Source organism: Diabrotica virgifera, chromosome 2 (genome assembly GCF_917563875.1).
Source record: "Diabrotica virgifera virgifera chromosome 2, PGI_DIABVI_V3a".
Classification (NCBI taxonomy): Eukaryota; Metazoa; Arthropoda; class Insecta; order Coleoptera; family Chrysomelidae; genus Diabrotica; species Diabrotica virgifera.
In genome coordinates, this window is record NC_065444.1 from 240013767 (window position 1) to 240073106 (window position 59340).

Consider the following 59340-nt stretch of genomic DNA (forward strand, 5'->3'; position numbering starts at 1 on the left):
ATATAATAAAGAATGGCGGCACAGAGCCCAATTTGAGAAATATGTTAGTATGTGGAAATTACTCTATAACTACATAAAATATTGCAAAAATGAGCCTGGGCCTAGATTCCGTGCACTGTAGATATCTACATGTCGCTTTCTATCGATATTTGAATATCAAAATATTTGAATTTTTAGCTTTAATTGAATTATTTTCTAGTTTTGCTAGTTTAAACTCTAATTGATAAACTAGAGCAAAACTAGAAAATAATTCAAATAAAGCTAAAAATTCATATATTTTGGTATTCAAATATCGATAGAAAGCGACATGTAGGTATCTACAGTGCACGGAATCTAGGTCATGTACCGCCATTAAGAAGAACAAAAAAATACACTTTCTTCACATAAATTTTTTATCTTGTGCCTAGATTTTGTGTCACATTGGATCTACTAAAAATCGATTTTCTGTAACAAGAAATCGAACGTGATTGACTCGGCAACAACTCGATTATAAATTTAGAAAACATTACAAGAATAGAACCAAATTTAAAGAAACTGAATATTCGCATTCGCATCCGCATTCGCGAATGTCAGTAGCAGACATTCGTATTCGCATTCGTATTCGCGAATGTTCAAAAAATGACATTCGTTACATCACTGATTTGTACTGTACACACATTTGGCTTTATACAAGTAATCAATGTGAAACTTCTTGAAAAACTGAAGTCAAAAAATATGGGGCGGAGGAAACTCACAAAGGAACAAAAAGTTCGTGCTTCAATGTTACTTGAGAAAGGGGACTCAGTAATTACCATAGCACGTGATATTGGTGTTTCAAGATATTCAATTTATCAATTGACACGGTAGAATGCGTTATAGCCTTCTGAGACTGTTCCGGGAAAGAAAACCTGGTTGTCGAGCTCTTAAAAAACATCATCTAAGTCTGATACCATCATCAGGCATGTACTAACGTTGAACACTTCCATAACTGCTACAGAACCCAACATTAAATATCCTTATAAAGTACTAATTGGTAAAATTAAAATAATAATTATCCTGATTTATGCGTTTTATTCACATTGTAAAGATTTTTATTGCTGGCACTGTATTTTGAAGAAGCTGAAAGTGAAGGAATAATATATTGTTCTGAAGGAATATTCATTAATGGAAGATCTATTAACAACCTATATGATATGCAGATAACACCGTGAATAGGTACGGCAAGCTCTGCTGAATAACTCCAATTACTACTAAACAAGACAAGCAGTTTCTGTGAAAACTGAAAAATATGGACTAAAAATGAATTTAAAAAAGACTAAATATATAATAATAACAAGGAAAAAAATATACAAACAAATATAGATTGCTGATATGTGTTGATAGAAAGGGTTGATAAATACAAATCCTTGGGAACCTGGATTTCAGAAAATAATGATCAAGGATAGAAGTATCAAACAGCGTTTTGGACTAGCAAAACTAGCAAACTAGCAAAGAATGCGTTTGTAAAAATGATAACAATTCAATGCAATAAAGACCTTAGATTAGAACTGAGAGTAAGAACTCTGAGATGTTACGTGTTTTCAATACTTAATAAACTTGAAAGCTGAACACTGAAACAAAAACACAAAAATAAGCTACATTTATTTGAAATGTGGTGTTACAGAAGGGTACTTAAAATAGTATGGACATAGAAGAAAACGAACACGGAAGTATTGCGACAAATGGGCAAAGAATACGAAATAGTAAACACCATTTCACTTATACAACGCACCTGGCGGATCGTAAGGGCCTTCACATTTTACTCATTTTCAACTAGTCTTCAGTGAAATGCCTTTAATCTTCCCTATCAGCCTATCTTGGCTAACTGTTGTTTCTTCCGACCCCAAATGGCTATTAGGTTTCCGAGGGTAGACGGGTCACTATATTTCTTTTTACTACATACTCTTCACCGAATGATTGCCGGTATAAGCAATCCCCCACTTACTGACCAACGACTTCGGGCGGATGAGCTGGTAAGTAGTAGGGCACTCTTTTGTCCTAGGGTTAAGAAATTGACCCTAAAAGCGGATGAACCAATGAAGCGGTCAACTGCATAAGGATATGGAAGGGAACGGAAAACCACTGTATTAAAAGTCTAAAATGGCATTCCTAGACAATCATAATGGCATTTGAGAAAGCCCAAAGACACCTTATTGATCATGGAAGTCGGAAACCAAGATCCGGCAGGAGAGGTACACTTCAAGAATATGAGGCCTCTCAGGTCATCAGCAAACGAAACCCTCATAATCAGAAGGAAACCAAGAAAACCATTGGGTTAGAAAAAATAGAAAAAGGAAGAACCCTAAGACTGGCCACATGGAGCGTGAAGAGTTTGTATCAACCAGGTAAGCTCGATAACCTAACAGCTGAAATGGATCGCCTTAAGGTATCAGGACGTTCAATGGCCCGATTCAGGAAAACTAACCACAAACAACGGCATGATGTATTATGTTGGTAACAATGATCCAAGACATCGATATGGAGTTACCATACTTGTAGACAAAGAGACAAATAAATCTGTCGTTGGTTTTAACCCCCACTCAGAAAGATTGATGATGATTCAGTTACAAACATTCTCTAAAAAGATAAACGTTTTCCAAATATATGCACCTACTGCCGACAAAGATGAGGCCGAGATAGAAAGGTTCTACACAGTACCGGCGCTAGGGTATGAGGTGCCTGCCTGCAAAAATTAGCACAGGCCTCCCCCCCACACACATACTTATATAACGCTAGCCTCAGGAGACATATGTGTTCTAATGGAACAGTGGGCCCCACATGTCGGAAAATCATACCAGTCACAATCCATAATGGAGGCTGGTATTTAAACAGAGGCTAATGGAGGGTATTAAGGCTGGAATTTAGACACCATTTTAAAACAATAATTTTTATAAAAGATGAAGTTTTCGATCCTAATAGCATTATTAATAATATTTAGAAAATATTAAAATATTACTAAAAGATTTTTAAATCGAAAACTTATTGGTCCATTTCCTTGGTAGCACCTCCAAGGCTTCTAAAATTTGCAAGCCAAATGGATGCTGAAGCGAAGAAGACAAGAGGGAATTCAAAAAACTTACAATTCACGACCCCGTCTGTTCAGCTGGTAAATTCCAACAGAAAATAGACCTAGTTACTCGAAGGAGTAAAGACCAATATAAAAATAAAATAAAAATTTTATTTTTAATTCAGTTGCAATGCGAAGGCAACACAATCTTACTTTTCAATTAGAATACGGAGCGCAGTCCAGTCCCTTGAATTGCAATTTTCGGCTCTTATTGGAGCTTCATCGGAAAGAACGTAGGCTTGTTCTCCATATAAGTAAATATGGAGTATGGAATAAATATGGAGAACAAGCCTATGTTCTTTCCGATGAAGCTCCAATAAGAGCCGAAAATTTCAATTCAAGGGACTGGACTGCGCTCCGTATTCTAATTGAAAAGTAAGATTGTTTTGCTTTTGACAGAAACAAGCTCATTTTGGCGCCCCCATGCAGAGGCGCCCGCCTGCAGTGCATCCCTTGCAGGCCATTTATCGCCGGCCCTGAGTTCTACATGCAATTGAACGAAATCATAAGATCTACAAAAAAAGATGACATATTGTTGGTGATGGGAGATTTCAACGTGAAGATTGGAAAAGGAAAAGTGGATGGATGTGTGGGAGAATTTGGCTTGAAAGAAAGAAATGAAAGGGGGGCAGACTTGTCGAATTCTCTTAACGCGAGGAGCTGGTAGTAATGAATACCTTATTTAAATTACCTAAAAGAAGACTTTATACTTGGATATCACCGGCCGATTCGGAAGATCTCATTGTAAGAAACCAGATATATTACATTTTAATCAAATCCAGATATAAAAACACTATAAAGTCTGTGAGAACATACCCCGGAGCTGACATAAATTCAGATCAAGATAAAACTGAAAAAAGATCCAAAAATAAACAAATATACCACGATTTGATGTCACAATTTTAAAAGAAGAACCTGTACGTCAGAGGCTAAAAGAAGAGAAAAATGATAACTTAAAGAAAATCAAACAAGACGTGATAAAAACAACAGATGTTAATAACAAATGGAACATGATACAAGAAACGTTAGTAGAAGCAGAAAAGAAGATATTACCCACAAAAATAATAATAAAAAAGAGATGGATGACTTCAGAAATCCTAGAGCTAATGGAGGAAAGAAGGAAACATAAAAGCAAGAGTAAGGCAAAATACAAGGAAATCAAGAGATAGGAAATCAATAGGAAAGAAAATAAAAGAGGCCAAATCCACCTGGTTGGCAAATAAATGTAGTGAAATAGAAGGATATTCTAAAAAGTATTATAGCTTTAACATGCACAAGAAAATAAAGGAAATCACAAATACACAGCGAAAAAAGAAAGATGGCCTTCTTAAAGACATAAATGGAAAAATTATTATAGAAGTAAAAGAGAAATTAAAAAAATGGAAGACATACATAACAGATCTGTTTGACGATAATAGACAAGAACCGGAAGAGATCGACAGCGAAACGGGACTAGAGATCATAATGGAGGAAATCGAACAAGCAATACGAAACGCAAAAAACGGAAAAACTGTAGGTTCAGACGAAATACCTGCGGAATTACTGAAATGTCTAGACGATGAAACTCTACCGGTACTACTGGATCTGTTTAATGAAGTATATAAAACCGGAAAAATCCCTCAGGAATGGTTGGTGTCCACCTTTGTAACAATACCAAAAATAATATATGCCAAAGATTGTTCGGACTATAGGACAATATCACTAATAAGCCATACCCTCAAAATATTTCTAAAGGTGATTCATGGAAGATTATACAGAAAGCTAGAAAATGATATGGATGATACCCAATTTGGGTTCCGTAAAGGACTTGGAACAAGAGAGGCATTGTTTGCGTTTAATGTCCTCTCTCAAAGATGCTTAGATATGAACCTGGATATTTATTCCTGTTTCATCGACTTCGAAAAAGCGTTCGACAGGGTCCGACATGAAAAACTAATAGAATTATTGAAAAACAGAGATATAGACAGACGAGATTTACGAATTATCATCAATCTGTATTGGAATCAAAAGGCCAATATAAAGATAGAAGGACAAGAATCCGAGAATATTGATATAAAGAGAGGAGTAAGACAGGGTTGTGTTCTGTCGCCGGTACTGTTTAACCTGTACAGTGAAGCCATATTTCAGGAAGCGATAGCGGAGCTAAGTGATGGAATCTCTATAAACGGAAGAATAGTAAATAACATAAGATTAGCTGATGACACCGTTATAATGGCAGATACCTTGCTAAATAGAATTAACGATTATTGCATTCGATACGGTCTAACAATAAACAAGAAAAAAACTAAATTTATGATTGTCTCAAAAACAGAATATGGAAATGAATGGTTAATGATAGAGCAAACCCAAATAGAAAAAATTAAGACATACAAATACATATATGGGAACCTGGGTTGATGACAAAAATGACCAAAGCAAAGGAATTAAAGTCCGAATTAAAACTGCAAGGCAAGCATTTATAAAAATGAAGACACTGCTTACAAACAAAGACCTTCAGTTGCCTCTCAGATTGAGGGCTCTAAGATGCTACATATTTTCTATATTGCTATACGGAATGGAAGCTTGGACATTGAAGAGACAACACATAAGAAGAATAGAAGCGTTCGAAATGTGGTGTTACAGAAGAATATTGAAAATTCAGTGGGTTCAAAGGATTACCAATGTTGAAGTGCTACGACGTTTAAATAAGGAGTTAGAAATTATGAAAAGTATAAAAACTAAAAAACTGGAATATTTGGCTCACATTACTAGAGGAGAAAAATATGAGTTGCTGAGAATTATTATGCAAGGAAGGATCCAAGGAATAAGAAGCATAGGAAGAAGACGCATCCCCTGGCTGAGGTACCTTAGAGAATGGTTTAACTGTAGTTCATTACAACTATTCAGAGAAGCAGTCAACAAAGTGACCATAGCCATTATGATATCCAACCTCCGATAGGAGAGGGAACTTTAAGAAGAAGAAACACCATGAATATAAGAAAGTTACAATACCTGAGACACGTAATAAGGGGACAGAGATGAAAAGCTATACTTGATAATACAGAGAAAGATAGTAGGAGGAACTAGTGTAGAAAGAAGGAGCCTGTCATTGTTAAAAAATTTAAGGGACTGGTTTAAATGCAGTTCAATAGAACTCTTCAAAGCAATGGTAGATAGAGTAAAGATAGTTATGATGATATCCAACTTTAGATTGGGAGACTGGAGAAGAACTGAAAGGCAAAACAAAAGACATTCAACTGTTCACAAGACTGTAAGAGACCTAGGCTTGTCAGGTTTTCAAGACATATAGGTAATATGAACTTTTTATATCGATTATGAAAAAACTCAAGAAATTGCATATAGTTTACTGTGAAATACCTTTATCTTCAAGTTTTGGGAAGATATAATTGACAAACTAATTTGTTATTGAGTTGAATCTCCTTCTAGAACAGGCAAAAGTTGAGAAGAATGAAGATCTACAATAAACCAAATATTTGTGGAAAAATTTTACTTTTGTAAACAAAAATTTTGTCTTAAAATTTTACCACATTTTAAAACTATTTATTATTGTAAAAAAACAATCTACTTACCGAATTTGTACCAAAACAAACAAGAATAACCAATACTATCAATCCGTTTCGTAGATAAGCATTTTGATACATGTTAAGGAAATGACCCGTGGCAAACTAACCAGATACAGATAGAGATTTGAAAGTCACTGATCTCGTCAAAAACTAAGTAAATATCTTTATACCAACTACCGTTGTGTTAATGTATATTTGGTATATAACTGGCTTATTTATATATACTGAATATTAATCAGCGGCGTCAGATGCAAAAATTTTTTATACTCACGGTTTGTTTATGAATGTTGGGAATTTGGTGACTTCTAACTTGTTATTGTTTTTAATTGGAACGGGGTCAGACAAATATTTTTTTGGTAATTGCTACGGGTTTTGGGTCATTTGTCATTTAATGAAATACCTTCTTTTACTAATTGAAGGCAGGAAACAGTAACAGTAATATAAAGAATCAGTTGGCAAATAGCACTTGGGCAGGTTGGATTTATGAAGGGCAGAATTACTCTAGATCAAATCCTTAATATAAGAAACATAATAGAAAATGTCAGAGAATATAAAATCCCGATATTTATGTTTTGCTGATTATACAAAGGCCTTTGATATTAGATGGACCAATTATGAAACATACTGGCGACAATGGGTGTACCTAAACAGCTGACACAAAATTGGCAAACTATATCAAGATTTTGCAGGGAAAGGTAAACGGTAAAAGAGGCGTCGGAAGAAGAAGACTGTCTTGGCTCAGGAACTTTTTTTTTTATTAACTCCATTGAGTACAACAATCTGCCCACTGGGCATTAAGCAATTGTTATGGTAAAAAATACAGACATGTAGAGAGTTACTCTCTACATGTAGTGAGTAACCTCTTTACAATTAACTCAGGACTTTTCAAGGCAGCAGCTAATAAGATTATCATTGCCAGAATGATTGCCAACATTAATAATGGACAGGCACCAGGAGAAGAAGAAGTATCAAGATAACCTGGCATATACTCGAATGGACGGATGTCTATTTGACGATTGTACTTTAGAGAAACTAACTACATAGTTAATTAATTAAAATCGCGAGCAGTGAAATAAATATAGAATAATAAATATAAAATAATGAATATGAAAGGCACTATTTGGCAATTCATAAATTATCTTTTGTACAAAAAAAAACACTTGCTTATTTTATTGAAATATGTTAATTGGTTGATTGTTGATTGTTAATTGGTTAATTGGCTTATGTCGCCAAAGCCCTTACAATATGGAAAAGAAAATGCAGTGGAATGGGCATCCAAATCGACGACAACACCTGCCTGTACACTTGCAAACGATCAGATAATATTTGCAAGCGATAAAGAAGATTTGGAATATATGACTCGCAAATTGAAGGAAGAATACGAAAAATGGGGACTGCAGATGAATGTAGAAAAACACAATATTTATGCCTAGGTGAGGATTCAACCGGTATGATATTGGACAATAATCAGAAAATAACTAGCTGTGATAAATATAAGTATTTGGGAATTAATTTCAACAAGGAAGGTACTGACGATGACGATGTAGAAATTAAGAGCAGAATAAATAAAGCAAAAACGATAATTAAATCATTGAACGGAGTTTTGTGGAGTACCGAGATAGGGAAACACAGAAAAATGAGAATATACAACACCATGATTAAGAGCACATTGGTGTACGGATCCGAAACATGAAGAATAAAGGAACACCAAAAACGAAAAATAGACGATACTGAGATGGACGCCCTAAGAAGAGCAAGTAGAACATCGAGATTGGACAGGGTTAGAAATGAGGAAGTAAAGCGAAGAATGAATTTACAGGAAACGGTTGTAGAATGCATTGAGAAGAAACAATTAACGTGGTACGGACATGTTCAGGGAATGGTGGAGGAAAGACTGTCAAAGAAAATTAAAAAATGGATACCTACAGAAAACAGGAAAAGAGGAAGGCCAAGAACGACATGGATACAAGGAGTAGGACGATCAATGAGTGTACGAGGATTAGAAGATGAAAACTGCAATGATAGAAGATATTGGCAACAAGGCATCGGACAACGTCGGAGGACGTTTTGAACCCGAATTTATATATATGCGTGTTATATGTTAATTGGCCGGTAGACATTCAACTTCGAAGCTCATTGGTATGACCAAGTATGACAGAACTAGGTGTGGCGTGCGTAGATCGACATCACGCCGGCTAAGGCCATAAGCATCATAAGAATATACTAGGTAAGGTATGGGGCGCTCTGTGAATCGAGGTGAAACGGAAGTATTCACATAGAGTGGTCTAGCTTTAGAAATATGCTGTGGTGTTGCCATCTCTTTCGCGTGATCGCGCGGTAAATAAAGATAGATAAACCTCCGATAGAATGCAACGCGTTTCACTATTTTGCTCACAATGCCTTATTCTCTATTCTTATTTTGTCTATGGCTAAGGCACGATGTGCCCGTCAAGACGTAGAAAAATCTGCTGTCGCGTAACAACTTCTTGCGAAGATGTGCTTTTCTTAGGACAAAACCCCTAATCAATGATCCGGGAATCTGGTCCGAGGTATTTCGAAGCATGGGCGTACATTAATAAATTAAGCCATTGTATTGCGTATGCAATGCTCTTTTGAAATGCAATCATTTAGATATGCTTTCACGAAATTTGAAACTTTAAAAGCATTTTGGGCTTTCTAAATAATTAAAGACATTTATAATTACCTGAACTTGAAGAACATGAACATACCAATTTGTAAGAACTTAAAAATATGAAAAAATTTAATGAATTTAAATAGTTAACATACAGAGTGTCTCAATAATTGGAAATATTTTAACTGTAGATTCCTCGCCTCAAAATATTGAGTTTTAAACCAAACCACATAGTCCCAAATTGCTTTGTGGGGGAACTAAAGCTCTTTGAAGATGGCGTCTTTTAATAAGTTTTTTTAAATATCTCTAGAACGCTTCTATTTAGAAAAACCAAAACTAGTACGTCTATTTATTTTCTAGTGATACATCGATTCCATATATTGCGAATTTCTAGTACCGGTCATAGGCGTTCGTTTTGGGTAGGGCAACCGTTATTTTATCACATAACTTTTTTGTATTTAACTTTTAAGTTTTTTTGATACTGGATTATCAAATTTTGAGGTAAGTATTCTCGTACCAAAAGAAATTCTTTCTTTAAGTCGGTAGCATACACCGTTTTCTAGAAAAATCGATTTGAAAATTTTTCATTTCTTGAATTTGAAAACAATTAAAAAAAATGCTGTATTTTACCGATTAAAGCAAGGGTAACTTTTGGTCCGAGAATATCTCACAATTTAATAATCTAGTGTCAAAAATGCTTCAAAATTAAAGACACAAATAATAATGCGATAAAATAACCGTTGACCTACCCAAAACGGACGCATATGCCAGGTACTAGAAATTCTCAATTTTGATGAAACCAATTCATATCTGGAAGATAAATAAACGTACCAGTTTTCGTATTTCTAAATAGTCTTTTTTTGAAATTTTTTTTTCAAATTTAAAAAACGCAAACTTTTCAAATTGATTTTTCTAGAAAACGATGTATCTTATCGACTTAAAAGAGTATCTTTTAGTAGTAAAATACGTCCTAACTTATTAATCCAGTGTCAAAAATGCTAAAAAGGTATGTGATAAAATAACCGTTGCCCTACCCAAAACGGACACCTATGACCGGTAGGTACTAGAAATTCACAAATGATGGAATAGATTTATCTCTGGAAGATATATAGGCGTAGCAGTTTTTGTTTTTCTAAATAGAAGCGTTCTGGAGGTATTTAAGAAAAACTAATTACAAGACGTCACCTTCAAAGAGCTCTAGCTCACTTAAGAAGCATTTTCGGACTAGGTGACTTAGATTAATCCTTAATATTTTGAGGCCAGGAATCTACAGTTAAAATATTTCCAATTATTAATGAAACACCCTGTATATAAAACAAGATCATGTTAGAAATAAATTTTAAAAATAAAATATTTAAGTATTTATTTTTATTTAGCGTATGGCTTAAGTACATGACAGAATATATTTAGATTTATGCATTATACAATGCATCACAAACAGATGTCCAGTTTTTTTTTATATATTCGATTGGCCCGTCGGTTGCCATTACAAAGTCTATAGGGTCGCCTGTGTATGCTCTGCGTGGGCAGTCCTGAACAATGTGTCTGATCGTCTGTCTTGTAGCTTTAAATTTGTATTTCTAAGTTATTACGAGTTTTTGAAGCGTGAAATTTTGGAAATCTCATTTTTAAACAAAACTGAACATTATTAGGTAATAAAAAAAATGTGCAAGTTCCCTATTTCCCGTGCCCTTGGCTTTTGCCATGACGATAAACAAATCGCATGGACACACTTAAACAAGTTTAAGTGTGTCCATGTTACGGGCATGGAAAATTAATCGAGCGTTGGAAAACCGCCATCGTTGTAAATTTGCCCACCGGAAATAATATTGCTTTTCAGAAAGAACTAAATTAATACTTTTATATTACATATTATTTTTAATATTGTTTTTGTTTCCTTTTAATTTTTATTTATTGAACTTTGATAGAATTTTATATATTTCTAAGGCGGTACGAAGTTCGCCGGGTCAGCTAGTGGGTGATAAAAAAATACAAAAGAGCAAATAAATCAGGCTGTATCGGCAGAAGAAAACCAGCAACGACTGTTATTATTTCTGCCTCGCCTGACTTTGTTATTATTTAAATAATTATTGTTACTTATCTGTGGAAAAATATGAATGATACAACACTGTTTTGGTACATTAAGGAGATTCAACTTTCACAATCGCACGTGACTAGTGCATATGTCGACAATATATATGTAGATCTCCATAGAATGCACGATTTACTTATTTTTATATCCCATATACCAAAACTGATAAAGGTTAATTATTAATGATTTAATAATCATATAATGCACTCGAAAATAATTAAATTTGACGTTTTAACTTGTTTTATACGACTTTTTTTAAATACACAATTAAATCTGAAGCTAAAATCAATATTATTACAAGAATTAAACTGACTAGGCCTCCGTGTTGAACCGCATCGTTTTTCTTCACTCAGAGCTTTCGACATCCCCTCTGATGTCTTCTGCAGTGTTTCCGGGATCTCAGTTTCCTGAGCCTCAGATCTCTTTACTACACTGTTCACTGATAACTGCACTACTGCTGCTGGGAACGGCGAACGGTATAAATATCTATACCGTCGATGATGATGTGGTTTACCGGTGGGGTTGGCGCGAAGATTCTTGACGGAGGGAACTTGATTAAAAGGTGAAGCGGAAGATGTTTTCTTTAGCATGTATTCGGTTTTTTCTAAGATTATTTCCTGTCCGCATTTTCTTGTGTATTCTTCTAGTTTTCGGAACATATATGTATAGGATATATCTTCTTCATTTTGAGTTGTTAGCCATAGCTATATACCATATAGGGGAATGGGGGGCATGACGGGGTCGCGAGGTAAGACGGGGTACCGCACACAAACAAGAAACTACACGTTGGTGAATAGCATGCAATAACTTAATAGGAAGAGTCATTCGATTAACGGTCACTGCAAGAGAAACGGTGAATGAGAGTGCACGCGTTTTTTGTTTACAAACGGAAAACTGTTTTAGCGCTCCGTTGATCTAATTTTGTGCAAGGACAACCATCGTTATTTTAAGGTAATTATGATCACCTCATTAATGTCTTTTTTATCGTTGATTACTAGTATTCTTATTTTGATAATGGCATATTGTTTGTGTGAATACGTTAAACATTTAATTAGTGAAATTTTTTTTTTGTTCAAAGTTACCTTTTGAGGCAAGATGGGGTATTGAGTGCGGGGTATGATGGGACATTGGTGGTAAGTCTGGGTTAATTTAAATTTCTTAATAAATAATATTGGATTAATGTTTTAGATAATACCATGGTACGTACTTACAAGAAAAAAACAAAAAGAGGAGAGTGGTCGAGAGATGCTATGAAAACAGCCATAGATAAAGTGACATCGTCAGAACCCTGGGTAGGCTGCCAGATCTGCGGATGTTGAGCTCACAATGCCTGTGCTAGGGTGGACAATGAAGATCTGGAGCAAAAACACATTTTTGTTTGTTTTGTGAGAATTAATTAGCATCACCATCATGCTCCAATTCCATTACCCCATCATACCCCATAGTATGGGGCAAGATGGTTTTTCATAATGTTCTTATTAATGGCTAATTGTTGAAAAATGTGATAGGTTGATTTTCCAAAGATTGTACCAAATCATAGTTAGATTAATGACGTAACGCGCCATCAATTAGTAATAGTAATAAACGTAGTAATTATGTTCTATTTTTGTTATTTTCCTTAGCTACCCCATCATACCCCCCATTCCCCTACATTTCCTTTTCCATGGCTTTAGTATTTGAAGACCTAAGTGGAAAAAGGGGGTATGTCACATTTTCTAAAATTTTGAGTTTCCTAGTGAATGAAATTGGTATCTAACTTCACTATCATATGACACTTATACTGTACCTCCACAAAGCTTAATAAGAGATATTTTAGTGGATGAAGGTGGTATGTAACATGTAAAATACGATGTGTTTTTTCAGGTTTAAATTGTTTATAACTCGAAAACGATAAACTTTAGAGAAAAATTACAAAAGTCCTTTTTTGTTTCCAATGATCAAAAGAACCTAAAATAATGTCTACCCTGGCCGAAAAAACTGATTTTTATAATTTGTTTAATTTTTTTTTTAATAAATGTGACAATAACTCCGAATTTATGGCATTTAGGTATAGGGAATATAACACAAAAAATAATCAGTATTTCTTAAGGACTTAAAAACGCAAAAATATACAGTGTATTCCATTTAAAATAAGAAAGTTCATTAGATTTACAGAAAAACAGAACATCTGACATCAATGTAATTACCACTATCGTATCGTCCGTATTAGAAAATCCTTACTCACAAAAATCCATAAAAAATCGTGCAAGCCGTTTCCGAAATAATTGAGGCTTTCCATACATAAAACTCACTCTGTATAATATACTTCATTTAATAATACAAGGCAAGGCAGACAGAAGAAAAAGGGCCAGGTCGAAGAAGACCGTCATGGCTTAGAAACCTGTGAGAATGGTTTAACAGATCCTCTGCATCCCTTTTCCGAACTGCCATCAACAAAATTACTATAGCCAGTTTGATAGTCAACACTCGATAATCGAGCACAGCACATAAAGAAGATTATTTTGTGTTCAATTACATAAATTTCTGTAAAACTGATTATAGAGTATTCTTTCATGCAACATACCCCCTTCATCCATTCAGATAAAGGATAGTTATACAAACTAAAATTAATGGAAGGAGGCGGTATGTACAGTTTTTATTAATTTTTAGAAAAAATACTAAAAATAAAAACATAGAAATATAAATAAAAATATAGAAATATAAATAAAGCCAAATAACAGAAACAATATTTACATGATAAAAGTAGAGGAATAAAAACTTCAACTGCCCATATCTCAAAAGTTAGGATTTGTAACATACCCCCTTCCTCCACTTAGGATACGAACATGCCGAAGATACATGGATGTGCGCGGTGTAGGTCGCGATCGCGGTCGCTACATCGATATAAAAACAAACCTTCATTTTCTTATGAGATCGCACATACCAAAGATGTTCCACCCGTTCACCCTCGCGACCTATCATCGCGGTTTACAGCGAACTACGACGTCGATGCCAAAACAAAATAGTTTGTTTTACATCGCGATCGAGCTGCTGATCGCGTGGTAAATTAAAGTTTATTGGTGGTTTTTAAACCACGTGACATTCGCCGGAGATACGGCTGGTGTATTTATTCATTTCTTGTTGTAATCAGGTTGCGACAAGTTTTGGTTGTATGGAAACCTCAAAAGAACATTGAAAGGAAGGTATCTTCGGTATGTTCTGCCCGTCGTCGATGTAAACCTCACCCGTGTTGAGCTGCCCCCCCCCACTTGCAAAAATTAAAAAACAAATAGCCCTGATTTATGAGCTATTTCGTTCCACTGAGCAGGAATTTAATACTTTAGTGGGGGGGGGGCTGAGCCAGCCCCCCCACTACTTAAAAATAGGAATATTGAATCGGTTTTTGCGGCAGAATTACGAGCTATTTATGAGCTCTTGAAATTATATAGTTTCGATTTTTGAGCTCATCCTCTTCACCCCCAAACAACCCTTTAATTGATTTAACTTAAGAGAAAAATGCTGAGAAAACTTAAAATATATCGTATTGCGGATATAATTCCTATAGCGTATATACTCTAAGAATAAACTATTAAATCACGTGCATTTCGATTATTGAGCTACAACCCTTTCGCAAGAAAACCACCCTATCTTCCCGGCTTAAGAGAAAGTTGTACTTAAAATGCATTACATTAATTATTTGGCTACTACATATCATTTAATAATTTATAAGGTTCCAAATTACGCGCATGTAAATCAGTAAATTGCAATTTATTTTGTATAGTGCAGTCACTGAAAGTAAAAATTAATGATTACCTTCAATTTCGGTGAACCTTCATCGATTTTCACGAAAATTGGTTAGTGGTTAGAGGATACGTCGAGAAACAAAGGTGACATGGTACCACCTTGCGCCTTTACCCTGAGGGTGGATACCGCCCCTTCTCGGGGGTGGAAATTATTTTATAAAAAATAACTGCACAAATTTATAAAAGAACAAAAATATTAGCAAAATTTATTATATAAAGTTATTAAAATAAGTCAATGCTTTTTAAGTTATTAAAGATCAAAAATTTTAATTATTCGTGAAAAAAATGCATGTTTTGAAGCGGCTTTTCGTAAATCACTGAAAAACTAAGTTTTTACAAAAAAGTTGATAGTACTTTTATTCGTATAGCTTATATTCTAAGAATAAACTCTTAAATCACGTGCCTTTCGATTATTGAGCTACAACCCCTTCGCAAGAAAACCATCCCATATTCCCGGCTTAAGAGAGAGTTGTACTTAAAACAATTTAAATAAATTATTTGGCGACTAGATATCGTTTAATAATTTATGAGCTCGCAAAATATACGCATCTCAATTATTGAATTGCCATTTTCTTTCTATAGTGCAGTCACTGAAGGTAAAAATCCACCTTCGATTTCGGTAAATCTCCATTCATTTTCACGAAAATTGGTGAGCGGATTTTGATGCTATCAACTTTTTCTGGAGCTCATTTTTGATAGGTATTTCTAAGTACTTTGACAAGTATTTAGTACCTAAGTGTTGCAGAAACAGTATACATTTAATTACCAATAACTTACTTTAAATTAACATTAAAGGGTTTTTCAAGTAAGAAATTTATTATATTTCTTATTAGCTTCAATTTTAGTGATGAACACTTTTTTGTAAAAACTTACAGTTTTTGAGTTATTAATGAAAAATCGCTTTAAAGCATGCATTTTTTTTTCACAAAAAATAAAATATTTGATCTTTAATAACTCAAAAAGTATTGATTTATTTTAATCACATTATATAACAAATTTTGCTTACAATTTGTCTCTCTCTCGATTTGTGGGGTTATTTTTAATAAAGTAATTTTCACCCCCGAGAAGGGGTGACATATACCTCAGGTTAAAAACCCAAGTTGTTATTGTTAATTCGTGAAAATTAATGGAGATTTACCGAAATCGAAGGTCATAGTTGATTTTTACCTTCAGTGACTGCACTATAGAAAGAAAATGGCAATTCAATAATTGAGATGCGTATATTTTGCGAGCTCATAAATTATTAGACGATATGTAGTCGCCAAATATTTAATTCAAATTATTTTAAGTACATGGCCTCTGGGTACATTCTCTCTTAAGCCGGGAATATGGGATGGTTTTCTTACGAAGGGGTTGTAGCTCTATAATCAAAAGCCGCGTGATTTAAGAGTTTATTCTTAGAATATAAGCTATACGAATTAAACTACTATTAACTTTTTTGTAAAAACGGTTTTTCAGTGATTTACGAAAAACCGCTTCATAACATGCATTTTTTTCACGAATAATTAAAATCTTTGATCTTAAATAACTTAAAAAGTATTGACTTATTTTATTAACTTTATATAATAAATTTTGCTTTTAATTTGTTCTTTTATTGATTTGTGCAGTTATTTTTAATAAAACAATTTTCACCCCCGAGAAGGGGAGGTATCCACCCTCAGGGTAAAGGCGCAAGGTGGTACCATGTCAGCTTTGTTTCTTGACGTATCCTCTAACCACTGACCAATTTTCGTGAAAATCGATGAAGGTTCACCGAAATTGAAAGTAATCGTTGATTTTTACCTTCAGTGACTGCACTATACAAAATAAATTTCAATTTACTGATCTAAATTCGCGTAATTTGGAAGCTTATAAATTATTAAGTGATATGTAGTCGCCAAATAATTAGTTTAATGCATTTTAAGTACAACTTTCTCTTAAGCCGGGAAGATAGGGTGGTTTTCTTGCGAAGAGGTTGTAGCTCAATAATCGAAATGCACGTGATTTAATAGTTTATTCTAAGAGTATATAAGCTGTAGGAATTATATCCGCAATACGATATATTGTAAGTTTTCTCAGCATTTTTCTCTTAAGTTAAATCAATTAAAGGGTTGTTTGGGGGTGAAGGGGATGAGCTCAAAAATCTAAACTACATAATTTCAAGAGCTCATAAATAGCTCGTAATTCTGCCGCAAAAACCGATTCAATATTCCTATTTTTAAGTAGTGGGGGGGGGGCTGAGTCAGCCCCCCCCACTAAAGTATCAAATTCCTGCTCAGTGGAACGAGCTCAAAATTTTTAGTTTGCGGAATATGAGAGCTCATAACTCAGGGCTATTTGTTTTTTGATTTTTGCAAGTGGGGGGGGGGGGGGGGGCAGCTCAACACAGGTGTAAACCTCGACCGCGATCGCGACCTACATGGTGCTCATCCATGTATCTTCGGCATGTTCGTACCCTTAGGTCTTTATTTGTTCTAGGGATACCTTGAACATCGTCGGAGATGTAGAGTATCCCAGTATGTAACCCTTTTTGTGGTCCTAAATTTGTTCAAGTATTTATTGCCAATTTTAACTCTAATCCTGTTGTTGTATAGGTATTCTACGGCGTCTATTAATCTCTGCGTTATCTAGATTTCATTCATCGTTTTTCAAAGTTGTTTTCTGGAAACCGTGTCATACGCCGTTTTTAAATCGATGAATTCTATATATACCGGTATATTGTTGCCATTATTTTCTCAATTAATTTTTGACGTGAATACCTCAAGTCTATACAGGACTTTCCTGTAGATATTCTGCCTGATTATCTCCGATTTTATTTGAGATAGATTTTTCCAGTTTTTAGTAGGTATATGTTTTAGTATTTTCCCATAATATAACCTGCCAATACATGCTATCACACTAATGTCTCTGTAGTTTTCGTATTCGTTCCTATCTGCCTTTTTATGTATTAAGATAATAATGTGCTTTGGACCATTCATCTGGTATTTCGTACAGATTTATAGCGTTACTAAACATTTCGTGTACTATTCTGCGTAATTTCTGTGTTATGTACATAAACTAGTTCATTAACGATTCCTACTGGCACCCTGTTTTTGTTTTTTTTAGATTTTTTATTAGACCGGGTTGTATAGTCGCGTCGCCCCCGCTAGCGAAATTATTGCGATTCGATTTTTTTGCAAAAACTTACTCAAAAATAGGTCCCTATAACATATCCACAGGGTACCGGGCGGTGCCGTGGTTGAAAAATTGTTTAAACAATTTTTTTTAGACAAGTTCACAAAAACAATTTTTTCATTTCGGACAATATTTTTTTTAAATAATTTGGGTCATTCTGAGCAAAAAGGGTCTCTTTTTATTTTTCTCTAAAATTGATTTTTGTCGAGTTATATGCGATTAAAAATTTGAAAAATGCGAAAATGGCCATTTTCAAGTCTTAATAACTCAATTAAAAATTATTGTTATGCAATTCAAAAAGTGTCCAAATCAAGTTTCAAACTCCTTCTTCAAGGTCCTAAAGAGATTTTTGTCATTATTTTATTACAAAGCTGACATTTTTACTTATTAACAAATAGCGCTATAGTCCAACTGTATCGTCGCCCTCGTTAGCGAAACTATTTCGATTAGATTTTTTTGCACAAACTTACTCAAAAAGAGGTCCTTATAACATATCCACAGGGTGCCGGGCGGTGCCGTGGTCGAAAAATTGTGTAAACAATTTTTTTTTAAACAAATTCACAAAAATAATTTTTTCATTGCGAACGATTTTTTTTAGATAATTGATAAATGGGCTCCCTGATAACCAACAATGTCGATAGTTCCTCAGCGTAGACTAGCAATGGCTCAAGCAGCAACAGTTCAAGCCGCCCATTAATTAAAATATGGAAAGACCGAACAATAAGGCATTCTGCACACCAAGCGTATCGTCATATAATAGAAATATACGCGTATAAGTTTCGTCATGCAGCGACGATTCCTTTACGCCTTAAAATCCGCAAACGATTCGATTTGCAAGCGGCATGTGATCGTCTTGTTTTAAGGTTTTCCATGCTTTTACAGTAGTTGCAAAGATGTTAAGTGATGAAGAGGACTTACATTTGTTAAATTATCTTCGCCACCGCAAAAAAAAAGAAACAGGAAATTTTGGGTGCATCCTTATATCTACAAAAACTACAACAGAAGGTTATTTATTATGACTCTATATTCCACACATTTCTCTGGAGTACTCTTGTTTGGGTATTATTATATAAACACTGATAATTTTCAATCAGTTTGACAAATTTTAATATTTGATCCGCCATTCTCATAAAATTCCGTCAAAAAAGGTGTTCTAACACTTAAGCGTACTACAAGCGACTGACATCGTTGTACGCCTGGCGGCTTGAAGCTTGTCTGCATTGACGATTCCGCGCCGCTTGCGCTTCGTGTACAGCATGTGTACAGTATTCCACAAAGACACAAGTGAGCAGCACGAAAGCGTATGCTTTTCGTACGTCGCATCCAATACGCGTCTATGACGATACGCTTCGTGTGCATTATGCCTTACAAGGGTATTGCTCGGTCCTACCGAGGTCCTAGCTCAGTTTGGCCAATGCCCTTATTTTTTCCATTGCTATATACTCAGCTGAAACATGGACTCCCGATAAAATCGAAATAAGTAGGATTGAAGCTTCGAGATATGGGTCTAACGAAGAATTCTACGCATGTCCTGAATAGAACACAGAACCAACCAGTCAATTTTGGTAGAGCTTCATACAAAAGATAAACTATTAAACTACTATTATTAAATTATATATATTATATTAAATTACTTCAGCCACTTAGCCAGAAAAATGGAGACTACGGAACTATTGGTGGTACAAGGAAAAGTAGAAGGCCAAGACCTGGAGGAAGATCTCCCATACGATGGGCAGACCAAGTGAAGACTCTGATGGGAAAATCCTTATACGAAGCTGTCCATCTGGCACATGATCACAGCCAATGGAGACAGCAAGCTCACAATGTTTAGAGTATCACAAGCTCTGACAAAGGCACAAAGAATGAGGAGAGAAGCTTGGATATGTTTTAAAGTGGAAATAGTCATCCAATAGGAAGATGACTTGAGTTGCAAGTTAGTAAAAGGTGTAGCAGAGAAACGCCAAACAAGAATTGATAAATAAGTAATAAATAAGTAATAGTGTAGTCACTGAAGGTTTTCACTCCGATTTCGTTGAACCACCATCTATTTTCATGAAAAATGGTGAGTCGTTAGAGGATACCTCAAGGAACAAAGGTAACATAATGCCAACTTGCGTTTTTACCCTGGGGGTGGATGGTACCCCTTCTCGGGGGTGAAAATTATTTTACTAAAAATAATACCATAAATCGATAGAGGGAAAAATTCTAAAGAAAATTTGTTATATAAAGTTATTAATATAAATCAATACTTTTTGAGTTATTAAAGATCAAATATTTTATTTTTTCGTAAAAAAATGCATCTTTTAAAGCTCTTTTTCACGTATAACTCAAAATCTATAAGCTTTTACAAAAAAGTTATTATTACCAAAATTAAAGATAATAAAAAATTGAATACACTCCTCACTTAAAGAACTAAACTAATGTTAATTCAAAGTAAGTTAGGGGTAATTGAATGTATATTTTTTTCGACGAGTACTCAAATCTAAGTATTAAAGCCTCTATAACGGGACAATGATGAATTTTATAAACTATCTGCTAAGCACTTTTCAAAGTACTTTAGAATACCTATCAAATGAGTTCCAGAAGAATTTAATAGCGTCAACATTAAGCAAGTTATGATGAAAACAAGAGAGCCCTCTCGAATTTTTTAGGAAAAAGTGAACAATTAAACATACGCCATTTCCACAAAAATTAAAATTTATAGTAATCCTTTACAATAGTTTCTTTATGTTAGCATCAGTAGTAATTTTAAAAAGTTTGATCGGTTTAGAACGCATATTTTGGAAAAAAAAGGTATAATTTAAAAAAATCAGAATTTTTAATATTATCCTAATTTTCATTTTCTTTTGATAATAACTTAAAAAATACTCAATATACGCAAAAAATAATACATGAGCAAATTTTAGGTTTTCCTGAATCAAATATTTTACCTGTTTTACTATTTCTGCAGGGTAAAAAATAACCGACATATAAATGTTTAAAGCTTAAATTTTGCTGCGAGAACCATGTAACCGGGGCCATTTAACCTTTTATTTTTTAAAAAGTAATGGGTCCAAAACACTAAGTTTAACGTGATTTAATAGAACTTGAAACTATCTTTGAAATGGTTTTTAAGAGAACCTGATATTTTAAAAATTAACGCAGTTATTAAAAAAAAACAATAATATTTTTTGGAAAAATTAAGAAAAAAAATAAATTTTGAAACATTTTTGGAGCATAAATTTTAATGCTATTAACTTGTTCGGGGGCTCGTTTGACAGATATTTCTAAGTAATTTGACAAATGTTTTATAAGTTTATATGTTACAAAATGCATCATTTTCCCGTTATTTAAGCTTGATAGCCCATTCTTTCACGGTTTTTGCTCTAAATTTTAAAGAACCGCTTGTATTGACATGAAATTTGGCATACTTATAGCTTACATGTCAAAGAAAAAAAGTGATATTGTGCCGATGTGTGCTTTTGCCTTGGGGGTGAATGTCACCCCCTCTTGTGGGTGAAAAAATATATGTCCAAAATAAGTCCGGAAATGGGTAAACTGACTAATTTTAAGTAACTTTTTTCCTATAGAGCTTTTTCGCCAAGTCAACACTTTTCAAGTTATTTGCGAGTGAATATGTTTATTTTTCAACAAAATAACCACATTTTTAGACGGTTTTTCGCAAATAACTCAAAAACTAAGTGTTTTGTTGAAAAAAATGTTCCCAGCAAAAATATAGCTTATAAAACAGTAAAAGAAATGGTGTACGAGTTAGGTCTCTGTATCTCGTAGAACCAGAGTTATAGCCAATGAAAAATAGATTCATATTCACCAAATTTCAAATAGAATATTTCGACGTGAAATATCCAAAAAATTAAGCACTTTTTGAGGTAAACCCATTATAACTTTTTTAAAGTGTTTAAAAAAAGCTTTATTTTTGTTTTTACAAAACGTTTCAAGCATTAAATTTAAGCAAGTTACGCTCAAAATAAAGTTGGTCCCTTTTGTTTTTGCAAAAAAAAAATGGGGAAGACCACCCCCTAATTAGCAACTTAAATGAAATTAATCGTTACCGCTTCACAAATTATTTTACTTATGTTGTGTTTATATGATCTGTAAGTTTCATCGATTCAAAGCTCATATTTTTGAAAAAAATTGGTTTCAAAGTAAAATTTTTAAAAATTTAAATTTTGAAAAATATGCTTTTTTTCAAAATAACTTAAAAATAGTTAGAGAGACCAAAAATCGCGAAAAACAAAAAAAAGGTCACGTTTGCTTTTCTGAATATTATGTATTTTTTTGTTTTTCTGTTAGACCCAAATTGATTAAGATTTGGTGTTTCTAAATTTGCATACATTCGTGATCAGTGACTCGTTCAACCCCTTTGAACTACAGCCCTTTCAATAATAAGGACTTTGAACCGATGAAACTTACAGATCATATAAACAATATATACACGAGTCAAGAAACTTGTGAAGTCGTAACGATTAAGTTCATTTAAGATACTTTTAGGGGGTGATTTTCTCGATTTTTTTACCAAAACCAAAAGGGACTAACTTTTATTTTGAGCGTAACTTGTTTAATTTTGATGCTAGAAATTTTTTATAAAACAAAAATGAAGCTTTTTTTAAACTCTTTAAATAAGTTGTAATGAGTTTTCCCCGAAATGTGCTTCATTTTTGGTTATTTCACGATAAAATATTCAATTTGGAATTTGACGAATATGAACCTATTTTTCATTAGCTGTAACTCTGCTTCTACTAGGTGTAGGGACGTGATATATACACCATTTTTTTTTAATTTTTACAGGCTATATTTTTGCTAAGAATGTTTTTTCGACAAAATACCTACTATTTGAATTATTTGCGAAAAACCGTCTAAAAGCATGGTTATTTTGTTGAAAAAATGAACATATTCATTGCCAAATAACTCGAAAAGTATTGACTTAGTGAAAAAACTCTATAGAACAAAAGTTACTTAAAATTAGCCAGTTTATCCATTTCCTGACTTTCTTTGGACGAATATTTTTTCACCCCCAAGAGGGGTGAAAACCACCCCAAGGGCAAAAGCACATATCGGCACAATATCACTTTTTTTCTTTGACTTGTTAGCTATGTGTGTGCCAAATTTCATGTCAATCCAAACGGTTCTTTAAAATTTAGAGATTTTGCAATATTTTACCGTTAAAGAACGGACTATGAATATTTAGATTTGGGTACTCGCTGAAAAAATATATATTCAATTACCTATAACTCACTTCTAGTTAACATTAAAAGGTTTTTATGGTAATGATTTTATTTTATTTTTTATTAAGTTCAATTTTGATAATAATAACTTTTTTTGTAAAAACTTATAGTTTTTGCGTTATTTATGAAAAATCGGTTAAAAACATACATTTTTCTCACGAAAAATTCAAATTTTTGATCTTTAATAACTCAAAAAGTTTTGATTTATTTTAATAACTTTATATAACAAATTTTGTTTAGAATTTGTCCTTCTATTGAATTATGGGGTTATTATAAAAGAAATTATTTTCAGCCTTCAGAAGGGGTGGCCTCCACCCCCAGGGTAAAAACGCAAGTTGGAACCATGTCAACTTTGTTCCTTGAGATATCCTCTAACCACTCACCAATTTTCGTGCAAATCGATGGAGGTTCAACGAAATCGGAGGTAATAGCTCATATCCGCCTTCAGTAACTGCACTATAAGTAATAAAGAAACTGATTGAGTACAGCATAGCAACTTGGTGATAACCAAATATTATTTGTATTTTATTAAAAAAAATTATGAGGCTAGTTATAGTAGTTAAACAAGCGTAGTTCAATAAATACATCAATAAATCTATTAAATAAATTTATTTATAAGTTCTTTTTTATGTAGTTGCATTTTATGACTGATTTATAGATCTCGTTCTTCTACTCTACAACCTTCTGGTAGATCATCCATAAGTTGACACATTACTGCTTTAAAATTGAAGAGAGCCTTCTGTTCTAACATTCGGTCATATTCATCGTTTATCAGAATTGTGGGATATTTACTGATATTTTCCATTACACTCTGTCTGTAATAGGAGTTTAATAATTTATCAGGTTGCGCTGATTTAGTGCATTTAGTAATGTCTTCCCAATTTAAATCAGCTTGTTTGGCGCACTAAAAAAATTATATATGTCAAAGTAAATCAAAGGATAAACGATAAACAAGAAAAATATAGAAGCTTCAAAATTTACTATAAATTTATAAATAATAAAGATTTTCAAAGCAAAAGGAAAAAAATCTATCTAATCAGTCCTAAACATCCACCCTTAGACATAAGCCTTTTTTTCCTTCTTTCATGCCTCTCTATCATGGGAATTTTGCATCCATTTTGACCAAGCGTGTTTCCTCATGTCATCTCAACATCGCATTTGTAGCCTTCCCATTTTTTTATTGTGGTTCCACGGTCTCCAACGTATAATCATCTTAGTCCATCTTTCATCCTTTTGCCTTAGAGCAGAGGTTCCCAAACTATTTTTTCTCGTAGACCACTTTAAAAAATATACTGGTTTCGGTGGACCCCCTGCTGCCACATTTTTACCATACTTCCAATGAAAAAAAAACATGGGGGGGTTAAAATAAAATATTGAAGGTCTCTTCTTTTCTCAAAATATCATTTTAAGCGATTTTACAGTGATTTGGAATCTATTTAAACAAATTTGCATTTTTTATCGCAAATTATCAATTGAAAAAATAATGTTTTAATAGAAGGGAGTCCAAAATGTGATTATTAGGCATTATAACAAGTTTTTTGTTTTAAAAACAAGTTGTTGATCAAACTTTAGCGTAGAAAACGTTAAAATACTGTTTTTGTCCATTTTTCTCCATTCCCAAAATACATGTTCTTCTATTTGGCTGAAAATTTGCCCACAGATAGCCAAAACACAGGACTTTAATGGTTAAAAGAATTTGGATAGTTTTACAATACAAGAAAATTTACATGCAATCAATCAATCAAGACATGTTATTTATATCCCCGTTTAGGCTTAAGCCTCTTCAGGGTACTGGAACTCCCTTTTTTTTTTCCGGGAGTGTGTGGAACATGCTTGTTTCCGAAAGAGTAACGTGTTGTAGAGAAGTGTGGGGTTAGACAGTGGTTTTTGCTAGTGCTGGGTTAGCTGGAGCGAGCGAGAAGAAGTAATGCTATGTTCTGTATTGCTAATCTCTGCGTTAGGTACCTGCCAAGCAGCGAAGGTAGCTGTCACTAGTGGAACATGCAATAAAGAGTCAACATTATATAGTACAGTCGGGTTAGCATTTGATCTTGCATGCCCGAGCTACCCAAGCAAGATTTTATTTTTCTAATCTTAAGGGGGTCAATAGTAGTGTAAATTTAAAATCGCGAATAAAGGAGAACGGTTTTTGCTCAATATCTCCGCCATATTTAACTTTTCGACAACAAGTGTACGGACTGAAGTTGTGAAAAATATGATTTCCTATAATTTATTTTATTATAAATTTTTTTGTGCCGTCGATATTTTCCGAGTTATGGGGGAAAGAGTGACAGTTACAGCATATTTATTGAATTATCTCGTTTATTATTAGTTTTATAACAAAAATGTACCTATACAAAAATGGAGAAAATTAAATTTTATACAATTTTGATTTCCTTCATGTTTTTGCTAAAAGCAATATTTCGGGTAGTACGTATGCTGTAAAGGCGCAAGCATAAGCCCTGATGGATTTGATAGCAGTGGTTTTTGTTCAATATCTCCGAAATTCTTAACTTTTCGACAAAAATGGTAGAAACTGAAATTAATCCAAATAAATTGTGTTTACAATCATTATTATAATTTTCTTGGTCGAAATTATGGTCGATATTTTCCGAATTAATTGTACTTATTACAGTAGACGCCTATATTTTTGACTCTGATATTATTCCACGTATTTTTTTTGTATTGTAAAATGATACAAATTCTTTTAATCACTTAAAGTGCTGTGTTTTGGCTATCTGTGGGCCAATTTTCAGTCAAATCGAAAGACATGTGTTTTGGGAATGGAGGAAAATGTAAAAAACGATATTTTAATGTTTTCTACCCTAAAATTTGATCGAAAACTTGTTTTTAATCAAAATAACTTGTTATAAATCATTAGAATAGCATTTTTGAGTCACTACTATTAAAATATTATTTTTTCCATTGATATTTTACAATAAAAAAATGCAAATTTGTTTAAATAAATACCAAATCGCTATAAAATTTTCGTGGACCCCCACTTGCAACTTGTGAACCCCCATTTTTACTACACGCCAACGTGGACCCCCGTTGAGTCCCTCGTGGACCCCTGGGGGTCCACCTGGACCACTTTGGGAACCACTGCCTTAGAGGGTATGTCTGGTGAACTTCCATTTTTTTCCGGCTTTGCTACTTGGGTTGAGATATCTCTCACTTTTGTCTTGTTACAGATTCCAATGAAAACGTCCCAATAATTTATCCTTGAATTGGTGCTGTTAAAAATGAAATAAAAACTATCCGTTTGATATAGTTCGGGCCAATAAATAGAAAACTAATCTATATATCTAATCAGCCTTAAATGCCCATTCTTGAACATAGGCCTCCTCTGTTAATCTCCATTGGTCTCCATTTTGGGCGGCCCGCATCCAGTCCTTCCCTGACGTTCTCTTAAGATCGTCATCTCATCTGTGGTATTTCTCTTTTTATTTTCTGCTCCCATAGTCGCCAGTGTTGAATTCGCTTATTCCATCTTTCATCTTTTTGCCGCAGAGTATGGCCGACGAAGTTCCATTTAAGTTTTGCAACCTGTCCTGATACATCGTTCAACTTTGTTTTTTCTCTGATCCATGAGTCTATTTGTCTGTCTTTAGATACAATACAATACAAGACAACTAATAAATATAATAATTATTGTAATGGTTTTAAATCGAAGAAAAATACTTACCTTCTTTAGATTATCATTAGAGCTTGGTTCATTTGTGTTAGCGGAACAGCTTACAAATTCGGTCCTTTGTTCTGGAGAATACATATTAAGAACGCAAGCATGTATAGCAGCCAAATAACTTTCTTTGGTTTCATACGGGTAAGTATATTGGGATTTTCCTAATTTTCGACCAAACTAACAAATAAAAAACAATAAGTTATAGCAAGCAAAATTATAAATATTAATATCTTTTTGTCTTAGAAGAGCTATCGTAAAACTAATTAATGCTGAATATTCAGATTAAAATATGTAACAATGATATGGAAAATGGGCGAAGTCATTATGGTTCCTAAACCAGGAAAACCAGTACATGAGGTTTTGACATATATACCGATATCTCTGCTCCCTGCTATAATGAAGCTGTTTCAGAAACTTCTCCTCAAGAGAACAAAACCAATTATTGCAGCAAAAATCCAACTCCGACACATCAATTCGGGCTTAAAAATAAGCACTCAATAATCGACCAAAAGTAAAGAAACTCAATTATTATCGAAAGATCGTCAGAAGAAAAGAAACTCTTCAACTGTTTATGCTGCAAAGGCTTTCGATGAAGCTTGACATGAAGATTTAAAACAGAAATTAAAAAGTTTTTTACCCAAATTGTACTCACAACTTTTAAAGCCGTACATAAATAAACGGCGTTTTAGAGTTAAGCAGGAAGACTGTTTTTCAGTCTCAAAAGAAGTTAGAGGAGGTGTTTCACAAGGAAGTGTGTTGGGTCCGGTGCTATACCTACTATATCCGTGTGATAGACCTGTATTGGAAGACAACACAGTTTCCACCTTTGCTGATGATACGGCTATCCAAGCAGTGGAGACGACTATTGGACCAAGAAGGTCCAAATACCAGTTATCCAAATTCATAAATGGACACAAACATGGGGAATCAGGCTGAATGAAGCTAAATATGTTCATGTTAATTTTACTAGCTAAAAAATACAATATACCAGTTATAATCACAAATATCCAAGTATCCAAGTAATATACAGATACTGCTAAGTATATAGCATTAGATGCCAACTGCCTTGGAAGGCTCACATCAAGGAAAAAACGGAAGAACTAAATATAAGGTAAGTATACAAAAATGTATTGGTTAGTTGGAAGAAACTCCACTCTAGAGATCAATACTACAATAATTCAAAGATCCCAGAACAAAATACTGAGAAACATTGTAGATGCTCCTTGGTACGTGACAAACATGACTTCTGCAATGACCTATGGAATGGAAACTGTAGATATAATCATCAAACAGATGGCAGGCAGTCACGATCAAAGACTTCATAGGCACTAGAATATTGTAGCAATCACTACTGGGCAAACTGGACGATTTAATAGGACAATTTTTTTTTAAATAGTTTAAGTGATAGTAAAAAGCAGAGTATAGTGCTTGTGCCCATGTTAGAATAGTGCACTATCTTTTGAGTTTAGATAAGAGACGCTATAGGGCAAGCTCTTAATTTTAAGCAACAGTAGTAATTTCTAACAGTAGTATGTTAGAAGTCTACATCAAGCTGGAAAAGTACATAATGCCGTTAATGAAATGGAAAGGCTTAATGTAGACATTTTAGGAATCAGCGATGTCCAATGGCCCGACTCAGGAAAGATGAAAATCAACAATAAAACAATATACTATTCAGGAAGTCAAGACGGTTCACACAGATATGGTGTCGGGATAATACTAAACAAACACATGGATAAAGCTGTAGTAAATTTCATTCCATACTCCAACAGAATTATCCTATTACAATTAAATCAGAATAAACCCAAATTAAACATAATACAAGTTTATGCTCCGACTGCGGACAAACCAGAGAGCGATATTGAAACTTTCTACGAAGACCTAGACAATATTTTAAAATCCATTAAAACGCAGGATGTTACAATTATAATGGGAGATTTTAACGCAAAGGTTGGAGACGAAAAAGTAGAAGAATGTACAGGAGGATATGGTCTGGGCAACAGAAACGAAAGAGGTGACAGGCTTATCGAATTTTGACAAAACAATAATTTTGTCATAACTAATACATTGTTTAAAATGCCAAAGAGAAGACTATATACCTGGAAGTCACCAGCAGATCAAGAAGGGAGAATTGTAAGAAACCAAATAGATTATGTATTGATTAGACAAAGATACAAGAACGCAATTATATCTTCAAAAACCTATCCAGGTGCCGACATAGGATCAGATCACAACCCAGTAGTGACCAAAATTAGGCTCAAAATGAAAATAATAAAACGCAGAACAGCAGATGTAAAAATCGATACAAGTAAACTAAGAAACCCACTCATAAAACAACGCCTGACAGATGAAATTAATAACCGTTTAATGAATGTTAAAGAACAAATCCAGCAAAATACTGAAACAGAGACAAAATGGTTATTAATAAAGACAGAAATAGATAAATGTCAAAAAGAAATTCTTACACCAACCAGATACAAAAAGAAACAATGGATGACGGAGGAAATCTTAGATTTAATGGAAGAAAGACGTCAGCATAAAAACAAAGATAATCAGATGTACAAAAATGTGGATAAACAAATAAAATCCAAAATTAAACAGGCTAAAGAACAGTGGTTAAAAGAACAATGCGCAGAAATAGAAGAACACCAGAAAAGACATGATAATTTTAACACACATAAAAAAATTAAGGAATTAACGCAGATCAACAGAAAAAGAAAACCGGGAATACTAAAAGATACAGATGGGAAACTTGTGTTGAGTACTAACGAAAAATTAAAGAGATGGACAGAATACATAAATGAATTGTTCAAAGACAATAGAACAGAGCAGATGGAAGTCAAAGTAGAAGATGATACGGTTTTGAAGATATTAAAAGAAGAAATTAAATCGGCATTAAAAAACAGCAAAAATGGTAAAGCAGTAGGTCCAGACCAAATCCCAGTAGAAAGCTTAAAATGTATAAACGATGAAACCTTAGACATTATCGTAGGCTTGTTTAACACAGTGTACAAAACAGGAAACATACCAAAACAATGGTTACTCTCAACCTTTTGTGCTATCCCTAAAAATACAAACGCTAAAGATTGCAGTGAATACAGAACAATATCATTAATAAGTCACATTCTCAAATTATTCTTGAAAATAATACATGGTCGTATAAACAAAAAACTAGAAGAAGGAATAGATGATAGTCAGTTTGGGTTCAGAAACGGATTAGGAACCAGAGAGGCGTTATTTGCTTTTAATGTGTTAGCTCAAAGATGCATGGACCTGAATGTGGATGTGTATGTTTGTTACGTTGATTTTGAGAAGGCTTTTGACAAAGTAAGACATGAAAAATTAGTCCAAATTCTAAAGACAAAAAACATAGACAAAAGGGACTTACGAATAATAACAAACCTTTACTTGAATCAAAGAGCACAAATTGTAATAGATAACGAACCCAGTCCAGAAATTGAAATCAGGAGAGGAGTTCGGCAGGGATGTATTATGTCTCCATTACTCTTTAATGCATATAGTGAAGCTATTTTTGAAGAAGCATTGCTATCTCAAAGTGAAGGAATAATAATTAACGGAAGATCTATTAACAACATAAGATATGCAGATGACACCGTGATTATAGCAAGCTCTGCTGAACAACTCCAACTACTACTGAACAAAACAAACAATTTCTGTAAAGAATATGGACTAAAAATGAATATAAAAAAGACCAAATACATGATAATAACTAAGAAAACAAACATACAAACAAGCATACATTTGGGAAATGTACCGATAGAAAGGGTTGATAAATACAAATACCTAGGAACCTGGATTTCAGAGAAAAATGATCAAACAACAGACATAAGGACCAGTATAGAAATAGCAAGAAATGCGTTTGTAAAAATGAAAACAGTTCTCTGCAACAAAGACCTTAGCTTAGAACTGAGAGCAAGAGCTTTGAGATGCTACGTGTTCTCGATACTACAATATGGACTTGAAAGCTGGACATTAAAGCAAGAACACATAAATAAGCTACAGTCATTTGAAATGTGGTGTTACAGAAGAATGCTTAGAATAGCATGGACACAGAGGAAAACGAACACGGAAGTACTGCGAGAAATGGGTAACGAATGCGAAATAATAAACACAATAAAAATAAGAAAGTTACAATATCTGGGACACGTAATGAGGGGACCGCGATATGAAATGCTAAGACTGATAATACAGGGAAAGATAAGAGGCGGAAGGAGTATAGGAAGAAGGAGAGTGTCATGGTTAAAGAATTTAAGGGACTGGTTTGGATGCAGTTCTATAGAACTATTTAGAGCAGCGGTGGATAGAGTAAGGATAGTGATGATGATATCCAACCTCCGATTAGGAGACGGCACTTGAAAAAGAAGAAGTAATTTAGGTTAAATTAAAATTGCCCAATTCAGATGATTATGAGAAAAATATAGACTGAAGTGTTTCCAAATGTTTTTCTGAAACAATAGGTATTATTTTACATTTTTCATTTGATTTTTTTGGTAATGAAACAAAAATATTATTCAAGTTATACTTATTTAGGCTCGTTGAGAATAAATGTATATGTGCGCTAATTCATCAAAAGTTTTGGTCCTGGGCGCAGCTGAAACGTTATACGTGCTGTGATTGGTAATTACAATGACCTGTCAATAATTGTTCAATATGTCGGTTATGGGTAAACAAATGTTGTGTATATTAGTTTTTATTGTTGTGGGGGCAGAGAAAAAAGCAAGATTATAATTGTAGTGACTTTTTAAATAGTTTTTAAAAGCAACAGGTAAGTACGTAATTGTACATGTTTCAGTATCGTAATAAAAAATTACATAGGTACCTACCTATTTGGAAAATGTAAAATAAACCTACCTAGTATGCAATGTTTTGATTTACATAATTTGATTACCAAAAAAATTTCTCCCAATATTCATCTAATATTGTTTTCTTACTCTATGTTTTGTTGTATTTTAATATTTCAATTCCATAAAAATCAAACTAAGTAATTTGGTTAAATTCATAACTTTCAAAAGTTTAAAACCTTAAGTTGGTCTAGATGCTTGAATTTCAAAACTAACCGCGCCAATGTACGCGGGTTGGTAATGAAAAAGTGGATGAGTTGGCCAAAGAAGCAATAAAAAATGGTGAGATTCTAACTCAGATCTTATCGACAGATGCAATAAATGACGTCAAAGCTAGAATAAATAAAATATGGAAAACACAATGGAAAAATATTTCAAGCATATCAAACAATTTATATTTTTCTTTACATCAAGAACTTCTTCCGCCACCTGAATACATATTTAAGTATAACCTGCCAAAGCAAGATATTTCTACTATCGTCAGATTAAAAACTCGACACGGAAAATATGAGGCACATCTGCACAAATTAGGAATAGTTAATTCATCAGTCTGTTTTTGTGATATTTTCTTTGAATGCAAAATTAACGAGAGATATATAAATCAATTATATTAAAATTTACGACAAACACAAGTTCATTTTCCAATTAGTATAGAATATCTAATAAGTTGTCATAAAATGGAAATATTTTAATTATTCATTAACTACTTGAGAGAAACAAATATAGTCATTTAAGTGAAATAGGTATAAATATAACAAAACTAATAAATTGAGGTAAAAATAAAATAAAAATCTGTGGCGGAACCGCATCGGACCCGCATCGGACCCGCATCCAAGCCATTTTTTCTCTCACACTGTGACGTTCCGCCCCTTATAGAATCGATTATTGATGGGAAGATATTATTTAACTATCCAAAATATTATTTAATTATTTTCAGAATTATTTTCTTTCAATGTTTATTCAAATAGAACTTAAACCCATCTCAGAATTTTTAAATGCTTGATGACGTCACATTTAAAACGTGGCAACATTGGTTTCCCCACTTTGACAGCCAATGCTTAGTAGAGGGGTACGAAGGATTCAGCTGTGAACGTGAGCCTTGGATTGCCATTGTTTCTCGAGTGTTCGGTCTGAATCGTAGTGTGCGGGGTCATTAGACTCAATTATTCACCTCTAATTCTCAGTTCCAAATTGATTAAATATTACAATAAAAGTATAGTGAAGTTATCCAGCAGCAGTGGATTTGAAGAATTTTAGAGCATACTATATCCAATGAGTTCTACCCCGGTAAATACACATTTTATTAAGTATTTTATTCAGCCATTTTGGAAGTCCTTGACATTTGCTAACTAAGTTTCACATAGTCTATTTTCATGGTTTTTATGTTTTATTTTCATGGATCAAACTCATCTAGAGATAATTCAATATTCGTTGTTAATTTGTGCTTCCAGTTGGAAAATAGAGCTAATTTAAACTCCATTTTTTATATTCCTTTCAAGTCTACAGAACTCCTATCTTTTGAACGATGATCAAATAAGTATCCATCGCTTAGTCTTACTATATTTCATCCTTGTATAATATATCTATATACCGGTGTATATATTATAATAAAATATTCTTTCACAGTAATTATATTTTGTATTTCAATTGGAAATTACTTGTGTTATTTGACCAAGGTCATCTGATAGCAACCTGATAAAAGGTCAAGCTGTCTAGTCATTCAAGTTTTTGGACTTAATGACCTATTTCTTCTTATTCCCATAGGAATAAAAACACCTCCTCGTATCTCTTGCTTCTTTTTTTTGACATTGGTAGATTGGTAGTAACACCACACTGTGTTTTTTTTTAGCACCTACCATGAAATCTTAAAGCCACCCTACAACAACACCAAGGCCAGACCACACAGAGAGAAACAATCAATAGGCGACCAGCCTGGATTATTTCCACATTTTCTTTTTTTGAGTACCTCCAGCTGCTTTCCAACAGTTTTGAGTACCTTCAGCTGCTTTCTACCAGTCTTCCTCTCCTGTACCTCCAGCAGGACAGCTGCTAGCGAGAGTTAGCACCCTTGGGTGCTCATTACATCAACTTCAAGATTAGGAAAGAGTGGTTTGTTTGGGAACATTTACTGTGCTCTTATTAAAGACAGACTGGTTTTGTGATATTTAGTACATTTTTTTTTATAGTTCAATTGCACACACATTTTTCCTGCTTTATATTTTTTATAGGTTTTTTTTTCTTTACAACATAATATTTAATTGATAGCGTTCCCCAACACTCTGCAATCTATAAAGGTATAAATTTCTGAGCTCAGATATTTTCCCTGATAATAGTAGTCGGTACTCTTATCTTGATTATTTTTAGGCTGTGTTCCACTTTTGTATAATTATTTAAACTCATTCCATTATTTTAGTATATGTTTAATTAAATTTTTAAAAATTAACTTCACATATTAGTCAAAATTGTAATTATTAACTTTATTTAACTCGAACTTATTAACTTTACTTAACTTTAACTTATTAACTTTATTTAACTTTAACTTTAATTTATTAAATTCATATGAACTTCTGGATTCTAATCCCTCAGATTAGTTTTTGGTTTCACTTGTTATTATTACTATTATAAACCACGAGTTAGGAAAAGGATCTGTGTATCCACTCGTAGGTTTATTTATTCAATAAGGCTTGTGCCTGTCCCACTCACAGTGAGGTATTTATATGTTATATATAGTATCAGGTAGTATTTAATTAAGGTGTACGTATTATAAACGTACAATTATCATTTGGTGAGGGTTCTACTAACCTAGTTGTAAGTTGTACTTCCTGTATTAGAGGTACCCGTAGTCAGTTTTTCTAACCTTATAAAGAGTATTCTTAGATCATAGTTGTATGATGATTTTGTAATTGACTTTCACTAGTATCACTTTTTCCTGTCATGTTAGAGTTACACACTAGTTACTTGTCCTAACTCAGAGATTGTTAAAAAGATCTAGTAGTTACATTCAATAAATATACATTTATTGTGATTTTTTTTTTCTTATTACTCCTTTATTTTTAGTAGTATATTTTATAATTTAATAATCTTTAATAACTTTTCACATACTTGTACTACAAATTTAACATACTCTATAGCAGCGTAGAATACCTGGAAGAGCGTTAACCTAGTTATCCTTCTTCTGGCGCCCAAAAATTCATTCTATTTTCAGTATATTATTATATTTACTCTATCTATTTTCTGAACATTATCTTCATATCTTCTTTTCGAGCCATCATTGTCACTTCCTTTAATCTATTGTCTGGCCAAAAATAGCCGTGCAAATTGGCCGAATCCTTCCTTGAGTGTCAAGTGGCCCTTCTCATACATATTTAGCTAGCCATTCAAGTTATATCTATCTATTAATGATTTCTCATCTCTAGTCCTGTATCAATTCGATATTCTTTGTCTTGGCATCCTTCCATACAAATACTACTACAAAGTTGTATTTTAGTTACTCCAGCTTCTTCAACGGAGAAGCCACACATTTTTGTCCTTTGGCTACATTAAGTAGATCTTCTTCTTTTTACTACTTCTGTTGGAGTTTACCACTCCCTTTTCATTCACTCCAACAGAAAATCATCAGCTAGTTGTTACATCGGCTTTCCAACGTGGTGGCTTTATTTTTGGTCTGAGACAGTATTCATTTAGGTCAATTCTTCTCTTTTATCTGAAATCTCTTTGTTATTTCCGTTTGGTATCCTATACACATATTGTTACTTATTTATTTTATTTTTAATTTCTGATACATATCAGGTATTCTTAAACGCTGTTTTGATTTTTGTTTATATTTTGGGACCTCATTATAGTATATGTTTGTGCAGCTTACATTCTGGGTTAGATTTTGAATTTTTATTGGGAACTTATATTTAATATTGCTATTAATAATATAATTCATATAACAATTTTATTTCTTCAGTCAATAGTGGTATAGTTGGAGGTACAACTAAGTGTTGATTATTATTATTATTATTATAGATATATATTTTTTCTAGAGTGGTGGTAAGTTACATATAAATAAAAAAATTTACTTCCAGTATTTAGGTAGTAGGTTTACTTGAGTATACAATATTTATTGGATTATTTATCCATTTATTTGATCTTATATATTTATTTGATCTTATTTATTAGATTATATACTGCATTATATATATATTTTTTTTTTTGCTGGCTATTTTGATTTTGTTGGTGTGTTGCTGATATTTTCTCGGTTTATATTATATATATTTTGCGTGCAAACTTTCATATTTTTCATATTTCTGTTCTTTGGACTATTTGTCAATAACTTTGCTCTCATCATGTGTGCTTTTAAAGCTGAACATCTTCTGGTGGATGAATTGGATTATGAATTAAAGATTCGGGACATAATGCCAGAGGAGTCGACAACTGTCGATAAAAAACGCAATCTTTTGAGAGGTGCTTTGAAACAAGAAGCTGGCAATAGAAGTTTTCTCCAAATTTCAGCTGTATCCCTTCCTTTTGAGGAACAACAAAAAGGAATCACTGAAACATTGGACAGCTTGTCTAAAAAAATCGAAAAGTTTAGGGGAACTGTAAAGGATACAGAGTATGCGCGATTAACATCTCGTCTAGGCCATATTTCTGCCCGTGTACACTTGCTACACTGTCCTTCTGAAGAACAGGAACCGTTCAAGAGGTCTGTTTCTCTTAAAATATTAACACTAGAGGGTGAACTTGATTCTAGAGTTAACCCCATTGCTACCTCTACTCCTAATGCTTCAGTCAATGTACCTAGCTTTACGTACTCCAAACCTGTTCAAGTACACAAATGGGGTATTTCATTTTCAGGTGAAAAACAGCACACTGATGTGATGTCATTTTTAGAAAGGGTTGAATGTCTTCGAATATCTAGAGGTGTTTCTGAAGAGGATTTGTTTGCTGCTTCTGCTGAGTTGTTCACCGGGACCGCTTTTACATGGTTTATGAATAACAGGGGTAATTTTTCTTGTTGGTCTGATCTGATTAAAAAGTTGAAGTCGGATTTTCTTCCGTATTCATTCCAGGATGATTTATTAGATCAAATTAAGAATCATAAGCAGAAACCTGGGGAATCTGTTACTATGTTTATTAATACTATATTAGGTATGTGTAGTCGTTTAGACACTCCTTTGTCAGATTTAGCTAAAATTAAAATCATCCTTAAATGTCTACTGCCCTTTTATCATCAACAATTAGCTCTTATGGACATTCAGAACATTGATGACCTTACTATAAAATGCAAACGTTTGGAGGAAACGTTATCCTGGTCTTCTCAACCTCCATCCACATCTCGATCCTCTTCTAACTCTTCTTCTCAGCCAACTTCCTTTAGGCAACGTTCTTGGCTAAATAAGGGTCATGAACATAATGTTTCGGTTGTTAGTTCTCTTGTCTGCTGGAATTGTGATCAGCCTGGTCACCCATTTTACAATTGTGGGATTCCTCAAAATCGTATTTTCTGCCATGGTTGTGGCCGAGAGAACACCCTTAAAAGAAACTGTTCTAAGTGTTCGGGAAACGACACGTCGGAGGTCCGTCCCCTGAACGTTTCTCCGTCCAACATCCAATCAGGGAATCAAACCCCATCGTCAAACGAAACTGCTGGACCAAGCACATCCAGCAACCCAAACCCATCTTCACGAAAAGGGAAAGGGGTGTCGTTCAAGAAAGCAGCACACACCACAAAACAAAATTAAACCAGAAATTTATTTCTATAGATAATACGTTAGATTCGCTTGATTCAAATGATCACAGATGGTCATTTACAAACGCTTCTTTGATTGGTAGTGTTCAACGTAACAATAATAATTGTGATAGTAATGTGGTTCCATTATCTATATTAGATTCTAGTTTTGTTAATGATGATGATACGTCTGGGTTAGTTCCATATAACGGTTGTAGACAACCAAATACTTTAGATCTAGATATTAATTCGTTATTAGTTAGGAAACAAAATGATAATAGGCCATATCTTCCTATTCAAATTTTAGGACAATCGTGTTTAGCTTTGTTAGATAGTGGCTCTAATATTTCATTGATAGGGGCACATTCGTTAAATTTATTGAAAAATTCTAGTATTCCCATTATGCCCATTTCATCTTTGCAAGTATCTACTGCAGATGGTACAGTTCAGTCCATTACGGGCAAACTCCAAATTAAAATCACAGTGGCAGATTTATGTAGGGAAATTACATTTTATGTTATTCCTTCCGTGCAGAATTCTATAATTTTAGGTATGGACTTTTTCAATGCTTTCAATAGTACCTTAAGTTGTTCTGATTTTTCTTTTTCCATATCTGAATTTAATTTATCTACCCTTAGTGCTATTCACGATTTTGCTAGTTTATCAAGCTCTGAACAAAGGCAATTAGAGAGTATGATCTCTAAATTTACTACTCTTTCTTCAAAAGACAAACTAGGTCGTACGTCGTTAATCTCTCACACTATCGAAGTGGGAAATCCCACTCCTTTCAGATTATATCAGTACCCCATACCTCAAGCCTGGCAGGCAGATTTAGAAAAGGAAGTAGATTCGATGCTTGCTTTAAATATCATAGAACCTTCAACATCGTCCTACTGTTCTCCGCTCTGGTTAACGAAGAAGAAGGATGGATCCTTCAGGATCTGCTTTGACGGTCGAAAACTAAACAGTATCACAACTAACAGGGATGCTTATCCTATCCCCAGAATAGATGTGATTTTGAGCAAACTTCAGAATGCCAAATACATCTCTTCTATTGATTTGTCTAAGGCCTTCCTACAGATCCCACTGAGTGAAGAGAGCAAGAAGTATACTGCTTTTGCTGTCAGTGGTAAAGGATTATTCCAGTTTGTCACCATGCCTTTCGGTCTTGTTTCTGCTCCTCAGACAATGTGTCGTCTGATGGATTTAGTCATTGGTCCACCGTTAGAGCCCTATGTTTTCTATTATTTAGACGATATTTTGGTTGTCACTCCTGATTTTTCCCTTCATATGGAAATTTTAGATAAGTTATTTTTACGTCTTAAGGAAGCTAATCTAACGGTCAATCTGGATAAATGTCAGTTTTGTCGCCCTAGTCTTAAGTTCTTGGGTTATGTTGTGGATAACCAGGGGCTGAGGACTGATCCTGAGAAAATAGTTGCTATCAAAAATTTTCCTATACCAAAGACCACCACCCAAGTCCGTAGGATATTGGGAATGTGTGGCTATTATCGGCGATTTGTACCGTCCTACTCTACTTTGTTGTCACCTCTTACTGATCTTTTGAAGAACAGGAAAAAGGGACAGACCATTACTTGGACTCCTGAGGCTGACGAAGCTTTTAGGCGCGTTAAAGATGCTTTAACGAGCGCTCCGGTTATGATGTCACCTAATTTTGATGAGCATTTTTATCTAATGACAGATTGCTCTAATACAGCTTCTGGAGGCGTATTATTTCAGTTGAAAGATGGCTCCGAACACCCCATAGCGTACACTAGTAAGAAGTTGAACAAGGCCCAGAAAAACTATTCAACTACGGAGAAAGAACTCTTAGCTATCATCCATGGGTTAGAAGCTTTTCGTTATTATCTGGAAGGTCGTAATTTCACTATAATTACTGATCATAGTTCCTTAGTATGGCTTCATAGTATGAAAAACCCTTCACAGAGGCTTTCTCGATGGATATGCAAACTGGCTGCCTATTCATATAAGATTGTCCATAGAAAGGCAAACGGGGTAGTGGTCGCAGATGCTCTTTCACGTGTCCATGATATTAATGTCCTAGATCTGTCCTCTTTAAGTCCTGATATGTGGTATCAGAATATGATTGATAGGGTCACTCAAGACCCACAAAAATATCCTGATTTTAAGGTAGAGAATAATATTCTGTACAAACACATCTTAAGTCCGATAGAGTCCTTATCCAATATGTCGGAGTGGAAAATAGTTGTACCTACGCCAAATAGGGAAAATATTCTGCATATGTTTCATGATGAAGTTACGGCGGGTCATTTTGGTTTTTATAAGACTTATCACCGTATTGCCGAATTATATTATTGGCCTGGTATGCGGAAGTCTATAAAAAGGTACATTTCTAAATGCATGGTTTGTGCTACTTGTAAACCAAGTAACCTACCACAGGCTGGACTTATGGGTTCCTTCAGGAACATAAATTTTCCTTGGCAGATGATCTCAATGGATCTCATTGGACCTTATCCTCGGAGTTACAAGGGTAATACCTATTGCCTGGTAGTTGTGGATTATTTCACTAAATTTCCTTTAGTTTGTCCCCTTCGCCAGGCCACAACTCCAGCAATTTTAAAATATTTGGAGGAACAAGTCTTTTTGGTGTATGGTGTTCCTCAAATTGTGTCATGTGACAACGGTCCTCAGTTTGTATCGAAGGCCTTTAAAGATCTTCTAGCTAAATATAAGGTTCAAAAGACCTTTTATAATGCTGCCTACCATCCACAAGCAAATCATACTGAGAGAGTAAATCGCAGTATTGTCACAGCTCTAAGGTCCTATACTTACCCTGATCACAGAGCTTGGGATCAATATATTCATTCCATAGCTCAAGCCATAAGGACTTCTGTCCATGAAGTTACCCAGTGCTCTCCAGCATATTTGAATTTTGGTAGGAATGTGGCTTTATCAGGTGATTATTTTGGTGTAATTTCAGACAATTCCGAAAATCTTCCTCAAATATCTGAGAAACTTCATCGCTTAGATGATCTCCAGACGTTACCTCATATTTTCGCAGACATTAGGAAGAAGTTAAAAACTTCTTACCTAAGGAACCAGCAGCACTATAATTTGAGGAAACGAGATCTGCGATTCTTTGTTGGTGATCGAGTCTTAAAGCGCAATTTTGTCAAATCCAATAAGGGTGATGCCATTTCTGCAAAGTTTTGCCAGAAATATGTCCCATGTACTGTCTCAAGGGTAATATCTCCTTTGATTTATGAATTAAAGGACAATTCGACTAATAAGCGAATTGGTCAATTTCATGTAAAGGATTTACTGCCTGACAACACCATGGACGATGTGGATTCTTCAACTTCATCGGAAGAAGATTAGCTTAACAGGGTTGTTTAAGCTAATATCTTCCTGTGTTTGCCTTTAATTAGTTTTATTATGGTATAGTATTTTAGTTTAAATTGTTAATCACCAGATAATGCCTGACCATAGCAATTTTTATCCTTCGGCATGGCTTGATGATTTCTCACGTATTAGTTATTAGGTACCGAATTCTTGTGTAATACCGCTTGTATGAGTTTATTATTATTTTTTTTGTATTATAGATTGCATTTGAGTCATTATCGACAAATATTCTCAAATACTAATCCAGCCAGTAGTATTACCAAGTTAATAACCTCCACTTGTACTCTTAGTTTTGTACTCAACCTCTCAGAATAAAAGGGCTGTTGATTATTATATATTAAGATATTTGGATGTGTGGGCTCATACAAGTATTCTTGCTTAATATAGATGGAGCTATGTTACACTACCATATCTTAGATTATGTGTTATATCTTGGATATTTGATTACATACCTATTATTTTTTTTTATTGTTTTTATATCATGTCATTGGATTTGCCATATTGGAAAGAAGTTGTGGTTGTTAATTTGTTATTGGGTTACTTTATTGATATTTGTCACAGGTACCTTAAATACTTTATATTAATTCGGATTCTTACTTCCTCCACAGGATGATTCTGGAATGAATTTGGAATTTTGATTTATAAATGAATTCTTGAGTCCTTCATATTTCTTCTTATGAACTAGTCTGTTAATGCTCAAAGTTGGTGAATACGTGGGTTCGAAGTTCAGCAACTGATCACTGCTATCCGATTTCGTAATCCATGTCTTTCTTGTCAGAGTAGGCAGATGTTTATCCATGATAATATTTCTGGTTGGGAAATGGTGTACAACACTTCCTAACCATTCTTGTGCAATTGTTCCAAATATTCCAGGCACATTTTCACACGATAATAGGGAAGTCTAGTTTGCTTATTTTATGTCTCTTAGTTCATAGTATATTGATGCTTGACTTTCCATAGGCATAGAGTCGTAATGTTAGTGATTAACCCACTGGGACAAATTATTGATTTTCTTTTTAGTAGATTCCCTCTTCTTTCCTTAGGCATTAATTGTTGCTTAGATTCAGGAATATCTCCTGGATAATCCTATGTATGTTCACATGAATATACAGTCTTATGAAAGATTGGGAGCTCGTTCCCGTCATATTTTGTATTTACCATGGAGTCATAGAACTTATAAGTTCATCCTTTATTTTTACTATTTAGTTTCGATAGGCTCATATTACCGGATGAGGGTAGATCTAGAGCTAATTTAGTTAGTTATTTAGTATTAGTGAGAATTGGTCCATAAATCTTCCTGATCGTTCTTCTTTGGATATGCTCCTATAAATCTGGTGTCCATTGCTAGTCCGATTTTGGATTAAGTGTCCGATTCTTCACTTATTTTGTTTATTTGGTTGTATAGGTTCGTATTACCGGATGTGGGTGTACGTAGACCTAATTTATTTATATGATTTAGTATGGATGTGAATTGGTCCATAAATCTTCCTGGTCGTTCTTCATTGGATATGCTTTTGTGAATCTGTTGTCCATTGATAGTCTGACTTTGGATTGAGTGTCTGATTCCACATTTATTTTGGTTAATGTGTTTGCATTCCTTTGGTATGTTCACTATTTATATTAGTTGGTATTGGTGAAAATTATTCTATAAATATTCCTAGTTGTTCTTCTCTGGATATGCTATTACGAATCTGGTGTCCATTGCTAGTCCAATTTAGGATTGAGTGTTTGATTCTTCACTTATTATAGTTATTGATTTCATTGGTGACTTTAGTATATGTACTTGCGTTATGGTATGAATTGGCTCTCACCTTTGCCTGGTTGTTCGTCCTTGGATATACTCCTTATAAATCTGATGTCCATGGATAGTTCAACTTTGGATTTACTGCCAATTCGACACTTATTTGTCATTATAAATTATGTCTCATCTTTAGCACTTTTACTAGGACTTCGGGTCATATTTTGCAATTTCCGTTATTTGCTGCAGTGACCATCCTACTTTCCCTTGATTATTAGTGGTGATTATTTGTAATCTTGCGAATCAACGGGGAATGATACACTAAGCACTACTACTCTAGTTTAATATTTTGAAAAAAAAAAAAAAAAAAAATTTTTTTTTAAATAAAATTTTTTTTCTGGTGGTTGAAAGGGAATGTGACGTTCCGCCCCTTATAGAATCGATTATTGATGGGAAGATATTATTTAACTATCCAAAATATTATTTAATTATTTTCAGAATTATTTTCTTTCAATGTTTATTCAAATAGAACTTAAACCCATCTCAGAATTTTTAAATGCTTGATGACGTCACATTTAAAACGTGGCAACATTGGTTTCCCCACTTTGACAGCCAATGCTTAGTAGAGGGGTACGAAGGATTCAGCTGTGAACGTGAGCCTTGGATTGCCATTGTTTCTCGAGTGTTCGGTCTGAATCGTAGTGTGCGGGGTCATTAGACTCAATTATTCACCTCTAATTCTCAGTTCCAAATTGATTAAATATTACAATAAAAGTATAGTGAAGTTATCCAGCAGCAGTGGATTTGAAGAATTTTAGAGCATACTATATCCAATGAGTTCTACCCCGGTAAATACACATTTTATTAAGTATTTTATTCAGCCATTTTGGAAGTCCTTGACATTTGCTAACTAAGTTTCACATAGTCTATTTTCATGGTTTTTATGTTTTATTTTCATGGATCAAACTCATCTAGAGATAATTCAATATTCGTTGTTAATTTGTGCTTCCAGTTGGAAAATAGAGCTAATTTAAACTCCATTTTTTATATTCCTTTCAAGTCTACAGAACTCCTATCTTTTGAACGATGATCAAATAAGTATCCATCGCTTAGTCTTACTATATTTCATCCTTGTATAATATATCTATATACCGGTGTATATATTATAATAAAATATTCTTTCACAGTAATTATATTTTGTATTTCAATTGGAAATTACTTGTGTTATTTGACCAAGGTCATCTGATAGCAACCTGATAAAAGGTCAAGCTGTCTAGTCATTCAAGTTTTTGGACTTAATGACCTATTTCTTCTTATTCCCATAGGAATAAAAACACCTCCTCGTATCTCTTGCTTCTTTTTTTTGACATTGGTAGATTGGTAGTAACACCACACTGTGTTTTTTTTTAGCACCTACCATGAAATCTTAAAGCCACCCTACAACAACACCAAGGCCAGACCACACAGAGAGAAACAATCAATAGGCGACCAGCCTGGATTATTTCCACATTTTCTTTTTTTGAGTACCTCCAGCTGCTTTCCAACAGTTTTGAGTACCTTCAGCTGCTTTCTACCAGTCTTCCTCTCCTGTACCTCCAGCAGGACAGCTGCTAGCGAGAGTTAGCACCCTTGGGTGCTCATTACATCAACTTCAAGATTAGGAAAGAGTGGTTTGTTTGGGAACATTTACTGTGCTCTTATTAAAGACAGACTGGTTTTGTGATATTTAGTACATTTTTTTTTATAGTTCAATTGCACACACATTTTTCCTGCTTTATATTTTTTATAGGTTTTTTTTTCTTTACAACATAATATTTAATTGATAGCGTTCCCCAACACTCTGCAATCTATAAAGGTATAAATTTCTGAGCTCAGATATTTTCCCTGATAATAGTAGTCGGTACTCTTATCTTGATTATTTTTAGGCTGTGTTCCACTTTTGTATAATTATTTAAACTCATTCCATTATTTTAGTATATGTTTAATTAAATTTTTAAAAATTAACTTCACATATTAGTCAAAATTGTAATTATTAACTTTATTTAACTCGAACTTATTAACTTTACTTAACTTTAACTTATTAACTTTATTTAACTTTAACTTTAATTTATTAAATTCATATGAACTTCTGGATTCTAATCCCTCAGATTAGTTTTTGGTTTCACTTGTTATTATTACTATTATAAACCACGAGTTAGGAAAAGGATCTGTGTATCCACTCGTAGGTTTATTTATTCAATAAGGCTTGTGCCTGTCCCACTCACAGTGAGGTATTTATATGTTATATATAGTATCAGGTAGTATTTAATTAAGGTGTACGTATTATAAACGTACAATTATCATTTGGTGAGGGTTCTACTAACCTAGTTGTAAGTTGTACTTCCTGTATTAGAGGTACCCGTAGTCAGTTTTTCTAACCTTATAAAGAGTATTCTTAGATCATAGTTGTATGATGATTTTGTAATTGACTTTCACTAGTATCACTTTTTCCTGTCATGTTAGAGTTACACACTAGTTACTTGTCCTAACTCAGAGATTGTTAAAAAGATCTAGTAGTTACATTCAATAAATATACATTTATTGTGATTTTTTTTTTCTTATTACTCCTTTATTTTTAGTAGTATATTTTATAATTTAATAATCTTTAATAACTTTTCACATACTTGTACTACAAATTTAACATACTCTATAGCAGCGTAGAATACCTGGAAGAGCGTTAACCTAGTTATCCTTCTTCTGGCGCCCAAAAATTCATTCTATTTTCAGTATATTATTATATTTACTCTATCTATTTTCTGAACATTATCTTCATATCTTCTTTTCGAGCCATCATTGTCACTTCCTTTAATCTATTGTCTGGCCAAAAATAGCCGTGCAAATTGGCCGAATCCTTCCTTGAGTGTCAAGTGGCCCTTCTCATACATATTTAGCTAGCCATTCAAGTTATATCTATCTATTAATGATTTCTCATCTCTAGTCCTGTATCAATTCGATATTCTTTGTCTTGGCATCCTTCCATACAAATACTACTACAAAGTTGTATTTTAGTTACTCCAGCTTCTTCAACGGAGAAGCCACACATTTTTGTCCTTTGGCTACATTAAGTAGATCTTCTTCTTTTTACTACTTCTGTTGGAGTTTACCACTCCCTTTTCATTCACTCCAACAGAAAATCATCAGCTAGTTGTTACAACACACACACAAATGTACGCGGCTTCAATCCCCAATACAAACTTTTATTTTTTTATTGTTTTTATACATTTTATGATTGTAAGTATATTATTATATATTTTTTTTTTCAGAAAATACGTATTTAGGTAAAAATTTTCCAACGATTATTGTTCAGAAATCATTTTTGTGGCATTTTTCATTGTGTTTGTGTGTGTTTTATTGTTTTATTTTGTGAGATTTTTGATATTGTTTTAATAAAATTTTTTTGAAAAGAAGTAAATATTAAAATTAGTTTAATATATCTAAATAAAATCTAAATAAACTGTTTAAAGTATATTAATTTCGTTAAAATCATAATAATAGAAGTATAACTTCTTACGTGCGTACAAAGTACACACATTCTTTTTTTTTAAATCAAACAACACCTCACTTGGACTAAAGAAGTAATCTTCAAAAATCTGTAACGTTATAGCTAATTTAACCAGGAATTTTCAAAACTTACTGCCGTTTTGTTGACCTTAGGAATTAGATCGACGTTCAAATGATCACCAATTTGTTTATAAGCGGGATACAGCTGATTTGTAATAAATTTAACGCTATCTTCTCCCAATGGTTCATAGTACACGGTTATTTTAACATTGCTGTTCTAAAATTTACAAACAATATTATGAAACTTTTTAAATTAACTCAAATCACCAAAAATTTACTTTTCAAAACGATTTGGAGGCCATTGATCATGTCCAAAAAAAGATTTCTAGAGATATTACAACGTTAAAGGTGTTTTATTGTTTCGTAATACAGTCGAACCCGCTTATTAGAATCCCTGTTATAGGAATATCCCGGTTTATGGAATATAAATTCAAGTTCCCGAAACATTTCCATTTACTCCTTAATAAATTTTTCTGTTTATTGGAATAGGATCTAACTAGATAATACCGCTTATTAGCATATTTTGCAGGTCAAAGAATATTTTTTTTACAATTTACTAAAAATTTAAATTATGTTTGGTATTATCATGTATTATGGTTTGTCGTCAACGGCCTGTTGTGCTGGATTAGATATTATTAGGGTAATAAATATTTATTACTTTGTTACGAATACCAATTCGATCTTTAGCATGGCCGACAAATGCATGGGTCATAAAATAATTTTTGTTTGTCTACACAAAGGCACTGTTGCCTGTTATAAAACTGTTAGAAGCAGTTTATTTAGAATTCACTCAGAGAGTACATACTTGTATGCAAGATGTGAATTATGGCTTTGTTAAATTCGAAAAGAAGAGAAAAGAACAAGAATGTAACAATCCATTTCTTGACGCCAATAAAACTTCTATTCAACGAATGGATTAAGGATGACCACACGGATTAACAACGAAAAAGCTATAATTACCAATAATTTCTCAAGAGAAAAAAAGTAATTTTGTTATATATGCATTTTAATAAGAAAATATTTACATAACTACATTGCATACATTTCATATTAATTACCTAATGTATTCATTCACATACATGTAATGTAATTTGGTATAATGTAATTTGGTATTTAACACATACATAGATAAGTACTAGTTACACTACTGTATTATTGACGTAAAAAGACCTAAAACCATTTACATACACTGATTATGTAGGTACATATATGATATACATATTGGCATAGTATGTAATAAAACTACGTATTGGCATAGTATGTAAAACTACACATTGGCATAGTATGTAAATAATATTATTACGTAATTTCGGTAACACTTATTTCGACTAGCCACCAATGATCGGTTATTAGAATATCCCGGTTATAAGAATATTTTTGCCTTGCACAAAGGCTATTCCAATAAGCGGGTTCGACTGTATGTTAAATGGACACCAAATATGACAAAAACCGCAAAGTGCGATCATTTATTTAAAGGAGTGCGTTTTTGAGAAAGGGGTGAAAGGTGTTTTATTGTTTCGTAATATGTTAAATGGACACCCAATATGACAAAAACCGCAAAGTGCGATCATTTAAAGGGGTGCGTTTTTGAGAAAGGGGTGAATTGGTTCCTATGCATTAGGGTGCATTTCAAGGTGAATTTAATGCAATGTTCCTGCATATTAATCTATAGAAAACTGGTTTATAATTAAATTTCTTATCGACGTGTCACTTCCTAGAATCAAAAATATTTTTGAAGTTATACTTCTTTAGGCACGAGGGTGAATTTATATTTTCCTGGGCGCATGCGTACACCGACAGTATGGTATTAGTCGCTCAAACGTTATACGGGATCTGATTGGGTGTTAAAATCATCTGTCATTAATTGCTCAATATGGAGATTATGGATAAGCAAATGTTGTGTATATTAGTTTTAATTGTTGTGATGGCAGAGAAAAAAGCAAGTTTATAATTGTAGTGACTTTTTAAATAGTTCTAAAAGCGGCAAGTACGTAATAATTGTAAATGTTTCAGTATCCTAATAAAAAATTACATAGGTAGGTACCTACCTATTTGGAAAATTTAAAATGAACCTACCAAAATAGTATGTAATGCTTTGTTTTACATAATTTGATTACCATCAAAATTTCTATCAATATTCACCTAATATATTGTTTTCATACTCTATGTTTTGTTGTATTTTATTATTTCAATTCTGCAAAAATCAAAATAATTTGGTGAAATTCAGAACTGTCAAAAGTTTAAACCGTTTAGTTAGTCGATCTTCCCACATGATGCAAGTGTCTGCGTAGGTAATAGTGTAAGATGAACGATTTCAATACTAACTGTGCTAACATAAGCTGGTTCAAACCCCAATAGAAACTTTTATTTTTTTTATTTTTTTTTATACATTTTATGATTGTAAGTATATTTTATTATATAATTTTTTTCAGAAAATACGTATTTAGATAAAAATGTGGCTGACAATTATTGTTCAGAAATAATTTGTGGCATTTTTCAATGTGTTTGTGTGTGTTTTATTCTTTAATTTTTTAAATTTTTGGTATTGTTTTAATAAAATTTTTTGAAAAGTAGTAAGTAAGTATTAAAATTAGTTTAATATTTAAATAAAATATAAATAAACATATAATAGAAGTACATATAACTTCTTACGTGCGTACAAAGTACACACACATTCATTTTTTTGTCAAAAAATATTCAAAAAACGAAGCAAAAAAACACGAAAAAACGCAATTTTCCTTTTTTTTTCGATAACTTTTTTCTAAGGGGGTGTAGGTATATGCGTTGCCTCACAAAAAAATCCATACTTTCACTTTAAAATGTAGTTCCTAATTGTTGGGCTATTTTCCTATATATTATTTTGCAAACATTGTTCTATACCTTTTTTGTATGTAGTTTTATGTATATCTAATAGTACATTTATTAGCATATTAGCAAGAAAAACAAGTTACCTTTAAAAAGGTCTACTGTAGAAGGTTCTAGGACTCATTTTAAGCAAGATAATTTTAATTTCCCGTTTTAACTTCTAACGGTAACCGAGATATGGTGCATCAAAGTGTGATGCTTTCAAAGATTTTTACCATCTTTATGAATGTTTTTTATTACGGCAATGTATATAGGGTGAGGCAGATAACTGGCCTATTAGAAATATCTCGAGAACTAAAGGCAACAGAATCATGAAAATTGGAATGAAGGGGTTTGAAGGATGATCTATTAAATGAAAATATTTTCATCTCTTTGCAACTTCCGGTTATACCGGAAGTTGCTTATGACTTCGTTTTCTTAAATGGGACACCCTGTATATTTTTACATTTTTGGATTCTCTTCGATGTCTTCTTTCTTAAAATATGAGGTTTTGTAATATTATACAGGGTATTTTAAAAGATAATTACGTTTTTTTATTAATTTCGTAGCAACATTCACACCCTGTAGAATTGTAGTAGTTTGACATCTAAAACTCTACTTACGTTCAAATGATTTTTAATATACTCTACTATTGTTAAGAATCATTAGTATAGCTAAATTTTTAATTTTAGTATACAGGGTTGGTCGAAACTCGGAATGAGTATTTTCTGAGTTTTCTTAAATGGAACACTCTATATTTTTGTATTGTAATGAATTGATATTTTATGGTACTTCTTTATTTCTGAAGCATTCCCTATACCTAACTGCTTTAATTTGTGAGTTATTGGTGATTCAAGCTAAACATTAATTGCAACAGAAAATACGTAAAATTTTATTAGGTTGGCCGTGAAAATACTCAATCCCAAATAATTTTTCAGAAATAAATACATATTAATCCAGACTGGTCCTTAAAATTACCAATAATGGTTTAGCTATCAAAATACCTACGTAGTTAAGATTGTTGGTGCGATTAACAATTAAGCACAAATTAAAGCAGTTAGGTATAGGGAAGGCTTAAGAAATAAAAAAGCACCATAAAATATCATTTCATTACAATACTAAAATAGAGGGTGTTCCATTTAAGAAAACTCAGAAAATACTCATTCCGAGTTTCGACCAACCCTGTATACTAAAATTGAAAATTTAGCTATACTAATGATTCTTAACAATAGTAGAGTATATTAAAAATTATTTGAACGTAAGTAGAGTTTTAGATGTCAAACTACTACAATCCTACAGGGTGTTAATTTTGCTACTAAATTAATAAAAAAACTTAATTATCTTTTAAAATATCCTGTATAATATTACAAAATCTCATATTTTAAGAAAGAAGACATCGAAGAGAATCCAAAACTGTTAAAATATACAGGGTGTCCCATTTAAAAAAAAAACGAAGTTATAAGCAACTTCCGGTGTAACCGGAAGTTGCAAAAAGATGGAAATATTTTCATTTATTATATATCATCCTTCAAAACCCCTTTGTTCCAATTTTTATGATTCTGTTGCCTTTAGTTCTCGAGATATTTCTAATAGGCCCTTTATTTGCCTCACCCTGTATACATAGATACCTAAACGTACAAAGGATATACTTAATAAAAGTTAGTAAACATTTGAAAGCATCATATTTTGATGAACTATATACTTTCATGATGAATTATGATGAACTATGTACGTCAAGAAGGCAAAGTTTATGAGAATATCGAAAACTCAAAGAAATAACGAGAATCTCTTCATAACTAACAAAATGTCGAAGGAGTCGACCAATATGCATACCTTAAAACAATGATCAACTCCATAGGTGATTACTTCCAGGAATTCAAAATCAGAATAGAAAAGGCTAGAGAAATTTTAACAAAATGAGAAAAGTGCTCTGCACAAGAGATTTGAAGTTGTATCTAGGAGTTAGGTTGGCTAGGTGCTACGTTTTCTCGACTTTCTTTTATGGAATGGAAGTGTGGACCTTCAATGCGGTATCAAGTATCAATGAAAAAACTAGAACCATTTTAGTTTTGGGTGTACAGAAGACTTCTGAAAATATCATGAATAGAACACGTCACAAACAAAGAGGTTCTGAAAAAGATGAATAAAGAAAAGGAAATCTTAAATAACATCAAAACAAGAAAATTATAATACCTCGGACATATTACACGTGGAGAGAGGCACAAATTGCTCCGATTGATTATGCAGGGAAAGATTTAAGGAAAAAGAAGCATCAGGAGATGTAGAATATATCATTGCTGCGCAACCTGTGATAATGGTACGGATGTATATCAAATGAACTTTTTAGAGCAGCCGTCTCTAAAGTCTGAATAGCTATGATGATTGCCGACCTCCGTCGCGGAGATGGCACTTAAAAAAGAAGATATCTCTGTTACAGTTTGTCCCAGAATCTCTTACAATAATCTTATAATACAATAATAAGAATAGGAAACAAGCCTCCTTTAATATTTATCAATTTATATACCTAATTATGCAAGGAACGAAGTTAAAATAAAAAATTAAAAAAGAGCAGTAAACGTTAGCAAAAATCATTAACAGTAGAACATTTTGAAGAACCATTTCTTTCTTAAAATTGGTACTACAACCTTCTCCGATAGCACATTTTAAAGGTAATTGATTTTTCTTTCTACTAATTATTCCATTATGCAACTTAAAACTTCGTAAAAAATAGTTACGAATTTGTATAGTTACGAACTGTCGCCGTTACGAAGTGTCGCTGTTACGAACTGTCGCCGTTACGAGTTGTCCGTTACCACTTATCCGGTTACGAATCGTCGCGTTACGAGATGTCTGGTCACGGAAAAATTTACCCAAAAAACGGTGAGAGTTGCGAATTTTGAAAAATCGTGTCCCGGAAACTGTAAATTCTAGTGACTTCTATTTAAAAGAGGAAAGATACAAGTTTTTTTTGTGTGAAGCAACACCTATACATACAGGGTGTTTGGTAAAGAATGGGCCATAGCTTAACCTTAAATTTCTGAGCTTAAAATATGGCGATTTAAATTAACTTACCTTAGTGCCAAAGTTGATAATAGCCGAAATACGTCAAAGTTAAACTTTTATTTTATTTATTCTTGAATGTTTCCTGACAGACATGCGATAGCAACACGAAATTTGGTAAGCGGTGGATTTTTGGGACGAGAAATATTATAAATTCCCCACCAAAAATGATGTACTACTCAGAGGGCGCCACATACGCCATTCAGCGCTCATTTAATACGTTCAATTTTTTTTATCCCAAACTCCACGTACTTTTTGAATCAAAATTTTTTCTCTCTTAATATTTTTACTTAAAAAATGTATACTACATTCATCTCGCTAAACTCAACTGATTTCGAGATAAACGCATTTTAAGCCTGCGATCCAACATAATTTTTTGCATAATATCCCTGTAGTTAGACCCGAAAAATAAACTTGAAACCATAATAATTGTGCCAGTTCTCATATTTATGTTATTGCACCGCAAATTCCATTTGAAGAAATTTGCGATGCATTTTTGTAAATTTTTATACTTTTAAGTTATTTTTCGGGTGTAACTACAATTATATTATGCAAAAGATTATGTTGCCTCGCAGATTTAAAATGCGTTTATCTCGAAAAGGGTTGAGTTTAGCGAGATGAATGTAGTATACCTTTTTTAAATAAAAATGTTAAGAGAATGAAAGTTTTGATTCAAAAACTATTAAATAAGCGCTGAATGGAGTATGTGGCGCCATCTGGACAATACATCATTTTTGGTGACGAATTTAACTTTCTCGTCCCAAAAAACCCCTGATTACCAAATTATGTGTTATTATCACATGTCTGGAAATATTCAAGAAAAAATAAGATAAAAGTTTAACTTTGACACCCTGTATTTTGGTTATTATCAACTTTCGTAAGTTAACTTAAATCGACCTATTTTAACTTCAGGGAACTTTCGTAAGTTAACTTAAATCGACCTATTTTAACTTCAGGGATCTGAGGTTAAGCTATGGCCCATTATTTACCAAACACCCTGTATACTCTCGTGAAAAAAGTTATGGGACACACGGTGTTCAAGAGAAAATCTAAATAAAAGTTGATCGAACCCCCTATTTTTTTTGCTTTTATGCTTGCATTATCCCTTGTAGATCACAAATACGTCAAAATTAAAATCGGCTACGGGGCACTTTTTGCGCATGCCTAAAAGAAGATTTTTTCTATTTATTTTCCTGTTTTTTTATTTTTCTTTATCTGCATAATCGGATTTTCATATATTTTAATATGTGTGAGTATGTATATGATATGTATACACACTCACACATATACACACAGACATGCACATACACACACAAATATACCGGGTGTTGAATAGTCAAACGGCCATAGGAAACAATGGGGAATTCTAAACTGTTGAATTTCTGCTTCCCTAATTATTTTAAATCAAATGTCATGAGAAACTATTTGTAGAGGACTTGAAATCTATATTAAAAACAAATGTTAATGTTCTACGAATTAAACACATTTCAAAATTTTGCAAAAATATAAAGCAATTGCCAGAGAATTATTAGTCCAATCGACCTCTAAAAGTCAGATTTGACCTCTAAAAACCATACGAATTAGCTGAATTTTGCTAAAAATATCAACTTTGGTACCCCAAAAAAGATGCAAAAAAGATTGCCGGTCCTACCCCGGGCTTCCCCCTAAAACTACCCGTCGTAGAGGGGAAATCGAAAACTTCATATTACCAAGAATATGTTTACACCGTATAAAAAAATGATTTAAACAAAATGTAGCTCAGATATTGAACAAAAATATTTGTTAGCATTTTTTGTGCAGAATGAACCGTTCTTTCAACGCTTGAAGCGACCGGCGATTTTAAATGTCAGTTACGCTCGCGAGCTCAATTTTTTAAATATAATTTGTATCTACTAGACGGTCAAAATTCAATATCTTTTGATCAGAGCGTCCTATTGACAAAAATCCAAATGCATTTTAAAGATAAAATATGTTCAGCTTTGGTGTCTAATTTTTTCATTTTGTAGCAAATGAAGTTAGTTTGTTCATAAGATTTTTAGAGGTCAAATCTGACTTTTAGAGGTCGATTAGACTAATAATACCCTGGCAATTGTTTTACATTTTTGCAAAATTTTGGAATGTGTTTAATTCGTAGAACAATTTTAACACATGTTTTTAATATAGATTTCAGTCCTTTACAAAAAATAGTTTCTCATGACTTTCGATTTAAAAGAATTAGGGAAGCAGGAATTCAACAGTTTAGAATTCCCCATTGGTTCCTATGGCCCGTTTGACTATTCAACACCCGGTATATTTGTGTGTGTATGTGTATGTCTGTATATGATGTGAGTGTGTATACATATCATATACATACTCACACTTATTAAAATATATGAAAATCCGATTATACAGATAAAGAAAAATAAAAAAAACAGAAAAATAAATAGAAAAAATATTCTTTTACGCATGCGCAAAAAAGTGCCCCGTAGCCGATTTTAATTTTGACGTATTTTTGATCTACAAGGGATAATGCAAGCATAAAAACAAAAAAAAATAGGGGGCTCGATCAACTTTTATTTAGATTTTCTCTTGAACACCGGGGACAAAAAGAACAAATGCGATTTTTAGTATTTTTTTTGTTTTGCTTTTTAAATATATTTTTATAAAAAAAATTGACTTTAGAAAGTGACATTTCGATAAGAAATTTAATTTTGAACAGGTACGTTGTACGTAAAGAGCATAAAATTTACCTTGATGCATCCTAGTGCATAAGGACCAATTCACTCCTTTCTTAAAAACGCATCCCTTTGAACGGTAGCTCTCCTCGGTTTTTTCATATTTGGGGGATTCATTGACCACATGAAACAATAAAACAACTTTCACGTTGTAGTTCCTTTCTAAAGTACATACATAATAGCCTATTACGATTAACGATGTTATAAGAATAGATAGAACGTGTTGATACTTACTGCCCAACATTGAACGAAGAAAACTAACACCACAGTCACGAATAATTGTAAGTTTAAAAACATTTTTAATAATGATACTGTGCTAAAGGGAGGTATTCCTTATAATATAAATGGTGTTATATTATGTTTTTTCTGTTTCGGCAAAGTACTGAAGGGGCGTACGTACATGCTGGTGTCGATTTACAAGTCTGTTATCGAATTTTTAAATGGTCTGTTGCTTATTATGAAAATAATGATACAAGGTGAGTCAATGAGATTTAAAGTTATTTATTGTTTAAAGGCATCACTTGGTCAATTTTACTTTTTCTGGCACCGAATGTCTATTAGGTTTCCGAGGCCAGACGGACACTATCCCCCGCTTGTGGAAGTCCACAATATGGCTACGTAGAAGGCAACAACTATCTTTGAAGCTGCAAAGTTACAAAATATTAAGTTAAAAATGGTCAGATTAGATATTTCCATCCATTCCCGGGCCACTTCCCGGAAGGCATCCAGTAGAGATGTTGAAAAAGTATCTATTCGTTATAAAGTACTCGTTACTTACGAATACCGAAAGTAACGATTACTATACAGAGAGGCAAATCGTTACTTTGATTACTCTAATTACTTCGTTACTTCGTACCAATCGTATCAGAGCGAGTAACGACTATTGTAATTCCAGCAGTACACTTGATTACTTTCTACCAACGAGTAACGGACGGGACCGGTATTTTACGAGTGTTATCGAATATCGTTATCGCCATGAAGCGTTTTAAGGGAGTGAAGGTGAGGAGAAGATAGAAGATGAAACAGAGGGAGGTATAATGGTATACGTAAATTATGTAAAGTATGTCATTAACAAAGGTCGAATGCGAGAACCCTATATTTTTATTTAGATCTACGCGGTTTGCCGATGTAGATTAGATAGTAGATAATTCACAAATTCACAGAATGAAAATAAAACCTACCTACTGACTGACAAATACGATTCTCGATAGGATTACCGATACTCAAATAAAAAAGTAATCATAGTAATCAAAGTAACGAATACTGTAAATGATTACTTTAGACAAAAGTAACGATTTGTAACGAATACTCGAAAGTAACTATAATCAATATCACTAGCATCCAGACGAAACGGTGTCGCAATCATTGTCAAAGAAGAGATTAAAAATAAATTACTGAATATTAATATAATACAAGTCTAGGCATCAACAGCTGAAAACCCAGATAGGGCTGGATCCTGCGTATCAAAAAAGTTGAAAATTTGTTAATAGCTTAACGGTGTCTAGTCGGACAAACTTTGATGTATGGGAACACTGGAACAGGGGAGGTTTGAATTGTGGAACGTGATTTAATTATGGAACGTGTCATTCTGACAAGTTAATGATTGTAAAGACTGTAAAGATTGTAAAGATTGTAAATATTGTAAAGACTAGCAGGTTGTTTTTAGGTTTATTCAATAGCAAACTTTATATAATATATGAAAACATTTTTGTCCAACAAATATGTTGTGTATTTTAATAAGTCCGACTCGTAGAACATGTCAAATGACAGGAATTATCATCATCATCCAGCCTTCTGCATTCAAAGTTGAACATAGGTCTCCCCTAATTTCTTCCAATTTTGTCGGTCTTGGGCTTTCTGCAACCAATTCCCAGCAATCCTTTTGACATCGTCTGTCCATCGTGTAGGTGGTCTACCTCTACTTCTTCTGTCTTCTCTTGGTCTCCACATTGTAGTTTTTTGGGTCCACCTCCCGTCCTTCATTCTGGCTACATGACCCGCCCAATTCCACTTCAGCCATGCTACTCGCTCTATGACATCGGTGACGCCTGTCCTTCTTCTGATTTCTTCGTTTCTGATTCTGTCTCTGAGAGTCAGTCCAAGTAGTGACCGTTCCATTCTTCTTTGGGCCACTCTAAGTTTCGTTGCTGTGGCCTGGGTTAACGATAATGTTTCAGCGCCGTAAGTCATGACTGGAAGCACACATTGGTTGAACGTCTTCCTTTTCAAATAATTTGGCAAGTTGGTCTTGAAGATGTCTGATAGAGCTCCATATGCGGCCCATGCTAAGGTAATCCTACTCTGTAATTCAGCAGTTTGATTGTCCCTGGCAATTTGGATTTCATGCCCTAAGTATTTATGTTTATGGACCAATGCTATTTCGTTGACGTCGACTTTTGGATTTTCGCTTGGTACCAGGTTTGTCATGTATTGTGTCTTTCCAAAATTTACGTTTAAATCAACTTTTTTACAGGCGGCATCTAACTCAGTAAGCATAGTTCTAATCTCTTTTAAGTTGTCTGTTATAAGAACTATGTCGTCTGCGAATCGTAAGTAGGAGAGCCTTTCACCGTCGACATTTATTCCTTTGGCGTCCAACTCCAATTGTTTGAAAGCATGTTCAAGGACTGCCGTAAAGAGTTTGGGAGATAAAGTATCTCCCTCTCTAATTCCTCTTTTGATTTTTATAGACTTGGTATCTTTGTGTAGTCGGACGGTCATGGTTGCATTATTGTATATGTTCGCTATCAGTTTGGAGTACCGATAATCTATACGACTTTCCTCCAATGCTCTCATTATGCTGTTAATTTCAATCGTATCAAATGCTTTGCGAAAGTCTACGAAAGCCAGGACCAATGGTCGGTTTCCAATTTTGTTTCCAGTCTATTTGTTATTATTCTTGTGAATAACTTGTAGAGGTGGTCTAATAGGCTTATGGGCCGGTAATTTTCGAGGTCTGTTGGATCGCCCTTTTTGTGTAATAAGATGGTAAGTGCACTGTGCCATCTTGTAGGTGTTTCACTTTGGTGCAGGCATAAGTTGAACAATTCCTTTATGTTGTTTAAAAGTCTGTCTCCTCCAATCTTTACGGCTTCTATAACGATATTGTCTTCTCCCGGAGCTTTATTTCTTTTCATTTTTCTCATAGCGTTCCTGATTTCTTCTGTTTATATATCAGGCATCAATTCCGATCCTTGGTTGACTAACCTTTTTCCTGAATCTTCTAGTGACTAATCATGGTTTTGTTGGCTGTTGTACAGTTCTGTATAGAAGTCTTCTACTACCCCCAATAATTCATCTCTGTTGATGATGATATTTCCATCTCTATCCTTTAATTTGGTAATTTCTTTTTTGCCATTTGTTAATTTTCTTCTTAGAACTTTGAGGCTCTTGTTATTTTCAATTGTTTGTTGAATTTGTTCGTTTTTATATTTTCGGTTGTCCGTCCTAATAGATTTTTGTATTATTTTACTTATCTCTCTAAGTTCGTGGTGTTCTTTATTTCTATTACTTTGCATTTTTCTCCGCTCTTCCATTAATGCTTGTGTTTGGGGGCTTACTCTTTTGTTATGTGATGTCTTTTGGCAGTGTATCTTCTGGCTTTCTTCTATAGCTTGTATTATAATGTCATTAAGAGTGTTAACATTTAGGTCTGTATTCCTGTCGCTTTCGAGAATGCTGTTGATATGTTCTTCAAATGCATTTATATTTTTAGGCTCGGCCCAGGTAGTTGTGGACTTCTTTTTGATCATGCGGTATCTCTCTTTCCCAAGGTCTATTTCTATAGAGGCTTTTACCATTCTGTGGTCGCTACCTGTTGAAAACTGGTTTAGAACTGTAACGTCTTTAAAGATTTGCTTCTTGTCGGTGATTGTAAAATCAGGAATTATATTGGTGGTAAATAGCAGTCTGATTTTTGCATGAGAGTTTAATAAAAGGGTAACAAATCAACTGGAAGTTCTGTCCCACAAAATACATGGGACGTTTTCGTAGTCCAACATTCGAAACCTGTAACCTGTTCCACAATTAAAACTTCCCCTGTTTCAGTGTTCCCATACATCAAACTTTGTTCGACTAGACACCTTCAAGCTAAGCTATTAACAAATTTTCAGCTTGCTATTAATAAACTTTTTTTGGTACGCGGGATCCAGGCCTAAGATGAAGAAATTGAGCAAAACTTCAGCCAAGTTAAACAAATTATCTGGAAC

General features: G+C 33.5%; 2 protein-coding genes across 2 annotated transcripts in view; both read right to left on the reverse strand.

Moving 5' to 3' along the window:
• Positions 1-6841, reverse strand: part of LOC126879842 (GILT-like protein 1) — an 18419-nt gene extending 11578 nt beyond the window's left edge. Inside the window, exon 1 of the mRNA XM_050643135.1 lies at positions 6655-6841. Coding sequence (XP_050499092.1) covers positions 6655-6726 — 72 coding nt within the window. The 5' untranslated portion in view covers positions 6727-6841. The remainder of the gene's footprint in view (positions 1-6654) is intronic.
• Positions 6842-24126: 17285 nt separating this feature from the next.
• Positions 24127-55531, reverse strand: LOC114331673 (GILT-like protein 1). The gene is made up of 4 exons (XM_028281293.2): positions 55367-55531; positions 46588-46731; positions 27218-27391; positions 24127-24436 (listed from the first exon to the last, which is right to left on the reverse strand). The coding sequence occupies exons 1-4, from the start codon at positions 55427-55429 to the stop codon at positions 24185-24187; spliced, it is 633 nt and encodes a 210-aa protein (XP_028137094.2). The 5' UTR covers positions 55430-55531; the 3' UTR covers positions 24127-24184.
• Positions 55532-59340: the final 3809 nt, after the last annotated feature.

Excerpts from the sequence above, each read along its gene's own strand:
- LOC114331673 (XM_028281293.2), bottom strand. The coding sequence starts at position 55,429 with ATGTTTTTAAACTTACAATTATTCGTGACTGTGGTGTTAGTTTTCTTC. Across the intron at positions 46,732-55,366 it reads TCTTCGTTCAATGTTGGGCA|AACAGCAATGTTAAAATAAC; the intron begins GTAAGTATCAAC and ends TGTAAATTTTAG. Across the intron at positions 24,437-27,217 it reads CTAATGATAATCTAAAGAAG|TGCGCCAAACAAGCTGATTT; the intron begins GTAAGTATTTTT and ends TAATTTTTTTAG.